Source organism: Oncorhynchus nerka, linkage group LG26 (genome assembly GCF_034236695.1).
Source record: "Oncorhynchus nerka isolate Pitt River linkage group LG26, Oner_Uvic_2.0, whole genome shotgun sequence".
Taxonomy (NCBI): Eukaryota; Metazoa; Chordata; class Actinopteri; order Salmoniformes; family Salmonidae; genus Oncorhynchus; species Oncorhynchus nerka.
The window spans coordinates 8,396,990-8,469,078 of NC_088421.1; the positions used below are offsets into that span (position 1 = coordinate 8,396,990).

Genomic DNA, 72,089 nt, shown 5'->3' on the forward strand with positions numbered 1-72,089 from the left:
TCAACAAAAACCAAAATATTGCTTCTGTACTGCGGCACTATAGGCTACAACGTCAATCTTCCGTCACTCCGGAGTGGGATAAGCCCAGATGCACGTAAAATGCCTTGAAGTGGCTATAGGCCATACGAAATGGGAAATTGATATATTTCCTATACACTGATAAAATATCGACCAATTACAATGTATTATTGTAAATAGAAGAGTAAAACCATTAATTATAGGGTCTGGTATTTCAACTGAGGGAAAATGCAGCTTTATTGTATTGCTGGTGGAAAGCTACTTCCGTGCTTGATGCTCATATTGTGTGTTTTCTAAAGGAGGAGAAGGAACTACCATTAAACCACAACGTAAACACAAAGCAGACGCGCCGTTTGTTAGAATGCTTTTGTCAAGTTCAATGTTAACCAGCGGTGGAAGGAAGGGTATTCTGCATTTATTGCCTAGCACAGTTAGGTGCAAGGCACGTCTAGCCTACGCTGTGTTGGTCTGAAAAGCAGCACTGCACATGCCGTGAAATCTGGACTGAGAAATGACTAGTCCATTCAAAATCTCCATGAATTGGCTATAGGCCATGTTGATTATAATTTATTCTAATGCACAAACTTAATCAATAAGATATACTGGGGGGAAATACATCATTCAATTGTATTTAAAACAATGAAACTGAAATAACGACTTTACAAATTTGGTTTCAAAGGGCATGCATTGCTATTTACTGAGGCTTACCTGAATATAAATGCTACGGGGCACAAAAAGCTGCACACTCAAAGTAATACAAGCGCCTTAGGTTGTGTTGAAATAGGCCTATGAGGTCTAATAGCTGTTTTTATCGTCTTATTTTGGTATCGTATGTCAAATAAATGATGTTTGGTCTGATAGTAGCACCAGGATAATATCATAACATTTATGGGTTTGGGTTGGAATACTAAAAAACTCCAACATTTCCAAAAGTCTCTCGCAATGCGTAAAGCGGCACAAAAAAAAGTGTACAGTGTTCAACGGGCTTTGATATCGTTCCTCTCAAATTCTGTCAGTATCCATACCAAGCACAAACTTCCCCAATCAAGGTTGGAGCATTAGATTAGTGCTTCAGCTCGTCTTTGTAGTTGTTGCATTTATCAATGGTAAAGTGAAACAACCTGTATTATTATTGCATGACTATGCTGGCTGTCTGAGCGTTGCCTAGGCTACATATGGCACATATTATGGTACGCCTACGTCTTAATCAATGCGTCGGTAGTGTATGTTTTAATCTGAAATGTCCCTCCGCAACATTTTTCCATTGGCAACATTCCCCAAAAGTGTCTATATTTCCCCAACGAGCGAAATACATGCCTATGTGGTGTGTCGATTTGCATTTAACAGAGCACAGGAAAAAAGAAAGCAACAGGACGATGCAAAGGTGACGATGCAAAGCCTTTGAATAACGACGCACCTTTTACACCCTGACTAATCTAGACCGGCGTTAAGTGCAGTATGCAGCCGGAGCGCGCCTTAGCTCTGCTCACTATCCAACAATTAAACTGTTCGGAACCGGACAGATGCGTAAATCACGTCTCAAAAGACTGTTAAACAGATTATAGTGCGTAAATCTGCTTATCCAAACGAGCGAACATTCGGATAATAATATTTCATACAGTTACGCAGGAGGATAGCCACTATGAGATCCTCTGAACACGAAGGGAAGCATGTGTGGGGCACCAAGGCTAGAAGCTATTTTGAGGGCCTTTTCCATAACAAGAGTGACACAAAATAATGTTTATGTTGTGAAATTTACTGTATATCCGAGATATGGACAACTGAAGATAATCAGATCTAGCATAACGGTGGCTATAGGCTATTCATGGGGACATAGAAACACCCCGTTCCCCGTGTAAATTTTCATGATTAGCGTTATTGCTGATCTGGTGAGCAGGTGACACTCAAGGTCAAGGTCAAGGTCAAGGACGGATTAAGGAATTCTGCAGTTGCCTCATACTCTTTTTTCTTCTTGAACATAAACATTCCTCGTATCCACCGAGAACATGATATATAGACTAACAACCAATATTGAATATGCAACTCATTTCTTGACGCTTGAAGTGAATTTAATTTGTTTTAGTTTGCAATTAAAGGCCTATATCTATAGTCAGTTTAAACTTTGTAGCCGTATTTGACTGATTTCGTGTTGAATAGGCTAGTAATGTTAATTTTAAAAAGAAAATAGGCCTACCAATTAACAAAATCCTGTCTAAACCATTCATATATATTTTGAAGTAGCCTATTGGCCTAGGCCTGCGTAAACCTCCAAGGGTTCCAAGAGTATTAATGAAGCAGTAATAAGAGCAGTAGGTGATACAAGTAAGGCTAAGTAATAACATACAACACATTATATAGCTAGCCATTTTAAATATGGCTGTGTTTGCAGGCCTTCAACTTTCAAAGTGTATTTAAGCAATAAGGCCAGAGGGGGTGTGGTATATGACCAATATACCACGGCTAAATGCTGTTCTTATTCACGACACAATGCGGAGTGTCTGGACACAGCCCTTAGACGTGGTATATTGACCATATACTTTAAACACCAGAGGTGCCTTATTGCTATTATAAACTGGTTACCAAAGTAATTAGAACAGTAAAAATACATGTTTTGTCATACCCGTGGTACACTGTAAGAGTACACCACGGCTGCCAGCCAATCAGCATGCAGGGCTCGAACCACCCAGTTTATAATAAATGATATATTTGGCACAATTGGCACAGTAGCTTTTACCCATCACCAAAATCATTAGACCCAGAAAAACTGTTATTTGGCACGAAAAGCATGATGTTATTTGTAAAGGGTATGGATACTTTAAAAGTAATATTTTTAAAATTTTTGATAAGTAATGTTTTTGATGCAGCTTTCATGATGGAGCATATTACGTCAAATTAATCACCAATTTAATGCGTAAAACTCATATTTCAAATATATTATAAACGGTTTGAAATAACTTTACATTGCACTGGAATTTCTGAACTCCATTTCTTGGTCTTAGACCATCCCTATTTCAATGTGTACATTTACCAATCATTATCCTATTTTATCTTTAACTATCCCTATATAAACAGGGTTTGCAAACATAATCACATATATAACACATATATTCCACGGAGTAACATTTAATGTATACAACATACTGGGATTAAAACAATTTATTAAGCATTACGCTATATTTTTTTAAAGTACTGTTTTACAAGCGTTATAAACAGTATAGATTGGGAATATGATTGCATAATACGTTTCCTATTCTACTGCAGTAACAACATTGACATACCTAACATATAGCCTATATATACCTCCATGTATAGCACGAGTTAAACAGTTAAGCAGACGTAAGTGTTACATTAAAGCAGGCAAGTGCTGTATTTACAGGCCTCTAAAACAATGTCTTTAGAGGGCTTGGTTCTTGTTTTAGTTCTTCTTTTCTAAAGACGAATTGGCGGTGCAATTGCGCAAGCAAAATAGCACACCAAATTCCAATCCAAAAAAATGTACCACGTCGACGTTTTCTTTCCTTCATTTTTTGTTCATACAGCAAAAACAATGTCCCTCGTCCAAATCGTCTAGGTCAAGCCTGACTGACTACGGCGCACTGGTCTTGACTTTGGCCACGAACTTCTTCTCTTTAACTCTCCTGTTTTGAAACCAGATCGTAATCTGCCTTTCCGACAAGTTGGTTCCTGCTGAAATCTTTCTCCTCTTATCTTTCGTGATGAATTTGTTGGCGGCATACTCTTTCTCCAGTTCCTTTAGCTGCACCTTGGTGTACGGAATCCTTTTCTTTCTACCGCGACGAAAGGAGTTGCCATCGTGTTGGTGGGCCACTACATCTGCAATGGACAACAAAGAGAAACTGAAGTCTGTAAAATGTGCATTTTATTCTATAATTCAGTCTTTCTCATTGCAAGGGATAACCCATGCTGCGTTTTTGAGAAACGGAAGTGTATAACTGCCTACATATTGACGAATTAACACTACAATGAGGGATTCAGAAACTCAGAAAACCAGGAAGACTACAACGACCAAAATGGTCGCTCATATGAACGTGCGTGCCTATACCGAGACACATATTACAATTCAATACTCAGCCCAAACATGCGATAGAATAAGGGATTGAAAATCATAATGCATTAGATGGTTTGCGATTTAATGCACAGAATGAAAGGTAATTGTATTGCGTGATCAGGCATTAGAAAAAGTTTGAATTAATTGGCCTCATATAGGCTATCCAACCCATGTCACAATGTGTCCCATTACAGTAATCTAATAATCTACTAAAACAGTGTGCAGAGCATATGTTTTTACCTGCCAACGCAGATTTCCAAAGGTGTCCGGCTTGACTCTGGTCCTTTGAGCAGTACATCTGGCCGCCCCAGCCATTCGTCAGTGCCCACGGCTGATAGCTGTCCATTGGAAGCAGCGTGTCGTGACGGGGCTCTCCTGCCCCGAGAGTCTGCACCACCGACACGTCCAGGTAGCTCGCCATGGACTGGTAGGGGCTTGGGTACCCGTGGTAGAACGCAAATTCTTTTGCCCGGCTCGGGTATTCTTCAGATGTGACCGGGGTGTCCATGTATTTTTCCGCAGAGTAACTGAGCGCGCTGGGCTGGGTGCAGGACTTGAGCGAACCCCGCCCCATTCTGCAGGGATAATAGCCGTTGCCAAAGTACCCATAGGGTAAGGGACCTGTGGAGGAGCCTTGAGGGACCGCGGGGCATGGTGTGCACTGTTTGCCTGGTTCCCCGGAGCTTGAGCCCGATACATCCACCGCGGAGTAGCCGGAGCCGTGCACCAGGCTAGAGGGGTGACCCCCCAGAGCGGAGTGGGCCATCAGATTCCTGCACTGGTTGGCCGCGAAATTGCCGCTACCAACCAGACCCTCCATGTTCTTGTTCAGCTCATCCAAGTTGTTTTCATACACAAACATAACCGTGTCCGCCCAGCGAGGATTCAGGACCAAGGAGGTGGTCATATCACGCTCACCATTCGGGCGGAGAATTCTGTTTCAAAGACCCAAGTCCAGAGTAGGACACCAGGTTACATCCACAGCTGGATTGACGCAACGGACCAAGACTTGGAATGGCGCGTCTCCATTGGATGAACAGCTTACCACGTGATAAGTACAACAAACCCTTGTTGGGGATGTCAGTCAAACACATTATTTCTATTGCTTTGGAGAAATGACACGAGATACTCTTCAGCGTATTGTTTTGTAATTTTTTATTCGCCAATTGTTGTGTTTTCTGCGGTTTCCATGAACACGCTGTCTGGAAGAAATAGTACAATTCAACCTCTGACTACAATTCTGAAGCACAGCATTTCAATAAAAACGGTGTACAAAAGCCTTTCTACATGCATTTCGTACTGGATTTGTAGGGTGAAAAAAGCTTCCCAAAGCTCAATGCGCCTAGCTCTCCAAAGGCCAGTGGAAGCAGACCAACTAGCATGTAGCCCCTAAGATAACCATGCAAAGGACTACCTATGTTAATTATGGCACGTCAAACAATGATGGCATGAGGACTATTTTACCTATGACATCTATTGAATGCGCAGAAAATCTGGGAATGAATCACTTTGGCAATCACTCCAACAAAAGTCTAGTAATAATGTAACCCTGCTTGTTTTGTTAAACGATTGCATAAAAATCATATTGGCCTCACATAGGGAAATGGTAATTCAAAATTAAAACTGTTAAGACATACTTAAACAAAAACTTTTACACAAAATGACTATTAATGTAGATTTTACCACAAAACCCAACAGATTATGTTACACTGTTTGCCTTTTTGGTTTGGCATTAATTAGATCATGTAAAATGCTGAAAATTTCCCAATGGTTATGGACATATTTAAAGTCGTATAATCGTCCTTGCCAAATGCATGAAGAAAGTTTATCGTTGTCATAAAAATATCCTTTAAGCATAACATGAGATTGCATACCTGGCACATTTTTTGGGGGGGGATTTTAGAAATCAACTACTTTGGACGTTTAATAGTAAATTATGTGCGCTTTTAGAATATAATGCTCAATGCTCATGGCTAAAAACACATTACTGAAGGAATCGTAAAGATAATTTATTAACGGGATTGAAGGTTTTAAGATTTCTAAAATACGGGTGAAGTTCAAATAGATTTAGTGGGGTTTTGAGGCACTTGAGAGTAATATTCTTTGTGTAATCATTATTTCTGTGGTTATGACTGTAGTTATGAATTTGAGTATTTTATGCTCAAATGCATAGGCCTATTGCCATTATTCCAGATATAGCTAAACGTGTCTAAAGTATGTTGGGGCTCCGGAGTGGCGCAGAGGTCTAAGTGCTAGAGACGTCACTACAGACCCTGGTTCGATTCCAGAATGTATCACAACTGGCGTGATTGAGAGTCCAATAGGGCGGTGCACAATTGGCCCAGCGTTTTCCGGGGGTTAGGGTTTGGCCGGGGTAGACCGTCATTGTAAATAAGAATTTGTTCTTAACTGACTTGCCTAGTTAAATAAAGGTACAATATAAATAAATACATGTTATATCTCAAACCTGGCATGAAGTGTTTCAAAAAAGCAAAGTACGCTTTCATTCTGCCATGAAGTGGGTATTGGTTTGGAAAATCTGTGTAGGCTATGCCCGTACGTAAAATGATATTCATAGTTGTAGAGGACGACATGAAAAACACAATGACTAAATACCTATATTACAGGTTGCTCGTATAGATTTTTAAAATCTATCTCATGTTCACAAATGTGTTGAGCGAGATAGGATTTGGGGCGGCAGGTAGCCTAGTGGTTGCTGGATCGAATCCCCGAGTTGACAAGGTAAAAATCCATCGTTCTGCCCCTATAATGTTCACTGGTAGGCCGTCATTGTAAATGAGAATTTTGTTCTTAACTGACTTTTCTAGTTAAATAAAAAATAAAATGAGTGTGCGTAAAAGTGGTGTTTAATCTGAAAAGTAGCCTATATGCTGCAATTAAAAATCCTTTACCTCTCCGACTCTGCTATTTTGAAGGTAGGCCTGATGTTATCTAGTATTATGAAAACATATGTCAATCTTCTTCTGGAATTGCTATCAGGTAACGATATGTACATTTTAGCTCTCAGGCGCAATTACGCATTTTATGGTTGATTTGCGTCAACGAGAGACGCACAAGGTCCAGCGATATGGACAATGTTTCAAATATAACTATAATGAAAACGTTTCAAGCAATACAAATAGGTTAAACTAGTGGCTGATTCTTCTCATTAGTCAGGATTTGTACATTGTGTTTAAATGGGATAGGCAGAAATACTCTCTCTCAATCTTTACCCTCTACCCAGATTATTTAAGTGCAACAACAGCCTCACTCATTCCAACCCTCACCACACACACGCGCGCGCACACACACGCGCGCACACAACCCCCAGACAGTAGTCTTTACATAGGGATCAGAATAGGCCCTCAAGGTCAAGGCCAAGTTTAAAGTGAGTCTGGCCCTCCCTGAAGGCTCTGTTTAGGCCGCTACCGACCAGGCCAGACCAGACCAGACCCGCCCCTGCCTGAGTAAATGCTCAAGTTCAAGGCTGCCTCTGTCTGTGTGTCATCATCACAAACACACAAGGCACACAAATACCATATAACGTTTGTAACCAGCACCTTCCTTTCATTTCAATTAAAGATAGACCTACAGAGCACAGGGCAAGTGACTAGGCTAGCCTATATACGCTCAATTAATACATGATTTATATAATAATGTATTAAGAATTCAATCTACAGTTTCCAAACGTATATTGAGATTACTCTTGAATAATTGTGCAATAGTGCAGGATGAGATTGCAGTATGTTATGCTGTATTTGGCGCGTTTGTCTGCTATGTCATGTCTCATGCGTACCGCGTCGATGCCACGCGCCTTGGCTCCTGGAGGTGCAAAGCATCCGCCTAATGGCACATGTTGTACTTGCGCACAGAGCTACTGTACGCAGGAAATGCCTTAATAACCCTTATTGTCAAACTTCCGGCCCAGTTGTCGAGGCTCATAATGACTTCACAAAGGGTCGGTGCATTTCACGGTTGTCTCGCTCTCCACGAAAATAAAAGGCATTTTCCTATACCCAAATCAAGGAATAAGGAATGGTAAGTGTCAAAATTGATTTGTAACCTAATATTAACTCTGCGTAATTGCGCAACTAAAACAAGGGGAGTGACTCGGAGGGAAGACAACAATAGAAAGAGTGGTGTACACGTGCAAATAAACTCAGGTTAAATATTTCCTAGGAGGGTAAATAAAATGTATTACCAATGCTTTGAAAACGGTAATATATTCCATTTCAAACTACTTGTCCATAAAACATATTCAAACCCCAAATCTATACAATAGCTAGCGTTATTTGGTATGAGTTACTTGCGAATACAGTAGGCTATACAGTTTGGAAATAATACATTAAACTATTAGGCTCCATCGTGGAATAAGTATGATATCATGCAGTTACTAAAGTTATTGAGGAGAACGTGTCGTGCGTAATTATAATGCATCACCAAACATGAATAGGTCTCACCAACATTTTTTTTACAAAAATAGATGCATGTAGCCAGGAAAAAAATCGGACTTGTGCGTGTGGATTCGAAATGTAGATACGAGACATGCCAATGACTATTAGGGTTAAAACCCTGGGCGTTTTGAAATTGACCAAAACCATATCTTGGAATTGAAGTTCTGTATTCAATATTCGAGAATGACAAGGTCTTAAAAGTGTAATGTAACGAGTAGCCAACAGCCCAACACAATATGGTTGTGTGCTATTTATTTGTTATGGCAATTCATTATTTACATCCAAGAACTGTCTGATCAGGTATGCTACGAATGTTTAAAAACAACAAATAATTCCTAATACACAAATAAATGCCAATTATTCAGCATACTAACCCTTTGCAAATGTCATGTAATTTCCCATTGCACCCTTGAGCACTTGGCAGAGATGGCGTGTTGCCATGGCCTCCCATTTAGCCCCTTGTGTGTTTCTGCGCCTGACCCATTTGGCTTGATTCTAAACTATTTCCAACCCTCTGTGTTGAGAAGATACGTAGCCTATAACTTTTCTTCCTGATGAAAATGCCGGATCCCGACATTTAGATTTAATTTATGTGAACAATGGACATAAATATGGCATCAACATTCTGAAAACAAGACCCTTAACAACGAACCATTGGGTGAATTATCGACGAATACTTTCCATATAGTAACTGTTTTCTTTAAATATGAACCAGATGTCAAAGCAGCCTTTTACAGTATTTGCAATCTCTAAAGAACCACCATTTGGTGCAGAGGACAGGTTGGGCGTTTCACCTCAAGTCACTACCGCAGGCCTGAGGCTCAACAGTTTTATTAGAGGGGCCACTCTTTCGCCATGAGGTCTAAGTCCCCAATGAGACTTTCGGGATACATTCAATGACCTAATAGTAGTCTATTTGTGTTTTCTAAAGTGGATTCGTGGAGCACAATACATACTAATCAAAGTAACCTAGTCCATTGCTGTAAAGTTGTTCTAGGCCTACATTTTGTCAACTGAATATTTGCAAAAATGCAAATACAGCAACATGCTTTAATTTACAGCAGACATGGTGGCAGTATTGTAATAGCCTACAGTTCTTGGACACTAGGCATGTTCACGTTATTTTCTATTTTCCGTGTCTTTACCATACTGATCTACCGCGCACTGAAGATTAAACGTTTTCCTAAATTGAACGTCATATAATATTATGCACCATTTTAAAGTATGCTAGAGCCTGTCTATTCAGTTGAAACCCTAAATAAAAAGATGTTGACGACTGAGGAAACATAGACATAGCTGTATAGACTAGCCTATAGTTTAATTATTTTGATAAGTTTTCTGCCCATGAAACATTGTCCATATATGGACCTTGCATGCTGAGTCGCCATTATAGAGGAGTGAGTATAACAGGGAGGCAAAAATACATTTTCCTGTATTGTAAATTAGTCGAAAATCTATATATTTTTGAAAGCAGATTTTGGTTGAGTTTTTAAATTAAATTTTCCAAGAGCTGGTTAGACAGCCTGACATGCGTGAAAAAAATAGATGTTTTTATTTGTTTGTACTAAAAAACGTGAGCTACAGCCGTGTAACTTCCATTTTCACGCTTCACAGCCATTAACATCAATACTTAAGGCTTAAATTCTAATCTTGAGTTTTACGCAAGGGAAAAAAAGCATGTTTAATCCTATTAGATCTGCAGCATAATCAACTTCACTGCTCTATCGAAACTATTATCACATTTGACGCTTGCTATTAATGAGAATCAACACCATTCAACCATTTTGCTATAATTTCCGACAGAATGTTAAGCAGCATGTGGTTACTAATACATAACAGTTGTCAAAAGGTCAAATTGACAGACCAGATCAAGGTCATTTCAATGAACATGAAGTCAGGCTATTTTTCAGGCTCAGAATAATGCAATATTATAACTGCAGTGTGGTAATTAATGTAGCTATATGCAGTTGTTAATTAAACCACTAAAGGTATCAACCAAGTATCATCAGCAGCAGCCCCAGCATCACCCCTATAGTCAAAGTGTAGCTAGAATAAATTGTGTGAAAAGTTTTAGGAAACAAAACCATGTTTCAGCACTGAAGTAAAAATGTTATTGGTGCTGCTTACTAATGGCCTTTATAACTAGTATCCCTACATAATCATCATCAACAACAACAAATCACCATCATCCTAATCATCATAGCCACAATGGTAACACAAAATACAAAATCTAAATGACTGAATTACTGTTATTGAGCTGGTTAAACTGGGTGAGTAAACAGTAGCAGTATTGAACATGAAACCAAGTTGTGAAATATACGAAATTGAAGTAGCCCGACGGCTATTTATTCCAAACGTCCTTTATGTCCGCTAGCACCAAAGAAAAGAGTGTGGAGTGTTACAACACTTTAGTAAGATAGAGTGGCTATTATGTGGTTACATAAATGCCTCTAACTGCTTCCAAATGCACCGCCATTAAATGGTTGGAATAATGATAAAGGAGTGCATGCTTTCTTGAGCTTTAGCCTAGATACAAAGTCTTCAGATTCTTCAGAATCTTCAGATTCATTAACAAACTGTTTTACCATTTGGAACTATTTGAAGAACTTTCAAATATATTCTAAATGATGTTCCCTGTCTCAGATACATCCTCAGCAATGATGAAAACAACAAGGGCAGTGTGACGCTTCACACACAGGCAGCCTGTCATTGTATTCGCATAAAGATCTTATGAAAATGACCCTACTCCTTTGAAGGGAATCATAACGGATCATTAGCACCAACCGTATAACTCTGACTATCATAAAGCCACAATAGAGATCATTTCAATGTCCAGTTGTCACTGTTATATGGCGTGTTATTGCAGTGTGGTGTCAGTTCATTTCATTTCAACCAGTTTCAACCAGTTCACATCAACATGGGTATTGTTGAATACCAATTTAAGTCCTTCTTTGCTATTTATAATGGAACTGTTATAACAAATGGCTATAGTTGAAATATGACTGGTAACATAAGATGTACGGTAGTAAGTGTGTAATTTGAATGGCATTCTGTAAGAACAAACTAGCAGATGAAAAACTGTCCACTAAAGAAGATTGACTCATTCTAACTGGAAATGGTTCCTACAAGACAATACGCAGTATGACTTCTTTCAGAAAAGCTTTGATGGTACAGGAAGGAGCATAACTACATAGAACAGGACACTACACTAAAAGCACATGTTTAGAATTAAGATAAGGCATAGACCCCTCATTATGAGTGGATGTCCTTTACTCTGTCAGGGAATCCTAACCCAACAAACATGCATGTGTAACTAGCAGTGATGTCTGCGGGAGAGTTGGGAGGAAATTTGAGTTACACATCTAAAGTTAGGACTCAGACCTTAGATATTGTGTGTGTGTGTGTTTATACGTGTGTGTGTGTGTGTGTGTACGTGTGTCCGTGCACAACCCACAAAAAAACAGACCTGGCAATCTGGCGACTTTCAGGAGACTGGGGTTCATTTCAACAATGTGCTGTACAGTATTATCAGGGTAAGTTACACCCAAGGCTTAAGTTCTCAGCACAAGATTTCATATAATAGTTGAATAATTACAAAAGTAAATTCTCATCACCACAAAACCAGGATTCATAACTTGGGTCCCGCAGATTGTTATGGAGACGCGCCATAATGTTCTCACGTGATCTTTAGTAGCAGTATCTGAATATACCCTACACTACTCTACTGTACACCATTCACTGTTTTTACCGGGATGCCTGCATATTGGCCTTGTTGGGCACCTTCCTTGCCATGGTTTAGGGCAGGGGTACTCAACTCTGACCCTACGAGGTCTGGAGCCTGCAGGTTTTCTGAGAAGTACCTGAAAAGTAATTGCACACACCTGGTGTCCCAGGTCTAAATCAATCCTTGATTAGAAGGGAACAATGGAAAAAATGCAGTGGAACTGGCTTCGAGGTCCAGAGTCGAGTTGGAGGGGTTTAGGGCCTTAATGACAAATATACACTCAGTGGCCAGGTTATTAGGTACACCCAGCTAGTACCAGGTCGGACCCCCCTTTGGATCCAGAACAACCTGAATTCTTGGGGAATGGATTCTACAAGGTGTGGCGTTCAAACATTGCTAAGTTGGTATCAAGGGACCTAACGTTGTGCCGGGAAAAGATTGCCCACATCCTTACACCACCGACATCAGCCTGTACCGTTGACAACAGGCAGGATGGGACCATGGACTCATACTGCTTATGCCAAATCCTGACTCTGCCATCAGCATGACGCAACAGCAACCGGGATTTGTCGGTTTGTGGTCCACCTGTTAGCTCGCATGATTCTTGCCATTCTTCTTCAACCTCTCTCATCAACGAGCTGTTTTCGCCCACAGGACTGCCACTGACTGGATGTTTTTTGCTTGTCGCACCATTCTCGGTAATCCTTAGACACCGTTGTGCCTGAAATGCCCAGGTGGCCAGCTGTTTCTGAGATAGTGGAACTGGAGCGCCTGGCACTGCCAATCATACCACGCTCAAAGTCACTTAGGTCACTCATGTTGCCCATTCTAACGTTCAATCGAACAGTAACTGAATGCCTCGATGACTGTCTGCCTGCTTTATATAGTAAGCCACAGCCACGTGACTCACTTTCTGTAGGAGTGAATAATGTTTTTGAATGGGGTCGGTGCACCTAATAAACTATGTTGAGGATATAAGACATGGTTCACAAGCATAGTGAGTGATCCGTCCATTAGCCCCTTAGTGGTCTTGTCACCAACATGCAGACTTTGCAAAGGATTTAGCACCTAAGCGAAGGGCATAGCATCAGGTACGTCCTTTGTATCATTAGTTATAGATACATAATTGTACCCTTGCAGTTTGTACTTTAAAAGAGCCAAAAGGTACACATTTGCCTTTTTAGGGTAGTACCACAGTGAAAAAGCTGTCTGATCCTTTTAAGTGGCAAAAATGTACCTATTGTGATGATGTCTCATCAAATTGGACACATAGGTAGGATGAAAACATGCCAACAGGATGTGTATGAGGTCAAAATGACCATCTGCTTCTGTAGTTATTGACAAAGTTGATGGAATTACTGTTAGCCCACATATACCGTCAACTATTGATCTAACATAATACAATCCCAAATTATGAGACACCATCATGGCAAGTAGTAACTAGGCAGGCAAGTTGAGTCATGACTGAAATAATACATATTTAAGTACATCGTTTAAGACAGAAGGCAACTTAGGCTACCTCCTCAGAAAAATACAAAAAGCAATAAAAACTATTCTGTATCATGCATATCCCTCATTTGAAAGATCTTTATCTAAAATGTTTGTCAAATATGGACCATTACAGATAGAAACCTACATAATTAGATAGTGAATATCATAAAGCAGATCAAGTGAGACTGAAAATATTACTTCGTCGAGTAAATCATTAAAAAAAGAAATCGATATTGCATACAGAAAAGTAGAGTTGAGCCGGTCTAGAGTATTAGAACAAATCCCCCCACAAAAAAACTGAAAGTCGACCAGGACACATTCTCAACAATAGACCTACTAGTATACTGCAATCTATCGAAGTTCTATATAATAGGCCTACAAGCACCTGACCTGCCTTTTGTAGACCTTCATTTAGGCCTACATGCACCTGACCTGCTTTTTGTAGACCTACATATAGGCCTACGCATGTACATTTTCAAGGACGATGAAGGAACCGGACACAAAAATGAATAGCGGCCCATGGAATGTTATTAATTGTCATCTATAACATAACGGACAAATAAATTAAAACAATCAATACTTCTCCCTGTGCTGTTATATTCCAGGACTCGAAGGACTCTCCAGGACTCTAAGGACTATATTTCTCTAAACATGAACTACAACTTGGGTGGCTGTTTTAAATGAGGATAGGCTGGATAAAATGATATTTAGGAAATCAATAATGACTGAGGTGCACGTTTCAATGGTTCAGTTTCCCATGACTAATAGACTCACCATCGACACAACCCAAGGTTCAGCTTGAACTGTAAAAGTTCAGAATAATCAACTCAATTTTGTTTTGATTAACGGACAGAAATATATCTGTATAATGACCACTACCATTACGACCGAGCTACAAGAGACACTGGCGGCCGTGTCGGATAATTATGACTGTGGTTTAGATTTCAGTCCTGATCATCAATTTAGAGGAATAAAAGCGTTTATGGCGGAGGAATTCCACACAGTTCCAGGCAGTGCTTTGAGTTCTGTTTCAGCTTGAGCACAGTAAATACCCGGGCTCGAATCATTACACACTTTCATCTTCGTTTTATAATGGCAGTCTGTGCAGTCGTTCAACCAACCTGAGTTTAATGGATGCGGAGACGAGAGCCAAGGCAAGTAACAAGAGCCTTACCTGAAAACGGTATTACGCACAGTTTATGCACCAGCCATTCTGTCGACTCTGAGCTCCAGACATTTATCGTAGACGTAGCCTACATGTTCTCCGTTATCAGTTGTATGACTCAAATTCACCTGCTAGAACATCTTGACAATGCGTTACGAAAAGTGCCTAAAACAAAAACTTTACTATAACCAAATATCTATGGTCATGACACAGAAAATACGTTTTGGGTTTGGCAGAATAATAACGGTGTTCTGACGCAACATCTTGGAGAGGGAAAAGCAATTGTTTTCCTATTAATGAAGAGAATTCATTTCCAAGTAGACCTACTTTTAATAGTTTTGTGAACTCCAAGAATGTCCATCAATGAAAACGAATTCTGCATATAAATGTTCCAGTCGTCATGTTTTCATAATAATTATGTATACTCTACTTTTAATAATACAATAGTATGCTTCTGCTTTGCCTAACAGCAGTGGGGCTATATTTATTTGATTGCGCTGGGTTGGTTTGACAATGACATGGTGGTAGGCAATAACAAATATAACCAAACATTCAAATCCGAAGCGGTAATATATATATATATATAAAACAGGAAACATTTCGGGAAGAATGTATTCGATAAATTAAAAACGAGGTGAACGTTTAAGATGACAAGTACACTATCCATAAGGAACCTCAAAAGGCAACACGCACGGTTATTTTGTCCCTCACAAGAAACAAATGTTTGGGTCAAATTATAGGCCTAAGCTTACTAATAATTTTGAAATGACTATCATTAGGCATGTAATTGTAATAACTTGCACACGTGATTGTGTTATAATGGAGGCTGTGTGCACTCCTTGTGATGTGTGTGCATCACCCACGTTTTCACCACGATTAGCCTATCCGCACAATATAGGACTCTATAGGACTCACCTGCACTGTAGGTAAGCGTCAAACCCATGGGGGGGCACACCTGTTATTGAATATTTTGACAAGTACACACTCATTACTTGATTTACCCACAATCAATTCAAGTTCACTATATTACATAAGGCAGAGGGAAGTAAACCTTTGCGCAAATGCATTAACCTCGATAAAAGATTGAAATATGTACAAATTGAGAATTGCAGTATAGGCTACCTTATCTATACGTTTAAATTGTTTTTCATAACTGAATAAATACGTACGACCCTTGCATACGCTAAAACGACCTGTCAGAGATTAAGCAAAAATAAAGAAATACAAATAACAGATGCCAAAGAGTCAGACAAACGGAACCACCGAAGTCTATATTTTAAAATGTTTAACCTTTATTTAACTAGGCAAGTCAGTTAAGAACAAATTCTTATTTCAAATTACGGCCTACCCCGGTCAAACCCGGACGACTCTGGGCCAATTGTGGGCCGCCCTATAGGACTCCCAATCACGGCCGGATGTGATGCAGCCTGGATTCAAACCAGGTACTGCAAGTGACGCAGTGTCTTAGACCACTGCGGCACGCGGAAACTCTATAACCTATATTGTGTGCGTGTCAAGCTTATATTTGTTTCCCCAACATAAACAGTGACAGTGTTTTTTAAATGTATTTCTTATTTAACCTTTATTTAACTAGGCAAGTCAGTTGAGAACAAATTCTTATTTACAATGACGGTCTACCAAAAGACAATAGGCGTCCTGCGGGGACGGGGGCTGGGATTAAAATGAAATATTTTGGACAAAACACACATCACGACAAGAGAGACAACACTACATTAAAGAGAGTCATAAGACAACAACATAGCATGGCAGCAACACATGACAACACAGCATGGTAGCAACACAACATGGTAGCAGCGCAAAACATGGTGCAAACATTATTGGGCACAGACAACAGCACAAATGGAAAGAAGGTAGAGAAAAGTGTAGGTCCCTCTTGTACTGTACACAGACAACATCTGCTTCGGGCTTGACAAAGAGGCCATGGGCCTTTGCCAAACGTCGTTAAATTAACAAACTCCTGTTTCAGTCAAGGGAGAAGGATTGGCATCGACTCCCACCGATCTCTACAGGGGTGGTTGGTTTATTTCGGTCTCAACAATGAATAAGCGTCACGTTGAGTCATAATGAAACGCACAGAACAGCTTCAAATGGCATAACGTATCGTTCTCTGGTCCAATATGGCAAACCGAATGTTAACGACACTGCAATATGTAAGAAACATGACATCATAAATACATACCATCATGGGGTTGCTCAACATACACGGACGTTTATTTAATGTTGTTATTCTTGGGTGGTGACGTGCTGGTTGATCCATCACCACTTTAAATTAGACTTGAAAAACACAGGCTGACTTAAATGTCCTAAAACGTTAAATGAACACAACAGGCCTAGCACTTGTGCTAATATACATTTTTTTTTCCAAGACAGAAAATGAGCAAATTCATAACTCTAGCATAACTCAATTGATTAGTGAACTGAAAGAATATATGTTGAATCATAACCGCTTGTTCCATAATATCACATTTCGTGAAATAGGCCTACGTACAATATTTAGGCCTACGTTGAGGACAGCAAGGGATGCGGCTACAAATAATTAAATGAAATTATTTTGTAAATTGGCCTAATTATGAAACTAATGCTATTGGAATAAGTTTAGTAGGGGAAATGTATAATCTAAATCTTACATTAAATGGTGCAAAAACAAATCAGCTATAGGTTACCTATGCCATATGACGAATTCCATGCAACTTGACAGTCATGCATCTTTGTCACTGATATATATTAATTTCTGCAACAAATGCCGATTATTTCCAAATGTAGGATATGTTTTGATTGTTAAAACTAACGAAAACTGTGGCATAAGCTATCGTGTTTGGAAAATATTCGGAGAAGGAGAATTAGAATGAAAAAAAATCGGAACAAATGAAAACTAGATATTTAATATAGCCTTATCCGTCATTGGCAGCAATTCATTTGTGCTGTTGATCCTCTGACCTGAAACTAACATTGACCACCAAGGTCTGCGTTTTATTAACTGAATGATAATTCCTTCAACGAATATCGGCCAGGACCTAATTTCCCAGTGAGTTTGTACCTTAAGCATTATGATGATCGTACCAGATGCATCTTTATTTTTGGTTCAACTTTTTAAGTTTCTCAAACAAGCACGTCGAGAGAACGTTCGATAAGTGCGTCGTTAGACCGTGTAGTTAAATGGGAAAGAAAAGCAGCACTGCTCTCGGATCAGCTTTCTCCATTCAAATTATTCCACAATACTGACGACAGGTCAGATCCCAGAGAGATATTACAACCTATTGCTGCATTAGGCTATTGAAGCTTACCAAATAATAATGCACTAAATCACAGATTGGGCACATCATTGCCCACACGTTGTCTGTCACACACCATGAAACACATCGGCTCCTAAAGATATACACGAGGGTCAACTATCACTGTTTTAACTGGGAACGGAACATTAATATTTCAAGCAAGCTTATCAGTCCTCCCTATTAATTAGCTTATTGCCCCATCCTCTATAGATTTCTATCTATATACTCCTCTATCTAAATGTTCCTCTTCAACTCGGTGACCAAACACAAGTGGTACTCTGCACCCTCGTTCAATGACAGCCTTCCGAAAGTGGGCAGTTAGTGGTCTGATCATAAGGGGGCGCTCAGTGCCTAAACCCACAAACCCTTTTCTGCCCCCAAAACATGGGAGGGTATACGCTATGGGAAGCTCAGAGGGTAGGCCTATATTTAGTCAATATACCTTAATAGCAGAATGCATTCATGTGACCTACTGAATTGGATTTAGAGATAGGTCATTGGAATCAGAGATAGGTCATTTCAGCGTAAACTGTTTAATTAATTAATTTGTTAGTCTTTGTATAATACTCGATAGACGTGTGTGGTTAACGTCTACATTGGGGTAGAGAAGAGGGTCCAGATGTCCAGAACATCGTTTCCCACATCGATGTTTCCCACATCGAATCACATCCAAGTTCTACATGCATTTGGAAAGTATTTTGTAGACCAATTTTGATTGAATAGCGGCCAAATATGACTCTGGTTATTTGATCAGTCTGAATGTCCAGGATGATTGTCAGTTAATTATATACAATACCAATCCAAAGTTTGGACACACCTACTCATTGAAGGACTTCTCTTTCTTTTTTTCTCTTAAAAAAACAACCATTTTCTACATTGTCGAATAATATTGAAGACATCAAAACTATGAAATAACACATATGGAATCATGTATTAACCAAAATACTGACAAACAAATAAAAATATATTTTATTTTTGAGATTCTTCAAAGGAGCCACCATTTGCCTTGATGACAGCTTTGCACACTCTTGGCATTTGCTCAACCAGTTTCACCTGGAATTCTTTTCCAACAGTCTTGAAGGAGTTCCCACATATGCTGAGGACTGGTTGGCGGTTTTTCCTTCACTCTGTGGTCCAACTCATCTCAAACCATCTCAGTTGGGTTGAGGTCAGGTGATTGTGGAGGCCAGGTCATCTGATGCAGCACTCCATCACTCCACTTCTTGGTCAAACAGCCCTTACACAGCCTGGAGGTGTGCTGGGTCACTGTCCTGTTGAAAAACAAATGATAATCCCACTAAGTGCAAACCAGATGGGATGGTGTATCGCTGCAGAATTCTGTGGTAGCCATGCTGTTTAAGTGTGCCTTGAATTCTAAATAAATCACAGACAGTGTCACAAGCAAGCACCCTCACACCATCACACCTCCTCCATGCTTCATGGTGGAAACCACACATGCGGACATCATCTGTTCACCTACTCTGCGTCTCACAAAGGCACGGTGGTTGGAAACAAAAATCTCCAATTTGAACTCATCAGACCAAAGGACACATTTTCACCGGTCTAATATCCATTGCTCGTGTTTCTTGGCACAAGCAAGTCTATTCTTATTATTGGTGTCCTTTAGTAGTGGTTTTATAAAATGCAAATGAATTACTTAAAAATCATACAATGTGATTTTCTGGATTTTTGTTTTAGATTCCGTCTCTCACAGTTGAAGTGTACCTATGAGAAAAATTACAGACCTCTACATGCTTGTAAGTAGGAAAACCTGCAAAATTGGCAGTGTATCAAATACTTGTTCTCCCCACTGTAGGTGTTCCTTTTGTCCAGGTGGGAAATGGCAGTGTGGAGTGCAATGGAGATTTCATCATCTGTGGATCTGTTGGGGCAGTTTGCAAATTGGAGTGGGTATAGGGTTTCTGGGATGATGGTGTTGATGTGAGCCATGACCAGTGTTTCAAAGCACTTCATGGCTACAGACGTAACTGCTACGGGTCGGTAGTCGTTTAGGCAGGTTACCTTAGTGTTCTTGGGCACAGGGACTATGGTGGCCTGCTTAAAACATGCTGGTGTTACAGACTCGGACAGGGAGAGGTTGAAAATATCAGTGAAGACACTTGCCAGTTGGTCAGCACATGTTTCAGTGTTATTTGCCTCGAAGCGAGCATAAAGGTAGTTTAGCTCGTCTGGTAGGCTCGTGTCACTGGGCAGGTCTCGGCTGTACTTCCGTTTGTCTCCTGTAATGGTTTGGGGCGGCAGGGTAGCCTAGTGGTTAGAGCGTTGCACTAGTAACCGGAAGGTTGCAAGTTCAAACCCCCGAGCTGACAAGGTACAAATCTGTCGTTCTACCCCTGAACAGGCAGTTAACCCACTGTTCCTAGGCTGTTGTAAATAAGAATTTGTTCTTAACTGACTTGCCTAGTTAAATAAAGGTAAAATACATTTTAAAAATGGTTTGCAAGCCCTGCCACATCCGACGAGCATCAGATCCGGTGTAGTACGACTCGATATTAGTCCTGTATTGATGCTTTGCCTGTTTGACGGTTCGTCAGAGGGCATAGCAGGATTTCTTATAAGCTTCCGGGTTAGAGTCCCGCTCCTTGAAAGTGGCAGCTCTAGTCTGTAATCCATGGCTTCTGGTTGGGGTATGTACGTACAGTCACTGTGGGGACGACGTCATCAATGCACTTATTGATGAAGCCAATGATTTATGTGGTGTACTCCTCAATGCCTTCAGTGGAATCCTGTAACGTATTCCAGTCTGTGCTAGCAAAACAGTCCTATATCTTAACATCTGCTTCCTCGGACCACTTTTTTATTGATCTAGTTACTGTTGCTTCCTGCTTTAATTTTTGCTTGTTAGCAGGAATCAGGAGGATAGAATTATGGTCAGATTTTAAAATGGAGGTCGAGGGAGAGCTCTGTATGCGTCTCTGTGTGTGTGGAGTATAGGTGGTCCAGAGTTCTTCTTCCTCTGGTTGCACATTTAACATGCTGATAGAAATTTGGTAAAAATGGATTTAAGTTGCCCTGCATTAAAGTCCCCGGCTACTAGGAGTGCTGCCTCCGGGTGAGTGTTTCTCGTTTGCATATGGCGGAATACAGCTCATTCAATGCTGTCTTAGTGGTGGTATGTAAACAGCTTCAAAGAATACAGATGAAAACTCTCTCGGTAGGTAGTGTGGTCTACAGCTTATCATGAGATACTCTACCTCAGGTGAGCAATAGCTTGAGACTTCCTTAGATATCGTAAACCAGCTGCTGTTTACAAAAATATATAGACCGCCGCCCCTTGTCTTACCAGATGCCGCTGTTCCATCCTGCCGGTACATCGTCTAACCAGCCAGATGTGTGTTGATGTTGTTGTCGTTCAGCCACAACTCCGTGAAGCATAAGATGATACAGTTTTTAATGTCCCGTTAGTAGTTTAATCTTCTGCTTACCTCTGCGATTTTATTGTCCAAAGATTGCATGTTTGCTAGCAGAATGGAGGGAAGTGGGGGTTTATTCGATCGCCTACAAATTCTCAGAAGCCCGACCTTCGCCAACTCTTTCTCCGCCTCCTCTTCACGCAGATCACAGGGATCGAGCCTGTTCTCGAGGAAGCAGTGTATCCTTTGTGTCGAGCTTGTCAGAGTCGTGAAAGGAAAAAGAGGATTCTGCTAGTCCATGGTGAGTAATCGCAGTCCTGATGTCTAGAAGTTATTTTCAGTCATAAGAGACGTTAGCGGCAACATTATGTACAAAATAAGTACAAAAATAAGTTACAAACAACGCAAATAAAAAAAACACAATCGGCTGGGGGCATGTAAAACGTCTGCCATCCGCTCCGGCACCATCTTATCCTCTGCAGCAGAGGTTAACTCTGGGTCTTCCTTTCCTGTGACGGTCCTCATGAGAGCCAGTTTCATCATTGATGGATTTTGCTACTGCACTTGAAGAAACTTGAAAAGTTCTTGACATTTTCCGTATTGACTGACCTTCAAGTCTTAACGTAATGATGGACTGTCATTTCTCTTTGCTTATATGGGCTCCCGAGTGGCACAGCGTTCTAAGGCACTGCATCTTAGTGCTAGAGGTGTCACTACAGACACCCTGGTTCAAATCCAGGCTGTATCACAACCGGCTGGGATTGGGAGTCCCATAGGGCAGAGCACAATTGGCCCAGCGTCGTCTGGGTTTGGCCAGTGTAGGCCTTCATTGTAAATAAGAATTTGTTCTTACCTGACTTCCCTAGTTAAATAAAGGTACAATTTTTATAATAATGGAGCTTTTCTTGCCATAATATGGACTTGTTCTTTTACCAAATAGGGCTATTTTCTGTATACCACCCCTACCTTGTCACAACACAACTGATTGATTGCCTCAAACGCATTAAGGAAAGAATTTCTTATAACCTCCCTGGTTAGAGTCCCAATCCTTGAAAGCAAATGAGCTTTTAACAAGGCACACCAGTTAATTGAAATGCATTCCAGGTGACTACCTCATGAAGCTGAGAGAATGCCAAGAGAATGCCAAGAGTGTGCAAAGCTGTCATCAAGGCACAGGGTGTCTACTTTTAAGACATTTGCGTAACACTTTTTTGGTTACTACATGATTCCATTTGTGTTGTTTCATAGTTTTGATGTCTTCAATATTATTCTACAATGTAGAAAATAGTACAAATAAAGAAAAATACTTGAATGAGTAGGTGTGCCCAAAATTTTGACTGGTACTGTATATTTTTTTAAGTAAAGAGAGAATGTGCAAACTTCACACTTCACAGATGTTTAATGGCTGATATCAATCATTTATAATAATCTGTCAAGTAACAGACAGGTCCATATAGCAATATATAGGCGTACCAACATGCTAACCTGTATTCCAAGCTCCATTTGACCGGGTTTGACCCGGTTTCCCCCAGACAGAATACAAGCAGTCAGTCAACGTGGAGCCACTCAGCCATGTGATCAAAGTGTCTATGTATAACAATACAAACATCAACTTGGGTGATATCAGTAGCCTAAACCATCCTTCAGCCCCATGTCCGCCGATTAAACCACGTGCATACTCTGTCTCTACGTCTGGAATAGGAGGATAGACAGGTGGACCACTGCGCACCCAGGTTGCCACCCTCTCCCGATGGTCCCCATTTCCATGACCACTCCGGTGGGGCTATGCAACGTTTATCGGGGCAAGGAAAGGTTTATACGTTGGGGAGCGGGACAAAGAGATGCAGAGTCTCTTCCACCAGTCTTATAGCCTACCCGGAGGCCACACGTTGGTATTTTATTTAATTTTAATTTTAAATAAGCCTACCCTACTTGCCGAGCGAACCCGTGACAACTAAACACTTCCTATTCCCAAATCAGACAAAAATGACGTTTCAATTCAGCCATCTCTGCAATTCACTTTTCACAATGACAAATCGATGAGAATTAGGCGGCTATGCATCAGATTTAGTTTAGGTCTATGATGAACAAATCTACTCGATAGAATGTATTATCGATCCCCTCAGTGGAGTTAACACTCTTTCATCATCGATGGGATCAGGACTGGATTAAGCATTGCAACAGGGTTCTGATGGAACATAATCCAATGATCACGTTGACCAGTCAAATCAGCACCCCATTTACAAGTGCGCACTAGGCGCGACTGTATTGACACATTAGTAAGCACATAAAGTAGAATATTTCCTCTGATTTTAAAGGTACCAACTCGTATTTCAACGGGGGACTCTGATACATTTTGGAACCATATTTCATTTCAAATGTGTTAAATGCGTGTAGCTACGTTAATATTTATGTTTGACTCTGTAGCCGATCAATAATATGTTTTTACAATGTTTTAAAGCATGTCTCTGTTTCAATAATCATGAACGTCATCATCGCCAAATGTGTTTACATAGGCCTAATTATATCAGTGAATGAGTTGGTGTTTTAAATACTATTTATGCCAAACTATACGTCTAAACTGTATTAAATCGGTCTACACTATCTGAGAAAATTTTAAATGGCCAGTTATGCACACATTTACGAACATTAAGGTTCTAATGATTGACTTCCAAAAATACAAACATCAAACGCCACGGAACAATGAGGGTTGGTCTATTTCGACATGGAAGCTTCTGTGACAGTAAGGAAAGGGAGGTCGATCTTAATTCTCCATAACAAAAGTACAAAGACTGGTCGGAGACCAAAGACAATTGAACACCTCCTTCCCTCCTTGCGCCCAGGCGGCGCCTTTGCGGTTAGACCGTGTCTCTCATTAGCAAAAGATGTCTCGACCAGGGAGATATAAACGCTAAAAAGAAGGAGGGGGATTCAAACCGGGCGACAAAACAACTAATCCCATCTATGTAAACGAATTTGGCTCAAGTCTGCAGACAGAGCGTCAACAAGGCATGGAAAGAGACACCAATTTTGGATGATACAGTGGCGCACGCATTGGGAATCATTTGAATTTTAGGAGAACATTTTTAAAGGAGTAAACTTTGTTAATTAAACTTGAAGCCAGGACACAAATAAACTACAAGAAACGACATTATGCGTAAGTAGCCCTAAAGTATTCTCAAATATTTTAGTAGTCTGTACGTAGCCTTGGCTTTCACGTGCTGTGGAAGCCAACCGATAATGTGATCTAAGGCTGTTATTTTTTAGGCCCGTGCTACTTTAGTAATTACGCATTGCCAAATAGTATGCTACGGGTGTTATATCTCGACTAGACTGCAACGACCGTGACAGACTTCTGTTTGGTATACCCTTTCGAATAGTAGGCCTATCCTATTGAGAAGTTTGGATCCAACCAGTTTGCAACAGACATCCACTTTAATTTCTAGAATGAAATCAAAACTGTTCTTTTTCATTTAACTTTACGTTCAATGTTTGTAATTTTCAGTTGCAGAGGGCAGAGAAACGCCGGTCGCCACAGTGGTTGATACAAACAGTGGACATGGAGATGAGCCATGCCCGCGCAGCTCAGTCAATTTTATTGACCAAGGTCGGCGACACCGTACTGCCTTTACCCGGGAACAACTGTCCCGCCTGGAGCAAGAGTACCTCAAGGAGAGCTACGTTTCTCGACCGAGGAGATGTGAACTGGCGACAGCACTGAACCTCCCCGAGACCACAATCAAGGTAGCTTACCCTAATGCACACATGGAAATTCTATTTAATTACCTCTCATTCTTGATCATTTTGAGAGTTAAGACTACACTTGGCCCTGACCAACTTAGTCACTTTAATATGCATATAAACGGCTTTACCTTTATCTAAACTATTTGAGGATATTTTATGAATGACAAGGAATGCAAGGCATGACTTCATAAATGAGGGAGTTTAGCAACAGCTTCTGGCATTCACTTTTTTATAGGTAGGGAGTGTCAGTTCAGGCTCCCGAACTACCAGTTTAACAGTGATGGTTTAACAGTGATGGTCCAACCTTACCTGAATGTAAACAAAGCACATTTGTGATGTATTATAGTGTGGGTCTACAGTAATTTATCATTGAGAAATGTGAAGCAGCCCAGGTGTAGTGGGCATCTCAGTTGGTCACTCCTTCCTTCCTCTCCCCCCAACCCCAGGTATGGTTCCAAAACAGGCGAATGAAGGACAAGAGGCAGCGTCATTCTCTCAGCTGGCCACACCCCCTGGACCCCAACCTGTGTGCCCTGATGGTGAGCCAGGCTGCAGCAGGCTTACCTTACTCCTTTCTCTCTCCCCTCCCCCTGCACCTCTACTCTCACCACGGAGTGGGGGCAGGTGCCCCCTCTGTTCCCAGCCCCTTCGCTGCTCCCCTCAGGCCACTGGATCCCCTGCGCCTCTCTCACTCCCCCTACCCCAGGCCGGGTGGTATACCCCCAACGGCCCTCTACCCCCATTCCAATGTGATGCACCATCCCGCCACTTGCCCCTGCCCCCTCTGCCTCCACTGGGGATCAGACCAACTGTTCAAAGCCAGAGGGCTGAGCGCTATCGGCCTGAATGGACCATGCAGTCCCAAAACTATGGCTGCCAGTCTGGACAGGAGGGAAGAGGTGCCTTTGTCCAGATGAAGTTTGCTGCAGTAGCTACCAGGAAATGATGATATGAAGTCAATGGTGGTGATAGTACATTGAGCACAATCACACCTCACGATCAGATAAACTGCCCTCCCTGGAGGAGTGCAATTTGATCTAGCTTTCCATGTTGTTAGAGCTCTAGATTTACATGTGTCTGTCTGTAATAACACAGCTGGGGATGTTAATATTGTTTTATTTATTTGTGTGAAATGCAACGTTCTTTCCAGATCAATGATCTTGAAACATTCCGGCCTTCACACATACGGTAGCTAATACTGGGGATGACCTTGAGGCAATAAGAAACGTTCATTTTGTTGTAATTGCGTGTTATTATGTGCAAGAACGAGAAGTTTCATTCTAACTGGTGATTCACTAAAAGGCAGAGGAGTTCCATTAGTAGAATGTCCAATTAGACATTGAAGGTAAAACAATATATTTAAAAAACCTAGACATTTTCCAGTCCATAGAAATTCACATATTTCACTGTTTGCTCTGATAATCAAGTATGAATCTCAACACATGAGAAATGGCTTTGCAGAAACTACTGTTGCTCATGTGTTTGTCTGATGTTTGCACTATTCTATTATCTTGTCTAGAATTGAAGAGAATTGCATACAGTGCCAGAATATGTGAAGGCGCAAAGTGTAGATAAGATTTTCCTTTCCATCTTTCGGAATATGCAATGAAATATTTTAGTTAATACATATTGATGAGAAATCTCTGGTTCAATATTTTAAAGAACAAATTGTGATTGAGTACACTCGTTTGCATCAACAATGACATATATTACTCTGTCAAGCATATACTTTTACAAAGTAAATTAAATAAATAAACGCAACACTTCACAAATCAATCTACATTTTCAATGTACTTTTGAATGGTTCAATTGCACACATAGAACCTATATTATAATCATATGACTGTGTCTTATCTGATAACAGTTCCTTGGTCTAGGGCAGCAATACCTTTTAGTGTAAGGACAGAAGCTGGGAGACAAGAAGCAAGTACAGGGAGTGAACATTTAATAAACAACGGACATGAAACAACATGGGCAGCATCTGGACAGGGGAAACAAAAGGACATTAATGCTGACACAGGGATCAAACTGAGGAAAAGACAGATATAGAGGGGGCAATCAACAAAGTGAAGGAGTCTGGGTGAGTCCACTGAAACGCTGATGCTCGTAATGATGGTGATTGGTGTGCGTAATGATGGGCAGCATGGTGCCCTCGATCGCCAGGGAGGGGGAGCGGGCGTGACAGTACCCCCCCCTCTAGGGGCGTCACCCGGCGACCCACCTGGACCTGCCTGACGGGCCGGCCGAGGCATGGAAGCTGGCTGAGGCGTGGGAGCCCGACGAGCTGGCTGAGGCGTGTGAGCCCGAAGAGCCGGCTGAGGCATGACTTGGGGTGGGAGCCTGCAGAGCCAACCGAGGCAAGGAAACCTCTTGAGCCAGCTAAGGCGTGGAAACCTGACGAGCCAGCTGAGGCATCCCCGGGTCCTTCGACAGCAGCACACGGACCTGACGTCACCAACCAAAACAAAAAACAATATGGGTGTCAGCATTCTGTAAAGACAGACGCTGGGAGACGAGAAGCAAGTACAGGCAGTGAACAATTAATAAACAAGGGACGTGAAAGAGAACACGGACAGCATCTGGACAGGAGAAACAAAATGACATTAATGCTGACACGGAGATCAAACGGAGGAACAGACAGATATAGAGGGGGCAATCAACAAATTGAAGGAGTACGGGTGAGTCCAATGAAACATTGATGCGAGTAACGATGGTGACAGGTGTGCGTATTGATGGGCAGCCTGGCGTCCTCGGGCGCCAGAGAGGGGGAGCGGGAGCAGGCGTGACAGTTAGACTTGTTTAGATTACTGTAAGTAGTTCTTTGTCTGATTCAGCAGTAATCCCAGACGGACTGTAGACACAGAGGCTATCAATTACATTATTGCTATTTATTGATGTTCAGGTGCCCTGTTATTATAGATTGTATTACACATACAGAGACTGCATGTTCTTACCAGGCTAAAAATAGAGAAATTATAGTACAGGCCAAAACATCAACAGATAGGAGATGGGAGGTCAAATATGGACAGATTTTTTTAAAAGGACAGAGCGATGTACATAATCGTTAAAATGACGAATAGAAGCCCTCACTGATGTATGCCATAATCAAAGTAATATTATACTGTAGGTCTGGGAATAAAACAATATCAAAATATCCACCTCTCATTGAAGCTGAAAACAAATGAATAGCCTTCTGCTGGACATGGTTGCAGCTGTGTGCCATTATGTGAAACTGCAAAGCACAACAACCCTCCACATCTTGTAAATTGTTCGTAGAGTGGTCATAAAATGTTCTGGACAGAAATCCGCAAAACAATGTTTGTAATGTAGCTCTGTTAACGTCGTAAAACAGAAACATGGATGGAAGAGTTCGCCCTCCCAATTAGAACACAGCTCTGATAATCAGACTGGAAGTCTGGTTTAACAAGTTGACCATCGGGACAAACACACTCTGCTCCAACTCAAACCTGTGCTGTTATCAAGAAGAACAACAGAACATCACACTGCCTTTCTATACTGTAGTCCCAAACACTGAGTGTCCATACAACCGTTTCTTTGCAAGTCTGTCATCTCTTGAAAAGGTGATAAACCGGGCTACTGGAAAACAGGATAATTCTACTTCGCAAGTCTTAAAACTTGTCGAGGTCACCCTTCTCAAATGTAGATCAAACACTACTTTAATGATTTACCTACAGGAGCGGTCTAGAATATATTACAGTATGTGTAACAATGTTTTACTGCACGTCTTTTTGAAAACAAGAACTTTTACAGTGATATGGATACAGTTCACTGAAAAATCAATAGGGCACTTAAAGAAAAACAAACCAATAACTGCAGCACTATAAGTGCTTGCTACTGTATGGTACATTTTGGGGTGTATTAAGGTGACCGAATGAAGTTCAATGGAAGTTTTCAACCCTATGTTCGTTTCAAATGAAATCAGTCTAGATTGATTGCTTTTATCTAAGCACTCATAATGATTGGGCAGATGATTTCTAAGTGCCAGCAGTGGCTTAGATTACCCTGTGGTCTCCACACCTGCACAGGTGCTTAACAAAGTATAGGGAGAGATTAGTCTGTCTGAACACAGCTTATGTTGGCGGGACACCAAGGGGAAGAGCAGCCATTTGTGAAGGCTCTTCTGTCTAGGGTTCATCTACACAGCTCTATTGTGATCATGCGTTTGCCTGACTAAATATGACTGGCTACCGAGACTGTCGAGGACAGGTTATATAAAACAATTAGTATCAGCATTGGGAAAGGAACTCCAAAAAAAAAAGTTGTTGCAACCACAACATTGTATTAGAATGGTAAATCATATGTCGTCATGAGTGGTCATCGTGCCCTTGGATGAAATGACAGAATACATTTGTAAGCAGTTTATTGTTGCATAAATTAGTTAGCAATTTACCTCCAATAAAATCGCTTGTGAGAGGCGCAACCTGCTGGAATGGTGTCAGCTTTTATAGGGACCAAAGGGGATGGAGAATTGCGGTCGTATCCAGGTCGGTCACAGTAGCAATGATGGACAAGGTCTCTCAATCACCAGTCTGTCCTCTGCAACGTAGCTGGCGTAAGATACAAGTAAAAACCTGTTGTCTGAATCACAATCCCCTACCACCGTCTTGACCAATGCTACTCCAGACCAGCACAATCCCTCAGGATTCAAAGCACAATCTCCAATTCAAAGAACAATCTCAGAGTTCTGAGCTCAAAGAGCTTTTGTCTTTCATATGAACAGTGATTGCTGAATGAAGGAATGAAGCGATAGGGAACGGCCTCTGTAAATGCCATGGAAACACCAGCTGGGAACAGACAGAGGAGAATCTCTTTCCCTCTGGAAGTCTGCATAGGTAATAAGATCAGACAGACACTGGAAAGGAAGGCTTTCTAACTAGAGAACTATGGGCAATCCAAGCAGCGAAAGCAGAGCAGACAGTAAAATCTCTGTTTCCCATCCAGCGTTTCTGCCTGTGTCTGGGGAACGCCACTGTGTGATGTTTACTTTATCCTGCTGCTGGACATGCTAACGACATGCTAACGTAGACTCTTTCTCTTAATGGCATCAACAGCCACAATGCTCTGCAACTAGACTTCAACACTTTTATTTCCACATGCAGCTCATAGTAAGAAATTGTTTACGTTTTGGATTGGTTCACGGACCTTAAACAAGTTCTTGAAATGGCATCAAGTAAATAAGGTATACTTTGTAACCCCCCCCCACCCCAATGATGAATTAATAAGTACTTTCAAATATACTTAATATTGTAAATATGACATTAATGACTACTATGTGACTTGACAGAGATATATTCACAAGAAGCTGCTGAGGTGCTGGATTGTGTTTAACAACTAACCATAACTACGCTCAATGTAATGTTTCCAAATGGAGGCCTACCTTTTTAACCTTCAGCTACCAGACATCTTGTTTTTTTAAATGCTTCCCCTTGTGTTTCCCACTAACCCTCACAGCCAGCCAGCCAGCCAGCCAGCCAGCCAGTCAGTTCCACAAATGGGATATAAATACTGCGGTGGATAACCATCAGCGCTTCAGACAACAGGACAAGTTACAGCCTGAGCATAAGCACCTGCTAGTTCGAGTTGAAATGATGTACCCACCTGAACATTTCAAAACAGCGCTCTGTAAAACATGAACGAGTAGTAACAGATATCGATTTAGATGTTTAGACATTTTTGTTAATTTGATGAAAAAGTCACAGAGACTAAATTGCTGTGTCTCTCGGTGGAAGTGGTCAGATTGAGGAGTAATGTCTCTTGATGATGCTTGATAGATGAACCAATGTTCCAACCACATTCCCATCTAGGAAAAATCATCTTGGCAGAGGTAAAACAAGTGTGAGCATACAATCCACAAGCATGCCTGTAGTTATGTTGACATGTACAACATACAGTCTCAACGAGTCTCAGATCGGCTGGTTTGGCTTGTTCATGGAAGGGACAGCAGTCTTGCCGGTATCTACGTCCATAGCTTCTTCTTTCACCAGGTCCCGGGAGTGATGGTGGTCGATGGCCTAATCACAGCAGTTGACCACGGTCTGGTCTGTAGCCTGGTATATCTACCATCACTCCGTACGATGCCACAAAGTGTCCGCCGGAGAGCTGCGGCAGCCAGATGTGGGCTGCCGGAGTGAGAGCCTTGTGCTGCATCCACTTTAGGTCACGGGCCGAAGACAAAGACAGCTGCTGTGCTTTCCCCAACAGGTGTAGGAAAATCTTATTTCACCCACCTTGTATTACCTATTTGCGCAAAACCTCATGAGAGGTGATATTTGTTACCACAAACAATCTTATATGTCATTAGCTGATTTCCTACCTGCTGTTCTGTGACAGGGCCATGATGTGTATTGGCCGCTTGGTCATAGGGGCTAGCTTAGAGATGGTGTAGAGGCCTGGGGAGCGCTGGGTCCTTCACATACCTGAGGGAGGGGCAGCCTGGGGTGGGGCAGCCTCAGGGTGGTAGGGGGAGAGTCCTGCATGTGCATTTCAGCAAAGCTGCTGTTGTTGTTACCCAGCTTACCCAGAGAGGCACTGAGGATGAGTCGTGGGGGAGGGAGGGAGGGGAAAGGTTAGGTGAGGAGTATGTATGACAAACGATAGGGATCTCTATCAATGTGGGGCAAGCAGGCATCACAGAAAAAGGAAGAAGTGGAATAGTTAGTAGTTCACTTACTGGGTAAGAGGAAACATTGTTCACTCCGAATCGGTGCACTTCACACCCAATTTGGGCACATGCCCTGGAGAGGCATGATGGAGACACTGTGGCCCAGCCCCTGGGGGTGCAAGTCTTGGTCCCGCCAGGGCCAATAGGGCTAAGACAGAACAGTCCCGGGAGGGTGACACTCAGACAGTACAGAGGGCTCCTTATCTTTGGTCGCACTGCAGCGGTCACCCTACGACTCCAGCTACACAGACATCATAGTTTAACATCAGCATGTGGTAGAGCAGGGGGGTCAAACTCAATTCCTGGAGGGCCATGTGTTTGCAGGTTTTGGTTGTGTCCTTTCAATGTGTCAAATGAAGACACGAGGGGAGTTCCTAACTAGTCAATGGCCTTAATTGATTAATCAAGTACAAGGTAGCGAAAACTTGCAGACACTCGGCCCTCTATAAATTGAGTTTGACACCCCTGTGGTACAGCTCTCAAGCATCCATTCACTTCTCCAATGGGGGTTGAATAAGAATTGATGGCATTGTTTGTCTAGTGGCTAGACATGTCTGTCCCTATGTGTTGCCCATGTGTGTTGCTGTCTATGTTCCTCTCTACACTTCTAGATTAGTATATCTGGACTAACGATTTAACATTTCTGGGGGCACTCTAAAAGTTATGATTTCTGAGATTGTAAATATGCACCTCTGGGAATATTAATGTGCGTTGAATTACTTTTAAGTGACCAAACGTATGTGTTAGCATTTATGGGCTATTAAAATAGCATGTGTGTTTGGATTTATGGATAAGCCTATATAAGGCGTGGGTCAACCTTTAATAGAAAACATGGTATTTGCACGTTTACAGTAATGGGATGTTTGAAGGAAATGTTGTTGGGCTTTTTATTAAAGAAACATGTTGTTTTACTGTTGTTAAATTGCAGTCTAAAGAATAATAAGTACTAACCTTTGAACCTGTATAATCTGACATCTTTCAAATAGCTGCTCAGGTATTTATATATGCCTGTCTGTGTACAGCATATACAGTGGGGCAAAAAAGTATTTAGTCAGCCACCAATTGTGCAAGTTCTCCCAATTAAAAAGATGAGAGAGGGCTGTAATTTTCATCATAGGTACACTTTAACTATGACAGACAAAATGAGAAAAAAAATCCAGAAAATCATATTGTAGGATTTTTAATGAATTTATTTGCAAATTATGGTGGAAAATAAGTATTTGGTCAATAACAAAAGTTTATCTCAATACTTTGTTAAATACCCTTTGTTGGCAATGACAGAGGTCAAATGTTTTCTGTAAGTCTTCACAAGGTTTTCACACACTGTTGCTGGTATTTTGGCCCATTCCTCCATGCAGATCTCCTCTAGAGCAGTGATGTTTTGGGGCTGTTGCTGGGCAACACGGACTTTCAACTCCCTCCAAAGATTTTCTATGGGGTTGAGATCTGGAGACTCGCTAGGCCACTCCAGGACCTTGAAATGCTTCTTACGAAGCCACTCCTTCGTTGCCCGGGTGGTGTGTTTGGGATCATTGTCATGCTGAAAGACCCAGCCACGTTTCATCTTCAATGCCCTTGCTGATGGAAGGAGGTTTTCACTCAAAATCTCATGATACATGGCCCCATTCATTCTTTCCTTTACACGGATCAGTCGTCCTGGTCCCTTTGCAGAAAACAGCCCCAAAGCATGATGTTTCCACCCCTATGCTTCACAGTAGGTATGGTTGGATGCAACTCAGCATTCTTTGTCCTCCAAACACGACAAGTTGAGTTTTTACCAAAAAGTTATATTTTGGTTTAATCTGACCATATGACATTCTCCCAATCTTCTTCTGGATCATCCAAATGCTCTCTAGCAAACTTCAGACGGGCCTAGACATGTACTGGCTTAAGCAGGGGGACACGTCTGGCAGTGCAGGATTTGAGTCCCTGGTGGCGTAGTGTGTTACTGATGGTAGGCTTTGTTACTTTGGTCCCAGCTCTCTGCAGGTCATTCACTAGGTCCCCCAGTGTGGTTCTGGGATTTTTGCTCACCGTTCTTGTGATCATTTTGACCCCACGGGGTGAGATCTTGCGTGGAGCCCCAGATCAAAGGAGATTATCAGTGGTCTTGTATGTCTTCCATTTCCTAATAATTGCTCCCACAGTTGATTTCTTCAAACCAAGATGCTTACCTATTGCAGATTCAGTCTTCCCAGCCTGGTGCAGGTCTACAATTTTGTTTATGGTGTCCTTTGACAGCTCTTTGGCCTTGGCCATAGTGGAGTTTGGAGTGTGACTGTTTGAGGTTGTGGACAGGTGTCTTTTATACTGATAACAAGTTCAAACAGGTGCCATTAATACAGGTAACGAGTGGAGGACAGAGGAGCCTCTTAAAGAAGCCCACCCAGCAAAAACACAGAGAGAAGCTCCTCCAACCCTTAAGTTACAGGGGGGTCAAATACAGACTTATTTTAGTTTTAATTGGAATGCCATCAGAGGATGGACTGTTTAAAGTAAGACCGGAATGGAGCCCAAGCCTCATTAAACAGTTTGGGGTTACCCACGTGAATTGAATTAGATTTTTTTCTAGTTTCAGAGAGCACAACACATCTCTCACCCAATATTTATAAGATGGGGGAGCTGCCATCTTCCAGTTCTGTAGTATTAGCCGTCTAGCTAAAAGAGTTGTATAAGCAACAGTGTCCGACTGGATTCTTGACAGGGGGGTACCCATGGGCAGCACTCCAAAAAGGGCTGTAAGGGGAGACGGATCTATAACAGTGTCATATATATTAGAGAAACATTTAAATATTAATTCCCAGAAACCTGACAGTTTATGACAGCCCCAAAACATATGCAACAGTGTGGCTGGTTCCACTTTACATCTGACACAGGTAGGATCAAAATCAGAGAATATTCTTCCAAGTTTGGCCCACGACCAGTGGATACGGTGAACCACCTTGAATTGAATGAGGCTGTGTCTAGTGCTAAAAGAGGACGAGTGCACCCTGTGCAGCACAGATTCCCAGGCGTCTTCCCCAAGTTCCTCCCCCAAATCCTTTTCCCATCGAGTCTTTAAAGGCACCAAAGAAGGGTTCTGTAAGTCATGAATGATTGCTTATACATCTGAAATTGCGCCCCTAGGAAGCTTGTTCAACTCCAAGGTGTTCTCTACAGCTGTATTCGCAGGCCTATGGGGAAATCCAGGTGTGTTAGCTCTGACAAAGTTTCTAGTCTGGAGATAGCGGAAAAAGTGGGATTGGGGAGATTGAACTTTTCCTGCAGCTGAGAGAAAGAGGCAAATGTATCATCAAAGAATAATTGGGCTAGCGAGGAGAGGCCTAGTGAGTGCCAAATGCCAAATCATTCAAAGATGGAGGAAATAAAATGTTCTGATTGATTGGGCCTGATAGAGAAAAGCCTCGTAGGCTAAAGGCTAAACGGAACTGATTCCAAATTTTAAGAGACTGCTTTACAATTGGGTTGACACACCTTCTGCCTAGGAACACTGGGAGAGACGAGCACCACACAGAGGAAAGTGCTGCAGGTTTACACGATTCCGACTCCATCTGGACCCAGAGTGGTCTAGGGCCAGTAGGATCAGTCTGCAGCCAGTACAGAAGGGCTCTGAATTTTGCAGCCCAGTAGTATGTCTGAAAATTTGGTAGAGCTAAACCCCCCAATGACCTAGGCTTCTGTAAATGTTTTCTACCAATCCGTGGTACCTTGCCATCCCAAATGAAATGCATGAATGTTTGATCCAGTGAAATAAAAAAATATTTTGAAATAAAAATGGGTAAACATTGAAATAAATATAAAAATTTGGGCAACACATTCATTTTAATGACATTAATCCTTCTGATAAGAGAAAGGGGTAGTGAATTCTAAAAAGTAAAAGATTGTTTCAAACTGTCTGCTAGAGCAACAAAGTTTTCCTGAAACAAATTTGAATATTTCCTTGTCACTTTAACTCCCAAGTAGGTGAATTGATCCCGGACAATCCTAAACTGAGAACTTGTAGAAGAGCACTTTAAAGCAGCCTTGTTTACCGGAAAAAGCTCACTCTTGCCTAGATTCAGCTTGTACCCTGAGATTGATCCAAACGTTTTAAGAACAGATAGGGCACGTGGCAATGAGGTATCAGGGTTGGAGATAAACAAAAGGAGGTCGTCAGCATATAGCGAGACTTTCTGCTCCAAGCCCGCCCTGATTATACCTTGAATGGCATCAATAGAGCGTAGTGCAATGCCAAAGCAAACAGCAAGGGGGAGATCTCTCATCTTTTTAAGTGGGAGAACTTGCACATTTGGTGGCTGACTAAATACTTTTTTTGCCCTACTGTATGCATAGTACCGTACACAGTTGACTACTGATAAGTGCACTTCAGATAAGTGTACATTTGGAAAAGTGCTCACCTTGGCAGCCATGTTGCTTATGTATTGCCGTGAGTCAGTCTTGACAACAAGTGGCACTGTGACGTCTTTATAGAAGGGCATTCCCTTGAGAAGCTGGTACACCTGGTCTACGATGCCCAGGTCTCTGAGCAGGCTGGCTCTCAGCTGCAGCCCCCTGAGACGAGGAGGCAATGCAATGTTATTCATCAGGTAACAGAAACATTGTTTTTGGGGGGGAGGGGATTGAGGTGACCATAGGACACAGCAGCAGGCAGAAGATAGTACTCACATCGAGATGGACGGGACAGAAGGGCACTTTGTGGATTTTACCCTTCAGGCCCAGTCTCTGACACCTCCTCTGGCTCTGTTTCTCATGCTGCTCCTGCAACTGCTCTCTGCACAGAGAAACGTTCCTGAGTATACTTTGTGTAAACCTGTATACAAGCACTGCTGTGTGCGCCACACATGGACACAAACATCCCTGCTATGTGTATAGTCTATCCAGGAAACCTGCATGCACACATTATGTATGGCACTGAGGTTGGAACTGACGTGTGGGTGATGTGTGTGTGTCTACCTGGTGCACCTCTCTCTGGCCTTGGTGGCAGCAGTCTGTTGGAAGAGCTGCTGTGTTTGAGGTACTTGTCGTACTCCTCCCCTCCCGGGCAGGGGAAGATCCTGCGGAAGCCGCCCAGGTAGCTCAGGGCTACGAGGACCAGCTGCTACTGGCTCTGCTCCTTGTTCCTGGAGCACAGAGGACATTGGAATGGGCTTGTTAAAATGACATTTTCTTTGTGCTACTTTTTCATTTTATGATTGGATAATTGCGTATGACTCAGCGCAGACTCTATTATGAGTCCGTGCAGATTGGACCATAAAACTCATAACAGCAGACTCTATTATGACTAAATCAAGGCAGACTATTATGACTCAAGAGCAGCAGACTCTGTTATGACTAAGTCAAGGCAGACTATTATGACTCAGAGCAGCAGACTATTTTGATTCGAGCAGCAGACTATTATAACTCAAGAGTAGCAGACTATTGACTCAGAGCAGCAGACTATTATGACTCAGAGCAGCAGACTATTATGACTCAGAGCAGCAGACTTTCATGACTCGAGCAGCAGCCTATTATGACTCAAGAGCAGCTGACTCAATAGCAGCAGACTATTATGACTCTGAGCAGCAGACTTTTTTGACTCAAGAGCTGCAGACTTATGATTCAAGAGCAGCAGACTCTATTATGACTCGAGCAGCAGACTATTATGACTCAGAGCAGCAGACTTATGATTCAAGAGCAGCAGACTCTATTATGACTAAGTCAAGGCAGACTATTATGACTCAGAGCAGCAGACTATTATGACTCAGAGCAGCAGACTTTCATGACTCGAGCAGCAGCCTATTATGACTCAAGAGCAGCAGACTATTATGACTCAAGAGCAGCTGACTCAATAGCAGCAGACTATTATGACTCAGAGCAGCAGACTTTCATGACTTGAGCAGCAGACTATTATGACTCAAGAGCTACAGACAATTATGACTAAGTCAAGGAAGACTATTATGACTCAGAGCAGCAGACTATTATGACTCAAGAGCAGCAGACTATTATGACTCAGAGCAGCAGACTATTATGACTCGAGCAGCAGACTATTATGACTCAGAGCAGCAGACTATTATGACTCAAGAGCAGCAGACTATCATGAGTCAGAGCAGCAGACTATTATGACTCAAGAGCAGCAGACTATTATGACTCAAGAGCAGCTGACTCAATAGCAGCAGACTATTATGATTCAGAGCAGCAGACTTTCATGACTCGAGCAGCAGACTATTATGACTCAAGAGCAGCTGACTCAAGAGCTACAGACAATTATGACTCAAGAGTAGCAGACTATTATGACTCAGAGCTACATCTTTTTTTGACTCAAGAGCAGCAGACTTATGACTCAAGAGCAGCAGACTCTATTATGACTAAGTCAAGGCAGACTATTATGACTCAAGAGCAGCAGACTATTATGACTCAGAGCAGCAGACTATTATGACTCGAGCAGCAGACTATTATGACTCAAGAGCAGCTGACTCAATAGTAGCAGACTTTTATGACTCAAGAGCAGCAGACTATTATGACTCGAGAGCAGCAGATTATGACTCAGAGCAGCAGACTATTATAACTCAGAGCAGACTATTGACTCAAGAGCAGCAGACTATTATAACTCTGAGCAGCAGACTATTATGACCCAAGAGCAACAGACTATTATGACTCAAAAATGACTAAAACAGGCTTACATTGGCCAGTTTCATCATGATTTTCAAAACAATTGTTTGTGATACGAATGTAAAATGCATATCAAACATCCTTCCTCCCAATTAAGTTTCTATGTGAGAATTGCCCGAACAATCTGAGATATTTCCGTGCCTTCCTAGCGTGGAATCACCCTATTATGACTCAGTGCTATGACTCCATAACATCCATGTGCTATGACTCTGTCATGACTCAGTGAAGTGACTACAATGACTGTGCTGTGACTCTATTGTGACTGAAGTTTTGCAGGGTCGTCACCACACCTTGTCTCCTTGGAGCGGACGTGCTGCAGCCAGTCTCTGATCCTGCTCCTCTCTTCCTCTGTGGCTTTGCGTCGGTCACAGGCCCCCAGGTTAATCAGCACCATCATGTCATACAGCTGCCTGTCCTTCACCTCTCTGTCCAGCCTGGGGTCTGTGGTGAAGCTAATGGAGTGGTTGATCTCCACACACAAATACACAAGTACATCACACTGTACAAATACATGAGCAAGTGAGCGTGTGTGGTCTCACCTCTATCAGCCAGGGCTTGAGGCGGTGGTTGATGAGCACGTCGAAGCCCAGGATCTCGAAGTAGGCCCCCGGTGGCATTGTTGGAGGTGGCGTGGTGCAGGAAGCAGATGCGGTAGCTGTGGCGGAGCACTGAGTGGGCTGAGACCAGAGCCTTGATCGCCACATCCTCGATGTCGGCCCACAGCTTCAACGTGTCATCGTCTCCAGGAGACAGGTCAGAGTCGACAACTTCCTGTAGGGAGGGGGAGAGAGACAGACAGAGGGGAGAGACAGAGAAAGACAGACAGCGAGCGAGACAGCAAGAGAAAGACCATTCAAACAGTCAGACAGGAATGTCGCCACATACAGTATTGGTTGTGCATCGTGTCATAGACCTGTTCCAATGCCCTTGCCTCGTCTTGCGAACACTTTTAACCGTCACAATGTTGTCTGTGTGTACACTGTAGACACACGTTCATTTTCACTTGATCCCCACTGTTAAGGTTCTAGAAGTTAGTTTTGTTTGGGAGGCTATAATAAGCTCAACATACCAAGGCAGTGATGAAATATGAGTGGCAGTATATCAGCCTCCTGAGTTGTGACACATGCTGCAAATAAGATTGGCTGCTTGGCCTGCTGACAAGCCTGGCTGTGGCTCTCGCATACTGATACAAGTATGGCGCAGGGGACCTGGGCCGGAGATGGCCATAAGTCTCAGAGTGAGACATGACTGACAGCTCTGAGTCGTTGCTTTTAGACTGACATAAATTGATCCAGCAGCTTCATTCTGACACAGGTCGCGTAAGCATGCTCTCAGTTTTGTGACAGACAGGGTTTTTTTCTCAAGTGGATTGAGCTGTTATCCTAATGAGAGGGAAACATATATCATTTATACCTAAAAGAATAGAAGTTGTGCTTGCCTTTCCCTTCCTGGAACCAAGCACTAGTACATGTCCACGCTAGAGGAAAGTGTCAAATACAGCATCAGAGAGGAAGCCCAGGAAGACCCGTGTCAATAGATCACCTTTCCATGCCAGCGTTCTCATCCCAAAGTTCTCACTTTGTTTGTTAATGGCGTAGGTGGTCAGGTGCATGAAAGAGGCCAGTGTGTGAGATAGAGACTGCGTCGAAGAGGAACTTAGAAACCAGGAGTACTTTCACAGTGCTTGCATGTTGGGCATTGTTGCTAAGTCTTTTATGACAGAGCTAGTAAAACGTTAGCTTGAGTCATCAATGGAGCCATATCACTGGTAAAAAAAAAAATACTGTTTGAGAGGCGCAAGATTGATCACACCCATTGTAGGTCTGAGTTCAAGGACAGGTGTCTATCTTATCTAAGTCCGTCTGCCTGCGTGTCTGTGTTTGATTGTGTTCCTGTCTGTCTCTGTCCCCTTGAACACGCTTACAACAGACGGACGATATGCAACATGTCAATACCGACAGAAAACAAATGTTACCATGTCTATGGTCCCTAACAGAACTACACAGTATGAACACGAAGGACCAATGACATTCTGTACATCTCATGTTTATTTCAATGTTAAACATGTTGCCCTCTCATTCCCCCTTCTGTGGTTGTGCCCATTGTGCCGTGCCACACCACGTTGTTGCGGGTGGGGTTGTAGCGGCTGGTGCAGAAGCGGGCCAGCCGCTCCTTATACAGGAAGATACGGAGGGGGTCGAAGATGTCACCAGCAAATAGATGCGTAGGTCAAACTTGAAGCCGTCAATAACCAATGGCTGTTTGTGGTGGCAGAGGGACAAGAACAACAAATAAGAATGGTTAAAACAAAGTAGAATATCTGGAAATTATGACAAGACAGGTTGAGAAAATTGCTGTTCTGCTTTACCCTGACAACTCAGTTAATGGATATGATAGATTATACTCAGTAATATTGAATACAATGGGAACAGGAGCAACATACATCTCAGCGGTTCCCAAAGTTTTCCGTTCTGGGGACCACCAAATCAGTCAAAAGCTTTTGTGGACCACCATTCGCAGAGTTGCAATATTTTAAATAAATACCATTTAGAGTCAATTTTATCAATGAATGTAACAGTATAAAGGCCAATTATTATTATTATTATAATGATAAACAATCTGCATTGTGAAACGTTATGTAAAATTGCTTATTATACCATTAATAATCCCAGCTGCATCTTTTTCTTCACATCTTCTTGTAGTGCAGTACAATAAAAACACTTTTTTTAAAGGTCAACAGCCAAAGTTCATCCTGCTCCTAATCTACTTTCATAGATGATTTAGATCAGGGGTTCCCAACCATTTTTCCCCAGGGGCCCCTTTTTCACATGTAAAAAAAAATGGAATTAAAAAACGTTGTTTATTTAGATAGAGTATATTAAATAAAACACCAGCTTGAATTTGTTTAATTTGAAGGAACTAGGAAAACGTTTGTTTGATGCTCATTTCCTGAAAGACTCATTACATATTTTGGTAGGCTATTTAATGACAATAATAATAATGGTAATAATAATAAAAATCATCATCATCATCATTAAAAAAATATATAATAAGAAAGGTAAAGTCAAGACCCGATTTCCCCAAATGTTATTCTGCTACCAAATATGTTTTAATAGGATAATTTATATGAACCCTCAATTTAATTATACTGATTCTCTTTTACAGAAAGTGATTTGATCAACTGATAGCGACACTGGGATACGAGAAGCAAGCACAGGGAGTGAACATTTAATAAAAAACGAACAAGAAACAAAACAAAGTCAGCGTCTGGATAAGGGAAACAAAACTATAGCCCCATCGATAAGAATGGGGGCGTGCTCGGACCTTCTTTTCCTGTAGTCCACAATCATCTCCTTTGTGTTGATCATGTGGAAGGAGATGTTGCTGTCCTGGCACCACACTGGCAGGTCTCTGACCTCCTCCCTATAGGCTGTCCCATCGTTGACAGTGATCAGGCCTACCACTGTTGTGTCGTCGGCAAACTTAATGATGGTGTTGGAGTCGTTTCTGGCCATGCAGTCATGAGTGAACAGGGAGTACAGGAGTCTGATGGCCTTGAGATAGAAGTTGTTTCTCAGTCTCTCGGTACCAGCTTTGATGCACCTGTACTGTCTTCGCCTTCTGAATGATAGCGGAGTGAACAGGAAGTGGCTCGGGTGGTTGTTGTCCATGATGATCTTTTTGGCCTTCCTGTGACATCGGGTGCTGTAGGTGCCCGACAGGATGCTCTCGATTGTGCATCTGTAAAAGTAGTGTTTAAGATGACAAGCCAAATTCCTTTAGCCTTCTTCACCACGCTGTCTGTGTGGGTGGACCATTTCAGTTTGTCCGTGATGTGTATGCCGAGGAACTTAAAACTTTCCACTACTGTCCCGTCTATGTGGACGGGGGAGAGGGGGTGCTCCCTCTGCTGTATCCTGTAGTCCACAATCATCTCCTTTGTTTTGTTGACGTTGAGTGAGAAGTTATTTTCCTGACACCACACTCCGAGGGCCCTCACCTCTTCCCTGTAGGCCGTCTCGTCATTGTTGGTAATCAGGCCTACCACTGTAGTGTCGTCTGCAAACTTGATGATTGAGTTGGAAGCATGCATGATTGAAGCAATCTTGAAGCGTGGAGTCCGATTGGTCAGACCAGAGTTGTATTGACCTGAGCACGGGCGTTTCCTGTTTTAGTTTCTGTCTATAGGCTGGGAGCAACAAAATTGATTCATGGTCAGATTTGCTGAAGGCAGGGCGCGGGAGGGCTTTGTATGCATCGCAGAAGTTCAAGTAGCAATGATCCAGAATTCTGCCAGCTCGTAGTTCGTCCACTTATTATCCAGCGATTGTATGTTGGCCCATAGTACCGATGGCAAAGGAAGATTAGCCATTTGTCACTTAATCTTTACAAGGCACCCCGATCTCCTTCAGCGATATCTGTCTCTTTCTCCTGCGAATGACGGGGATGAGGGCCTTGTCGGGTGTCTGGAGTAAATCCCTCTCGTCCGACTCATTAAAGAAACATTCTTCGTCTAGTTCAAGGTATGTAATCTCTGTTCTGATGTCCAGAAGCTCTTTTTGGTCATAAGAGATGGTAGCAGCAACATTATGTACAAAATAAGTTACAAAGCCATTTTACAGCTTGTTTCTGCAGATATTTTTGTTACTTTAGATCTGTGTTACGGATACAGTTATCCCGTGTGTGTGTGTATCCTGTGTGTGTTTCTTTTCTCTCCTTCTCCCCTCACAGGTGAAAACCATCACTCCCCAATCAGTCAACAATCAATCATCAATCAGAAGACACACCTCCTCCTATTTCCTACCCTATCACAGTCCCTTCCCCATGGTTTAAAAACCCCATCATTTGTTTGCTCTCTAGCAATCTCTAGCTCAATCTCTCTGTAAATGCCATGTCTGTAGGTCTCTGTGTTTCACTCTCGCTTTGTGTCTTAACTTCTCTTTTGTTTAAAGCACCTCCATAGCACTTTGTCATCACCTGTGAGTATTGTTTTTGGGTTATGGTGTTTGTTTGTTTGCTGGTGGGAAAAGGGGGAAACCAAGACAAGTCGCCCATGGGCATACACTACCCGTAGGCGAACTTTGTTAAATACACTAGTTAGAACTGGGCGGACCACCCACTGTATTTTTGGTTAGTTAGTTAGCTGTTGTTAAAGTAGGCTAGTCTAGCTTAGGGGTGTTTTTGAATACTTATTGTTTCTTTCCTTGGGTCCAGCTCAGCCCCTTTTCCTGCTCCCCCCATTACCGTGTGTTTATAAATAAACCTAGAGTTTGACGGTAGATTTCTGTTGTCGTGGTTATTTCGTGCACATTTTTACTTTGTCACAATAATAATTTGCATGAGTTATGTTACGGGTCTCATTACCATCCCCCCTAGACTGTCGGGCCAAAAGGGATTCGTAACATAAGTGGGGGCTCGTCCGGGATCTGTCATAACTGACACCCATGCCGCTCATGTAGATTGTTGTAGTGGTATAGTTCAGTGTTGAGCGTCATAGCTGAAGTAGCATTAGTGTTTGCTATTTTCTTTGGCACTTGTGAAGTAGTGTAAAATGACTACTTTTGATTTGAGATCCTTTTTGGATAACCCTTCGTGGGAGGTTTTTGACAAATGTCGTAGAGTTGATTTAATGACCTTGGCTGACCATTATTCAGTATCGATTCCGCAGAGTTTAGTTAAGGCGGAGGTTAAACGGCTAGTATTAAATGTATTGTTGGAAGAGCAGGTGCTTGTGTTACCGCTGCCTGAGTCTACTACCCCTGTAGGGGATGTTGCTGCTCCTGTTAGCCCATTGGTGTCTGATAATGAGGGAGAGGCTAAAACACCAGCCACATTGTCCCGTTTTGATCCACTCTCCCCACTGTCAAATGGTGATGCCAGGAGGGATGTCCGTTTAGCACAGTTCCAACTGGAGGTGGAAGAGAGAGCCCAAATTAGGCGAGAGACTCTCCAGTTGGAGATATGTAAAATAGAGGCAGAAAAAGAACGAGAACAACGGCATTTGGAGATGTGTAAAATTGAGGCAGACAGAGAACAAAGGCAGTTGGAGTTCAAAATGCGCCAGATGGAACTGGAGGCAGAGACAGCGAGGCTAGCTTCCGGTCCTACTGTGCCTGTTTGTGAGCCGTCCTCACCTGCTGTGTCCTCAAACACGTTTGACATTAGTAGGCAGATTGCCTTAGTACCTTTGTTCAGAGAGTCAGAGGTTGACTCCTATTTTTGTGTATTTGAGCGTATAGCCGTAGCATTGAAATGGCCTGAAGAGGTATGGTGCCTATTACTTCAGTGTAAATTAACTGGTAAAGCCCAAGAGGTTTTGTCAGCGCTACCTCTGGAGGACAGTTTGAATTATGAAGTGGTCAAAGCTACTGTTCTTCGTGCCTATGAGCTTGTGCCTGAGGCATACCGACAGAGATTTAGGTCTCATAGAAAGTCTTCTAGTAAGACTTATGTGGAATTTGCTAGAGACAAGGGAAATCTGTTTGATAAATGGCATGCTGCTAGTAAGGTAACTGATTTCAACTCTCTCCGGGAGTTAATCTTGTTGGAAGAGTTTAAAAATTGCTTACGCGAACGCATTGTAGTTTACCTAAACGAACAGAAAGTATCCTCCCTGGCAGAAGCGTCTGTTGGCAGACGAGTTTGTGTTGACGCACAAGAGTGTGTTTTCGGCTCAAACTGAGAGTAGAGCCACTGAGTTTCCTACCTTTAGCCCTAGTCGGCCAGCAGTACTATATCATGCACGCCAGAAGAATGAGCGTCCCTGTTTCTATTGTCATAAAGTAGGACATATGATTAATGATTGCTTCCTGCTTAAACGCAAACAAGGGATGCCTCGTCGTGCCAAGCCACCAACAGGTGTTGCTCTAATTCGTACGGTTGTGAGGTCTGCAACAAAACAGGTGCCTCAGGGTAACTGTAGTTTGAAAGTCTCAGTCTCCGACCGCAGTTATGAACCATTCATTTTCGAGGGGTTTGTGTCCCTAACGAATGACGAAGCGTCTCAGCGACCGGTTAAAATCTTTAGAGATACTGGTGCGGCGCAGTCGTTTATATTGTCTGATGTGTTGCCCTTATCTGACGATACATATTGTGGTTCCAGTGTGTTAGTGCAGGGTATTGAAATGGGTTTTGTCCCAGTGCCATTGCACTTTGTGAAAGTACACTCTGAGTTAATCAGTGGAATATTCAGAGTGGGGGTACGCCCTATGTTGCCAGTGAAAGGTGTGACCTTTATAATGGGTAACGATATTGGCGGAGGAAAGGTAGTACCCGTATTGGAAGTATTGGATAAAAGTGACCACTCTCTCTCGAATGAGCTGGCACAGAGTTATCCACATGTGTTCCCCGCTTGTGCTGTCACTCGTGCTCAGGCACTACAAGAGGGTGACGTGATTGTAAGTCGCTCTGGATAAGAGCGTCTGCTAAATGACTTAAATGTAAATGTGATAGATTTGTCGAACACTGTTCTGTTCAAAGAGGTTGATCAAGAAGATGGATTGTGTGATACCTCTGAGAAGCTGATCACCTCTGACAAACAGCCCAGGAAAGAATCAAAGAACGTTGAACTTATTGCTGATGCAATACAGTTACCAGTCACTCGTGAGCAGCTGATTGCTAACCAAAAGGTTGACAACAAGCTTGCTAAATGTTTTTCTAGTGTTGTCTCATTGGAAGATGTGAAGAAGAAGAACGTGGCTTACTTCATTAATGGTAATCTCCTCATGCGTAAATGGAAATCCCATGTTGACGCGGATGGAGATTGGAATGCTGTTTACCAAATAGTGATTCCTACAGCCTTTCGACAAAATGTGTTATCCCTTGCTCATGATCACCAGTGGTCTGGTCATTTAGGAATCACAAAAACTTATGATCGGATCCTTCGACATTTCTTTTGGCCGGGTTTAAAACAAGATGTGGCTCAGTTCTGTCGGACATGCCACACATGTCAGATAACAGGAAAACCAAATCAGGTTATTCCTCCCGCTCCTCTTTGTCCCATACCTGTCATAGGTGAACCATTCGAGCATGTGGTGGTTGATTGTTTCGGACCGTTACCGAAGACAAAATCGGGTAACCAGTTTTTGTTAACGATAATGTGTATGGCTACAAGATACCCCGAGGCCATTCCTCTGAGAAGGATTACAGCCCCGGTAGTGAGTAAAGCCTTAATAAAATTCTTCACGACATTCGGGTTACCTAGGGTGGTACAAAGCGATCAAGGTACCAATTTCCTATCCAAGATCTTCAGGCAGGTGTTAAAATCCTTGTCAATTACGCACCGTGTGTCAAGCGCCTATCACCCAGAGTCTCAGGGTGCACTTGAAAGATGGCATCAGACACTGAAGTCTATGCTACGTAAATATTGTTTGGAATCTGAGAAAGATTGGGATGAGGGAGTTCCTCTAGTTTTGTTTGCTGCTCGTGAAACTGTGCAGGAGTCCCTAGGTTTCAGCCCGGCTGAACTGGTGTTTGGTCACACAGTGAGAGGACCAATGAAAGTCCTTAAAGAACAGTTCTTGTCCCAAGAGTTGTGTACCAGAGATGAGAATGTGTTGGACTACGTTAGTCGCTTTCGTGAGCGCCTACACCAAGCTTGTGCTCTCGCAAAGGAAGCTCTGTCTTCCTCACAGAGGAGCATGAAAAGACACTATGATCAAGAGGCTGTTTCTCGTCCACTACAGCCAGGTGACCAAGTACTGGTGTTATTACCTGTTCCAGGATCTTCACTGTCAGCTCGTTTCTCGGGTCCTTATTTAATTGAAAAGAAAATAAGTGAAACTGACTATGTGCTTCAAACTCCTGATAGACAACGCCAATCTCGTGTGTGTCACATTAACATGTTGAAAGCTTACCACACCCGACCCATCACACAGTTAGAGAGTTCAGAAACAGAGGAAGGTACTGCTGTCTCCTCTGCTACTACTGCTATGATAGTGGACTGTCATATTGATGATGTTGATGGCTTGGAGTTGCGCAATACTCAGCAGCAGTGTGTTAGATTGCCCAACTCAGAAATGCTGCTGTCTATCCAATCCGGTCTGGTTCATTTAACGGATGGACAGGCCAATGATATTGTGCGGCTACTACACAGTTTTCCATGTCTCTTTAATGACGTTCCTACTCGCACAAATGTGTTGGAACATGACATTATTGTTGGAAATGCTACACCTATCAAGCAACACCCATATCGTATCAACGCTTCCAAGAGGAAGATAGTGAGGGATGAGGTGAGATATTTGTTGGAGAATGACCTGGCTAAGCCAAGTTCAAGCCCTTGGAGTTCTCCTTGCATTCTGGTTCCTAAACCTGATGGTACGTCCAGGTTATGTATGGATTATCGAAAGGTAAATTCTGTCACAATGCCAGATTCGTTCCCGTTACCCCGACTGGACGACTGTATCGACACTATTGGTGCTGCTAAGTATGTAACTAAGTTAGACCTCTTAAAAGGTTACTGGCAGGTTCCGTTAACTTCACGTGCTTCTGAGATTTCTGCCTTTGTGACCCCAGACAACTTCCTACAGTACTCAGTCATGGCTTTTGGGATGTGAAATGCACCAGCCACTTTCCAACGACTGGTTAACTCCGTATTAGCTGGCGTTCCTAATTGTAGTGCATACCTTGATGACCTAGTGATTTATTCGTCTGAGTGGTCAGATCATGTTGACTCTCTAAGGGTAGTATGTGAACGGTTGGCAGCTGCTTCTCTAACCCTGAACTTGGCAAAGTGCGAGTTTGGGAAGGCTACTGTTACCTATCTCGGTAAAGAGGTTGGCCATGGACAGGTGCGCCCTGTTGGTGCCAAGGTCTTGGCTATAACTGCATTCCCTGCACCTACCACCAGACGAGAGCTACGCCGCTTTTTAGGGATGGTTGGCTACTACCGTAGCTTCTGTAAGAATTTCTCTGCGGTAGTTGCTCCATTGACCGATTTGCTTAGTCCAGCTAGACCATTTGTGTGGTCCCCTGATTGTAAGAGAGCTTTTGAATCAGCGAAAGCACTCTTATGTAGTACACCTGTACTTGCTGCTCCAGATTTTGAACAACCATTCAAACTTGAGGTAGATACTAGTGCCAGAGGTAATGGTGCTGTTCTACTGCAGCAGGACAAGAGTGGAGTGGATCATCCCGTTAGTTATTTTTCACGTAAATTTAATAAATGTCAAACAAACTATGCGACAATAGAACAAGAAGCTCTTGCTTTGTTGTTGGCTCTGCAATACTTTGAAGTATATATTGGTTCCAGTGCCCTACCCGTGATAGTATATACTGACCATAACCCCTTAGTTTTTCTCCACCGAATGTACAACCAGAACCAGCGCCTTATGCGTTGGGCGCTGATTGTACAAAATTATAATTTGGAGATCCGCCACAAAAAGGGTTCTGATAATGTGTTGGCAGATGCTTTGTCTCGTGTGTGAAAATTATTTCTGTATGTTTTGCAAGGTTGTTGCTTTGTGATGAGTATTCATTGACATACTGTAGTCGCAGCCCCTAGGGTTGCTCTTTTAAGGGTGGGAGTGTTACGGATACAGTTATCCTGTGTGTGTGTATCCTGTGTGTGTTTCTTTTCTCTCCTTCTCCCCTCACAGGTGAAAACCATCACTACCCAATCAGTCAACAATCAAAAGACACACCTCCTCCTATTTCCTACCCTATCACAGTTCCTTCCCCATGGTTTAAAAACCCCATTTGTTTGCTCTAGCTCAATCTCTCTGTAAATGCCATGTCTGTAGGTCTCTGTGTTTCACTCTCGCTTTGTGTCTTAACCTCTCTTTTGTTTAAAGCACCTCCATAGCACTTTGTCATCACCTGTGAGTATTGTTTTTGGGTTATGGTGTTTGTTTGTTTGCTGGTGGGAAAAGGGGGAAACCAAGACAAGTCGCCCATGGGCATACACTACCCGTAGGCGAACTTTGTTAAATACACTAGTTAGAACTGGGCGGACCACCCACTGTATTTTTGGTTAGTTAGTTAGCTGTTGTTAAAGTAGGCTAGTCTAGCTTAGGGGTGTTTTTGAATACTTATTGTTTCTTTCCTTGGGTCCAGCTCAGCCCCTTTTCCTGCTCCCCCCATTACCGTGTGTTTATAAATAAACCTAGAGTTTGACGGTAGATTTCTGTTGTCGTGGTTATTTCGTGCACATTTTTACTTTGTCACAATAATAATTTGCATGAGTTATGTTAGGGGTCTCATTACCATCCCCCCTAGACTGTCGGGCCAAAAGGGATTCGTAACAATCTGTATAAACAATCGAGAACTGTAAATTGTTTTATAGTTTTTTTTAATCAAAGGTCCCACATCCCCCCACGAAACGGTAGCATCCCATACGGGGGGCGAGCCCCCTAGGTTGGGAACCCTTGACTTAGATAACAAATAGACAGCCGTATTAAATTTCAAAGTCCACTGCAGGGTACAGGGCCAATTGTGTCCGTCTCCCCTCTAAGAATGAGTTTGGGATTTCCATTCACAGACATCATGCAATTAAAGGATAAGGGTATATTATCTCATGTAAAAGGTGTATCAATTTAAACCAGATTGAATGGTGAGCAGGGCATAAAATGAACACCGGCCACCTGCCAAATGCAGGTAGATTTTGGCATTGTTGGGTTAGTTGTCGATTTCACCAGCCACGTGTGCAGTTGGTCAGGACTCCACAGTGCAAGAATTTCATTTGTGAATAAAAATAGTCAAGTATGATCACATTTACAGTAAAATAAATGCTGCAGCAGCGGTTTTGAAAGTTTTTGCGCCATTTTGTTTCATAGCTGATAAATTAATCGCAGAGAGTCAAAGAAATACAAATCCTATATAGCCCACTCCACTTCGTACTGCAACACTGCCTGGTTGGGAGCTATGCACATGTGAAAAGCTGAGTGAAAGATACCTTTTTTTTAGAAGCGCTGCGCATAGGCATAAAAATGGGTCTAATTTACTTGAAAGGAAAGTCTACTGAATTGAGACTTTGTCCTTGTGCTATTTGCTAATTTACATTGTTTTGTTCACAAGCTAAGTTGTTTTTCTATGTTTGAAATGATAGGGAAGCTAAAGACCACTTCCACTAATCAGACTTAATCTCACAGGCACAAACATGACTTGAGTCTCGCTACCACAGTCACAGTAACACAGTAACTCTCTTTGCATCTATGATATTTTTGGTTAAGACTCAGGTCACAAAAAATATTATATAAGCAATAAGGCCCGAGGGGGTGTGGTATATGGGTGGCAGGTAGCCTAGTGGTTAGAGTGTTGGACTAGTAACCGAAAGGTTGCAAGATCGAATCCCCATGCTAAAAGGTATAAATCAGTTGTTCTGCCCCTGAAAAAGGCAGTTAACCCACTGTTCCTAGGCTGTCATTGAAAATAACTGACTTGCCTAGTTCAATAAAGGTATAAATAAAATATGGCGAATATACCACAGCACACTGAAGCATACATGAGAGGATAAGCTGTTCAGGACAAGTGTGTGATCACGAACTCCGTAGCCGATGTGAGCAAGACCTTTATCAGGTCAACATTCACAAGGCCGCAGTGCAAGACAGATTACCAGGACGTGTACTCGTGTACTGCGCTGACCAACGGGAAAGTGTCTTCACTGACATTTTTAACCTGTCCCTGACCGAGTCTGTAATACCAACTGTTACGTTCCCCAGTTTCTGTGTTATGGGTTTGTATGTGTTTGAATGTGTGTATTTCAGGAAATGGCTTCCTGAAGTCCAAAGCAGCTGATTGGTCGGCCCCATTGCAGATTGGAGCTCTGACCCCGCCCTCTCTTCAGGAGATACAGCTACTGCAATTACCAACTTCTTCTACAGCTTGAAAAGCCAGTGTTCCTTTGAGTAGAGAGAGTTTCTTTGATGTCCTGTGTTGGTTGTTGCCCAGACAGTTTTTGTAAAGTATTTTGTAGCCGGTCCTGCTGAGGTATGTTTATGTCAAAAGGACTGTGTTTTTGATTGAAATTGTTCACTTTACGTTAGTAATGATTGTTTTTGTTCCCAGGGGGGGAAGGGGAACGCACCTTGGGAGTGCTTAGGCAAGAGGCCTGCGGGCATATACATACCAGTAGTATGTACTCTGTCTATGCAGACTAGGTAAGACCTGGGCGGACCACCCCCTTTATTTTGGTTAGCGCGCCAGGTGGCGTTAAGAATAGGTAACCAGTGGGTAGGTAGGTAAGGCAGGAGAGGCTACTCTTTAACGTTTACATTCTTTGCTTTGTTTCCGTCCAGCTCCTTTTCCCCACATTACCGTGTTAAGGATAAATTAATTCCCAGTAAATGGTAATATTCTCTGCCTCTGTCATCCTTAAAGGCACCTACAATCACATACAACTTTCACTACACGGGGAGTTGAGTGTCGCAGGGTGTTGCACCATTGTCCCTGTGCCAAAGAACACCAAGGTAACCTGCCTAAATGACTAACACACCTTAGCACTCACGTCTGTAGCCATGAAGTGCTTTGAAAGGCTGGTGATGGCTCACATCAACACCATCATCCCTGTAGAAAAGGCCCATGGAGTTGGTGGAATAATCCTTTAATTCATTGCCATTTACTCAGCTGGGCCAGGGGCGCTTTAATTAGGTCAGGTGGAAATGTCCGACAGATCTCAACTCCATAAAAGGAGGAAATTGCCATCGCCTGATCTCACTGCTTTCTCTTCCTCAACTCCATCTCATCCAGAAGTTCTGTGCATCCATGAATCCACGTAAGTCCACCGACTCTGTTACCTTTCATGTTACCTTTCTGAATTATCTGTGGCGATCGGGAGTGGGCCATTCAGTTACTGTTAATAGTTATTACCACAGAGCGCGGCTTGGAGCGCAGCTTCAAACATATTGTGTAATGTGAATTGTCAATGATCACGGCCCTACAGATCCTCATAGGCCAATTATGCAATCGATATGGTTCATGTGTATTGAAATAAATTATATGTACACATGAAGACAATTGAAAGCGTGAAATGAGAAACGTCATTGTTTGCTAACTGATTGACTTTGATCATGGGGATTATAGATTGTATAACCATTCACTGTTTGTATTCTTTCATGATTTATGATAAATAGTTATGAGCCTAAATGACTCGCGGATGATTACTATTGACTTCTTAATGAACTGGACTGTTGAATTCCCTAACTTATGTTAATAATGACTGATAATGATTTGATCTTTGATTATGAATTTGATTGGATACATGTTATTTGTTTCCTTTGTGATGCAGCACAGACTACTCAGTAAATATACCACTTTATGGTTAAAGGAATTCCTGCCTCAGTCTCATCCATTCCTCTGTCACCTGACACGTGACCACCTGTTCACCTTCACCGTCAGTCATCCTACCTGTCCAGCTACCCACACAGATTCCACTAATCTTTCAATGGTCCTTCGAGCAGGATGATGACTGAACCAAAGACCGGTGAAAAGGAAATGGAGGAGGAGAGGGAAGAATTGTCTCCACTGGAAGGAAGAAGACAGGAGGAGAGAGCAGCTGAGGGAAAGGTCTTGGAACAAAGGAAATATCCAAGAGCTAAGCCTAAAGCAACAAAGGCTTCATCCTCAACTACCAGCAGCACCAGAAGAACCAGGCAAGCACCTGGTTGTCTTAAGGACTATGTGGTCGAGGTTCCGACATCAAAGGGCAAGCCCACCAGAGCTCAAAGAGTTGATGGATCAACTATACGTTTCAGCCATCAACCATCCCCTCTGAGCCAAGGACCGGAAACTGCTTTGGAGCAGGAAAGTGGTCTACATGAAGAACCTATGGAGGAGGTAACTCCCACCGCACAGGTCGACCAGCTTCCAGAGGCAGGCTCCGCTCACTCCTTAACTAATGGGAAATCGTCGAAGCACTCTAGACGGAGTGGGAGTTCGACCAGTGGATACCCCTTTGGAAGTGGCCATGGCAGCCGCCATTCACTAGCCCTCAGCGATTCACAGACCGCTGTCCTACAAGAGAGGATGAAACTATTAGCTTTGGAGGAAATTGAGCATCAGATTGAGGAGGAACGACAGGCTGACGAACGATGTCACCAATTGGATGTGCAGGCCCGTAGAGCTCTACAGGAAAGGGAATTCATTGTCAAGGACCTGGCACAGCAGCGACGGCACCGTCAAGCCAGAAGGGAATTAGAGGAGGCACAGATGGTCTCATCCTTCCTGGAGAGGAACGAACAGGGAGTTGACCTGACCACCCCTCCACATGGACCTGAACTGTCTGCCTTTCTTTCCCAATCTGCCCCTCTGGTACAGCATGGCCCACAGTCCCCGGAGGCTCCGGGGTCAACAGCCAACACGGAGCACGGGAGACAGGCCGCTCCGCCAGTGACACAAGTTAGCATTCCTCCATCTGGACAAAGCATCACTCCTTCGCCTTTCCGCCAATTACCAACCAAGGCAAATCGTTCCTTTCGTCCAGGGCCAGGCCAGTCCTCAAACAACAGGTCGGAGGGCTCTCGCCCAATTCCGGCTGCCACAAATGGTGGGTCTGGGACAGTAGGGGACCGGCCCAATGAGGCCACAGTGGGCTCATCAGAAGTCCCGGGTTTATCCTTCACGCAACCAGAAGAGGGAGCCAACATTATGAAACTTCTAGTAGCCTCAGCCTATGGAATTCCCAGACCCAAACTGCCATACTTTGAAAACGGAAAGGAGAGGGAATTTGTCCTTTTGGAAATGGCATTGGAGAGTCTACTGGGTATTCACAGTCATCTGTCAGAACGCTACAAATACAAAGTACTAATGGATCATTTGCGGTTTCCCAGTGCATACAGGCTGGCCCAATCCTTTATGCACTCCGCAACACCATACACTGCAGCTCTCCAGGCCCTGAAGGCGAGATATGGTGAGCCACGTCAGCTAGTCCAGAATGAACTAAACAACATCCTGAACACGTCTCCAATTAAAATGGGAGACCATGCTGCCTTCCAGGAATTCTCCCTGGCTGTCCAGTCCCTGACCTCGATGCTCCAATCCGTTGAAGGAGAAGACGGGAACGAGCTTAAATGTGGCTCCCACGTGGACAGGCTTCTTAGCAAACTTCCAGTGTACCTCAGAGACAGTTTCATTGAACATTGTTTGAATAAGGGCATCCTGAAAGAGGGCTCGAGAAGCACCTATGCTCTCAGAGACCTGGCCGCATGGTTGGAGGTGAAGGCAAAGGGCGAAGAGCATCGCTCACCAGGCCACAATCTCCGCCATAGCCACCGGGGGAAGGAAGGAGTTTGAACGCCAGCAGGGACAGAAAAGGCCAAATCCCACTACCATGTACTTAAATAGTGAGGCCGGAGAGGAACCCGGGAAGAAGACCCCTCTCAAGAGCAAGAACATCAAATTCCAGCCTTACTGCCCATATTGCAATAGTAAGGGGCACTTCCTTGGCTCATGCCCCAGAGTAAAAAAGCTCACTCAAACTCAATTGAAGGCCTGGATCACTTCAGGCGAGCGATGCTACAAGTGTGCCCGTAACCATAAGGTGGAGACCTGCACATTGAGGAAACCCTGCAACCGCTGTAAAGAAATCCATCTCACCGTGTTGCATGATCTAATTCCCCAAGCACAGAAGGAGCAGAGTATGCTCATGGTAGGAGCTGCAAAGGAGCTGTACCTCGACCAGCAGAACCGGTCTCCAAGGGTCATGTTGAAGGTGGTCAAGGTCACTCTGCAAAGTGAAGGGAGAAGCATTGATACATTCGCCGTTCTAGAACAATCATTCTCACAGCGGCCACCCGTCAGCTTAACCTGGAAGGGACCCCCGAGACCCTTAATCTCAGAACGGTGCGACATGATGTTATCCAAATGAAAGGCTCTGCTGTAACCTTTAGCATTTCACCTTCAGGAAACAGGGACGTGGCCTATAACATCACCAATGCCTTCACTGCAGATGGCTTGAATCTCGCAGAGCACTCCTGCCCGGTAAGTGTTCTACAGAAACAATATCCTCATCTACGAGGATTGCCTCTTCCTAACCTGGCCAGAGTAGCGCCACTTATCCTGATTGGGTCAGACCACCCACATCTCGTCACCCCGACTGAGCCTATACGAGCTGGACCAGAAGGAGGACCCATTGCTGTCCATACATCCTTGGGTTGGGCTGTGCAAGGTCCATCCCATCTACTTCTCTCCACCCAAGCTGTCCAGTCACAGCAAGTCCTCTTCACCAGAAGCAATCCAGATGCAGCCACTGACCTCCTTCGGAATGTTGAGATGCTCTGGAAGATGGACACCTTCTCCAACCGGAAGCTACAGGAGGTCACTCGCTCGAAAAATGACTCCTATGCATTAGACCTCCTGGAGAAGAGCACCACCACCACTGAAATGGATGGCGTTCGCAGGTATGCCACCCCACCCCAACCATCCTCGTCTGGCAACCACGACACGGGCTGTACTCCCACTACTGCGTGGAACGGAGCGACGCCTGGTGAAAATCCTGAGCTTGCAGAAGTTCATAACCGAGAGATTCATAACCTTGTGAAGGCAGGCTATGTCACTGAAGTGACAGCTCATGAAGAGGGAAACGCACTCCGTGAATCCTGGTATCTCCCTCACCATGTTATCCAGCAACATGGTGGGAAGTATAGACTTGTCTTCAACTGTTCATTTCCAAGCAGCTGGTCAAAGCCTGAATGACTGTCTACTCCCCGGACCAACCTTAGGTCCTTCCTTGCTCGGTGTCCTTCTCCGGTTCCGGCAGCACTCTACAGCCATCAGTGGAGACATCAAAGCCATGTATCATAAGATTCGTTTACTGCCTTCCAACACCACACTGCTCCGGTTCATATGGCGAGATATGGAACGAGATGCAGAGCCCACAATCTATGAATGGCAGGTACTCCCATTTGGCACCACCTGCAGTCCTTGCTGTGCCATATACGCTCTGCAGAGACACGCACGGGAGCATCCAGACAGTGACCCAGAAGTATTGGATTCAGTGGAAAATGCCTTCTATGTGGATAACTGCTTACAGAGCATCCCATCCACGGCTGAAGCTAAATCACTCCTGTCTCATACATTCCTCTGTCACCTGACACGTGACCACCTGTTCACCTTCACCGTCAGTCATCCTACCTGTCCAGCTACCCACACAGATTCCACTAATCTTTCAATCCCAGAAACCCTAGACTCATGCCAATTTGCATACCGCCCCAACAGATCCACATATGATGCCATCTCTATTGCACTCCACACTGCCCTTTCCTACCTGGACAAAAAGGAACACCTACGTGAGAATGCTATTCATTGACTACAGCTCAGCATTCAACACCATAGTGCCCTCAAAGTTCACCACTAAGATAAGGGCCATGGGACTAAACACCTCCCTCTGCAACTGGATCCTGGACTTCCTGATGGGCCAACCACAGGTGGTAAAGTTAGGTAACAACACATCTGCCACGATAATCCTCAACACTGGAGCCCCTCAGGAGTGCATGCTCAGTCCCCTCATGTACTCCATGTTCACCCATGACTGCATGGCCAAGCACGACTCCAACACCATCATTAAGTTTGCTGACGACACAACATTGGTAGGCATGATCACCGACAACGATGAGACAGCCCATAAGGAGGGGGCCAGTGTGGTGCCAGGATAACAACCTCTCCCTCAATGTGATCAAGACAAGGGAGATGATTGTGGACTACGGGAAAAGGAGGACCCGAGCCCGGTGCGAACACCGGGGTCTCACTGCGGTGATGGTCCGCGCTGACTTTCTGGCGACGCATGGCTCGCTGGAGATGGACACAGGCGGCTTCCCATGTCTCCTCCGCGCGCCTACCGCAGTCGTCCACCGCAGGAGTCTCGTTCTGACCCTGATGCCACGGTGCCAGAACCGACTGATACCCCAATACACACTGAAAGGGGGAGAGGTTAGTGGAGGAATGGCGAAGCAAGTTCTGTGCCATCTCGGCTTAGGGCACGAACGCTGCCCACTCCCCTGGCCGGTCCTGGCAATAGGACTGCAGAAGCCTGCCCACATCCTGGTTAACTCTCTCTACCTGCCTGTTACTCTAAGGGTGAAAACCTGAGGTAAGGCTGATCGAGACCCCCAAACATTCCATGAACGCCTTCCAAACTCTCGACATGAACTGGGGACCCCGATCCGACACTATATCCTCAGGCACCCCGTAGTGCCGGAAGGCGTGTGTAATCAGGGCCTCCGCAGTCTGTAGGGCCGTAGGGAGACCAGGCAGAGGGAAGAGACGACAGGACTTAAAAAAAACAATCCACAACGACCAGGATCATGGTGTTTCCCTGTGAGGGAGGAAGATCTGTTAGGATATCCACTGACAGATGTGACCAAGGTTGTTGTGGAACGGGTAAGGGATGTAACTTACCTCTGGGCAGGTGTCTCGGAGCCTTACACTAGGCACACACCGAGCAGGAGGAGACATAAACCCTCATATCCTTAGCCAAAGTGGGCCACCAGTACTTCCCAGTCAGACAGAGCACCTTCCGACCGATCCCCAGATGACCAGAGGAGGGAGACATGTGGGCCCAATAGATCAACTGATCATGGACAGCAGACGGAATGTACATCTGTACGCAACGCCTGCTCAATGTCTGCATCCGGATCCCACACGACCGGAGCTACCAGGCAGGAGGCCGGGAGTATGGGAGTCTGATCCATGGGCCTCTCATACAGCCGGGACAGTGAGTCTGCCTTCTTATTCTGGGAACCTGGTCTGTAGGATAGGGTAAACACAAAACGAGAACACCTCTATAGTCAATGCAAGGGCGCAGACCTCCATCCTTCTTCTTCACAAAAAAGAAACTCGAGGAGGCAGGTGAAGTAGAGGGCCGAATGTACCCCTGACGCAGGGAATCAGAGACATATGTATCCATAGCCACCGTCTCCGCTTGCGACAGGGGATACACGTGACTCTTGGGAAGCGCAGCGTCTGCCAGGACATTTATCGCACAATCCCCCCGTCGATGAGGTGGTAATTGAGTCCCCTCTTTTTACAGAATTGAGTCGCCTTCTTTTAATTAATTGAGTCCCCTTCTTTTTACCTGGTCTGGACTTTCCACCATGGTAGCACCAACGGAAACCCCTACACACGTCCCTGAGCACTCTCGCAACCAGAGAGCCCTCTGTTGCCAGGAAATAGTGGGGTTATGCAGAACCAACCAGGGAAGGCTTAGTACCACAGGAAATGCAGGAGAGTCAATGAGGATGAGACTGATTCTCTCCTCATGATCCCCCTGCATAACCATGGCCAAGGAGATGGTGGCCTCCTGATTAGCCTGGACCCAAATGGTCGACTATCTAGAGCGTGTACCGGGAAGGGTCTAACTAAAGGAAAAATGGGGATCCCTAACCTAATGGCTAATGCTCTGTCGATAAAATTCCCAGCTGCACCTGAATCGACGAGTGCCTTATGCTGGGAATGTGGGGAAAACTCAGGGAAACAAACAGGCACAAACAGTTGCTCAACAGAGGACTCTGGATGAGTGTGGTGCAAACTCACCTGGGGTGACGCCAGAGTGCCCTGCCTGTTGCTTCGACTCCCAGAGGAACCAACACGGCACCGACTGGCAGTGTGTCCTCTGCAGCCACAGATGGAGCACGTGATGGCTCCTCCTCCAATCTCCCTACGAGCAGCCCCTCCTAACACCATGGGCACCGGAGCGGGGGTGCTGGACGATGGAAACAAAAGAGCCCACTCTGGACGTCCGGGGGTGACCAGCAGGTTATCCAGCCGGATGGACAAATCCACCAGTTGGTCAAAGGAAATGGTGGCATCCCTACAGGCCAGCTCACGTCCTCTCGTAGGCTGCAACGTTAGTGGTCGATGAGGGCCCTGTCATTCCAGCCTGCTCCGGTGGCCAAGGTCCGGAATTCCAGTGCGAAATTCTTGGCGCTCCTCTTCCCCTGCCTCAAATGGAAGAGCCTTTCCCCCGCCACTCTGCCCTCAGCTGGATGGTCGAAGACGGCCTGGAAGCGACGGGTGAACTCCTCGAAGTGGTCTGGCGCCGTCTCCTTCTCTCCACATGGCATTTTCCCACTCCAGCGCTCTTCCTGTGAGGCAGGAGACGAGGGCGGCCACTCTCTCCCCTCCCGAGGGAGTTGGGTGCACAGTGGCCAGGTAGAGGTCCAGTTGTAACAAGAATCCCTGGCACTGTGCTGCCGTTCCATCATACTCCCTGGGAATGGAGAGACGCATCCCACTGGAATTCTCTCAAGATGGAACGGGTGGAGACAATCCCGGTTGTGCTGGTCGAGGCACTGGAGAGACTTCCTGTCTCTCTCAGGGGTCCATGGTCTGGACAACACGATCCATCATGGCACCAAGATGATGTAACATGGCCGAATGTTCCTGGACACGCTCCTCGACTCCTCTAACCGGGGTACCTGCCCCTGCTGACTCCATTAGAGGTGTGTAATTCTGTCAGTGGGTATATTAGAGGTGAAGTCATGTGCAGGAGAGTAGAGTGATTTATTTTAGTTCCAAAAAACAAGACCACTACATAAATCAAACGCGCTCAAAACATGGAACATAAAAGTAAAGCGCGTAATAAAACACCACAATAACATGAAACAATTACACACAAAACATGATGGGAAACAGAGGGATAAATACAAGTATATTGATTGGGGAAATGAAAACCAGGTGTGTATGGAACAAGACAAGACAAATGGATATATGAAAAATGGAGCGGCGATGGCTAGAAACTGTAGTGTTTTTGCGGATGGTAGTACATTATACTGTAGTATTTAGTATAGTGTTCTACAGTACACTACAAAATGCTATAGTAAGTACTAGACATGATAGAATACTACAGTACTTACTATAGAATTATGTAGTAAACTGTAGAATCTCTCCATCATAAACTGTAGCATTTTTTTATGGAGGGGAGAGGGTAAATCCTATAAAGTCATATGCAAGGAAAACATATGCATTTAAAATGAAACTTGAAGAATGTCATTGTGAGCTAGTCGTAATGAGTAGGGCCCAAAGGTTTTTCCTGGTCAGGATGTTAGGAAAAACTTCGGACCCAAAACCTATGAACAAGGGTTTTAGGGGACATCTTCAAACATGGTAGGCTATGTAGCGTAAATCTTTAGAAATTGATTATTGTGATACCTGGAAGCATTTCAATGCCATGCCGAGGTCCAGAAAGACTGATGTCAGTCCAGAAGACTGACCAGTCCTCCCCCTCTAGTGCCTCCTTCAGGCCAAACCTGTGCATTGCACTGGCACCACAAAAGAGAAACAGAGTGCCTTCAGAAAGTATTTACACCCCTTGACTTTTTCCACATTTTGTTCTATTACAGCATGAATTTTAAATGTATACGATTTAGATTTTGTGTCACTGATGTACATACAAAATCCCATGATGTCAAAGAGGAATTATGTTTTTAGAAATGTTTACAAATTAATAAAAAATAAAAAGCTGACATTTCTTGAGTCAATAAGTATTGAACCCTTTTGTTATGGCCTAAATAAGTTTAGTAGTACAAATGTGCTTAACAAGTCACATAAGTTGCATGGACTGACTGTGTGCAATAATAGTGTTTATCATGATTTTTAAATGACTAACCCATCTCTGTACCTCAAACATACAATTATCTGTAAGGTCCCTCAGTCAAGCAGTGAATTTCAAACAGATTCAAGCACAAAGACCAGGGAGATTTTCCAATGCCTCACAAAGAAGGGCTCCTATTGGTAAACAGGTAAAAACAAAAGCAGACAGTGAATATCCCTTTGAGCATGGTGAAGTTATGAATTACACTTTGGATGGTGTATAAATACACTCAGTCACTTCAAAGATACAGGCGCACTTCCTAACTCAATTGCCGGAGAGGAAGGAAACTGCTCAGGGATTTCATCATGAGGCCAAAGGTGATTTTAAAACAGTTACAGAGTTTAATGGCTGTGATAGGAGATGATTGAGAATGGAACAACATTGTAGATACTCCACAATACTATCATAAATGACAATGTGAAAAGAAGAAAGCCTTTACAGAATAAAACATATTCAAAACATGCATCCTGTTTGCAATAAGGCACTAAAGTAATACTGCCAAAAATGTGCCAAAGAAAGGAACCTTTTGTCCTGAATACAAAGCGTTATGTTTGGGGCAAATCCTACACAACACATCACTGACTACCACTCTTCATAAATTCAAGCACGATAGTGGCTACATTATGTTATCGTCAAGGACTAGGTGTCACGCCTTGGCCTTAGTTATCTTTGTTTCTTTATTATTTTGGTTAGGTTAGGGTGTGACATGGGGGATTTATGTGTTTTGTCTGGTCTAGGGGTTTTTGCATGTTTAAGGGGCTGTTTCCTTTCTATGTAGTTTGTATGTCTATGGTTGCCTAGATTGGTTCTCAATTAGAGGCAGCTGTCTATCGTTGTCTCTGATTGGGAACCATATTTAGGCAGCCATATTCTGTGGGTACTTTGTGGGTGGTTGTCTTCTGTCTTTGTGTCGTGGCATCAGATAGGACTGTTTCGGTTTTCACATTTGTTGTTTTGTAGTGTTCTCGTGTATGGTCTTGATTAAACATGTTGAACTCTAACCACGCTGCATTTTGGTCCTCCTCTCCTTCAACGGAAGAAAACCGTTACACTAGGACAGTGTTTCCCAAACTCGGTCCTGGGGATCCCAAGGGGTGCACATTTTGGGTTTTGCCCTAGCACTACACAGCTGATTCAAATAATCAACTAATCATCAAGCTTTTATTATTTGAATCAGCTGTGTAGTTCTAGGGCAAAAAACATAAACGTCCACCACTTGGGGTCCCCAGGACTGAGTTTGGGAAACGCTGGACTAGGGAAGTTTTAGGATGAAAATTAATTAAATAGAGCAACGCACAAGCAAAATCCGAGAGGAAAACCTGGATTCAGTCTGCTTTCCAACAAACACTGGGAGACAAATTCACCTTTCAGCAGGACAATTACCTATAGCACAAGGGCAAAAATGCACAGGAGATGCTTACCAAGACGACATTGAATGTTCCTGAGCGGTCTAGCTACAGTTTTGACTTAAATCGGCTTGAAAATCTATGGTAAGACTTTAAAATGGCTGTCTAGCAATGATCATCAACCAACTTGACAGAGCTCGAAGAATTTAAATAAAGAATAATGGACAAATATTGTACAATCCAGGTTTGCAAAGCTCTTAGAGAATTACTCAGAAAGACTCACAGCTGGTATCACTGCTAAAGGTGATTCTAACATGTATTGACTCAGTTGGTTCAATACTTATCTAAATAATATGCACTATTCAGTGGATTTGAAAAATATTCAGACCTCTTCATTTTTCCCACATTTTGTTATGTTACAGCCTTATTCTAAAATGGATTAAATACTTTTTTCCACTCATTAATCACAATACCCCATAATGACAAAGTAAAACCAGATTTGTAGAAATTTTTGCAAATTTATTTAAAAAAAAACAAACAAATAGAAATATTTACATAACTATATGAGACTCGAAATTGAGCTCAGGTGCATCCTGTTTCCATGGATCATCCTTGAGATGTTTCTACAACTTGATTGGAGTGAAGCTGTGGAAATTAGATGGATTGGACATGATTTGGAAAGGCACAAACCTGTCTATATAAGGTCCCACAGTAAACAGCGCATGTCAGTGCAAAAATCAAGCCACGAGGTCAAAGGAATTGTCCGTAGAGCTCCAAGACAGGATTGTATCGAGGCACAGATCTGGGGAAGGGTACTAAAGAATATCTGCGGCATTGAAGGTCCCCAAGAATACAGTGGCCTCCATCATTCTTAAATGAAAGAAATTTGGAACCACCAAGACCACCGCTGGGACAAACTGAGCAATCGGGGGAGAAGGGCCTTGGTCAGCGAGGTGACCAAGAACCCAATGGTCACTAACAGAGCTCCAGAGTTCCTCTGTGGAGATGGGAGAACCTTCCAGAAGGACAACCATCTCTGCAGCACTCCACCAACCAGGCCTTTATGGTAGAGTAGCCAGACGGAAGCCAGTAAAAAGGCACACAACAGCCCACTTGGGACTCTCAGACCTTGGGAATAGATTATCTTGTCTGTTGAAACTTAGATTACACTCTTTGGCCTGAATGCCAAGCATCTTGTCTGGAGGAAACGTAGCACCATCCCTAAGGTGAAGCATGGTGGTGGCACCATCATGCTGTGGGGATATTTTTCACCGGCAGGGACTGAGAGACTAGTCAGGATCGAGGGAAAGATGAACGGAGCAAAGTACACAGAGATCCTTGATGAAAACCTGCTCCAGAGAGCTCAGGGCCTCAGACTGGGGGCGAAGGTTCACGTTCCAACAGGACAATGACCAAGACAATGGCCGGAGGAGAAGAGGGATTTGGAGCGGTCTTCTGGTCAGACTTGGGAGGCGCGCACACCACCCACCGCTTCCGAGTATATTACTCGCTAATGTTCAGTCCCTGGATAACGAAGTTGACAGGATCAGGGCAATGGTTTCTTTCCAGAGAGACATCAGGGATTGTAACATACTCTGTTTCACAGAAACATGGCTCACTCAGGATATACTGTCAGAGTTGGTCCAGCCATCTGGATTCTCAGTTCATTGCGCCGACAGGAATAAACATATTTCCGGGAAGAAAGGCGGGGGTATATGTTTTATGATTAATGACTCATGGTGTAATTGTAATAACACACAGGAACTCAAGTCCTTTTGCTTACCCGACCTAGAATTCCTCAATCAAATGCTGACCGTATTATCTTCCAAGAGAATTCTCTTTGATTATTGTCACAGCCGTGTCTATCCCCCCCTCAAGCCGATACCACGACTGCCCTCAAGTAACTTCACTGGACTTTATGCAAACTGGAAACCATATATCCTGAGGCTGCATTTATTGTAGCTGTGGACATTAACACAGCAAATCTGGGGAAAATGCTACCTAAAATCTATCAGCACATAGACTCTAGTATTCTTGCTGCAAAAACACTCAACCATTGTTATTCCAACTTCTGGTATGCATACAAGGCCCTCCCCCGCCCTACTTTTGGCAAATCTGACCACGACTCCATTGCTCCTCCCTTCCTATAGGCAGAAACTCAAACAGGAAGTACCCGTGCTAAGGACTATTCAACACTGGTCTGACCAATCTGAATCCACGCTTCAAGATTGTTTTGATCATGCGGACTGGGATATGCTTCGGGTAGCTTCAGAGAATAATATCGATGTAAATACCGAGACGGTTACTGAGTTTATCAATAAGTGTATATGAGATGTTGTACCCATTGTGACTATTAAAACCTACCCTAACCAGAAACCGTGGATAGATGGCAGCATTCGTGCAAAACTGAAAGAGTGAACCACCGCATTTAACCATGGCAAGGTGACTGGGAATATGGCAGAATACAAACGGAGTAGTCATTCGTCCGCAAGGCAATCAAACAGACACAACGTCAGTATTGAGACAAAGTGGAGTCGCAATTCAACGGCTCAGACACGAGACGTATGTGGCAGGGTCTACAGACAATCACAGACTACTTAAGGAAAACCAGCCACGGCGCGGACATTGACGTCTTGCTTCCGGACATGCTAAACACATTCTTTGCCCACTTTGAAGATAACGCAGTGCCACCGACGCGGCCAGATACCAAGGCCTGTGGGCTCTCCTTCTCCGTGGCCGACGTGAGTAAGACATTTAAACATGTTAACCCTCGCAAGGCTGCCAGCCCAGACGGCATCCCTAGCCGCGTCCTCAGAGCATGCGCAGACCAGCTGGCTGGTGTGTTTACGGACATATTCAATCTCTCCTTATCCCATTCAGCTGTCCCCACATGCTTCAAGATGGCCACCATTGTCGCTCTGGATAAGAGCGTCTGCTAAATGACTTAAATGTAAATGTAAATGTATTGTTCCTGTACCCAAGAATGCAAAGGTAACTGAACTAAATGACAATCGCCCCGTAGCACTCACTTCTGTCATCGTGAAGTGCTTTGAGAGACGAGTAAAGGGTAATTTCCCCTCCACCTGTCACCCTAGATCCACTTCAATTTGCCTACCGCCCCCATAGGTCCACAGATGACGCAATCACCATCACACTGCCCTATCCCATCTGGACAAGAGGAATACCTATGTAAGAATTCTGTTCAGCATTCAACACCATAGTACCCTCCAAGCTCATCATTAAGCTTGAGGCCCTGGGTCTGAACCCCGCCCTGTGCAATTGGGTCCTGGACTTCCTGACAGGCCGCCCCCAGGTGGTGAAGGTAGGAAACAACACCTCCACTTTGCTGATCCTCAACACTGGGGCCCCAGACGGGTATGTGCTCAGCCCCCTCCTGTACACCCATGACTGCGTGGCCATGCACGCCTCCAACTCAATCATCAAGTCTGTAGAGGACACAACAGTAGTAGGCTTGATTACCAACAACGACGAGACAGCCTACAGGGAGGAGGTGAGGGCCCTGGTAGTGTGGTGTCAGAAAAATAAACTCTCACTCAACATCAACATCATCACTTCATGAAACAGCAGAGGGAGCACCCTCCTATCCACATCGACGGGACAGCAGTGGAGAAGGTGGAAAGTTTTAGGTTCCTCGGCGTACATATCACTGACAAACTAAAGTGGTCCACCAGTGTGGTGAAGAAGGTGCAACTTCAACTTCAAGGCTGAAGAAATTTGCCTTGTCACCTAAAACCCTCACAAACCTTTTCAGATGCACTATTGAGAGCATCCTGTCGGGCTGCATCACCGCCTGGTACGGCAACTGCACCATCCACAACCGCAGGGCTCTCCAGATGGTGGTGCGATCTGCACCAGTCACTTTAATAATGTCACTTTAATAATGTTTGCATATCTTGCATTACTCATCTCATACGTATATATGTATATATTGTATTCTATACTATATCTTAGTCTATGCTGCGCTGACATTGCTCGTCCATATATATAAATATATATATATATATAATATTCTTAAACTCCATTCCTTTACTTAGATTTGTGTGTATTATGTATTTGTTATGAAATTGTTAGATATTACTTGTTAGATATTGCTGCACTGTCGGAACTGGAAGCACAAGCATTTCGCTACACCCGCAATAACATCTGCTAGACACACGTGACCAATAAAATTTGATTTGATCTGTTACCATGACAAACTGTCCATATGCTGTCCATAACGATTTCAGAAACAAACAGATTTCAAACAACACAGATTACCCTCAGCTCCAGCTAAATTAGAAACATCATATTTTCTTGCCCTTCAGAATATTTTAGCATGAAGATACTGAACATTTCATAATTTATGGAAATAATCATCTAAATCTGATACTCAACTAGAGAAAGGATCTAAGGATCTGTATTTGCCATTGGCAGGAATTGAAGGAAATGTGTAGTTTGTTTTATGATGTGTATGAATGGACACTGTTCTTGGTTGCGTATAGCAAGTGTTACTTTGGTGTTGAATTGTGTGCCGTAGTGTAGTTCTGGGTTTGTGGATAACATAATCAAAGGTTGCGGTAATGGATAGGACTTGTGTAGTTGTGTGGGTTTTGTGATTATGTAGATCTGTGGCTGTGTACTTGTCTATATGATTGTATTTCGTTCTGTGGTTGCGGATCGGATATGGTCGCAACGCTTACTGCTTAGTTCTGTGGTTGTGTACATGGTTGCTCATGTTCTCCCTCTCTTTGTGTGTGTGTGTGTAGGTGTGTTTGCATGTGCGTGAATGTTGTGCATTTTACACACATATAGCATGTTGTTTGAACCCAGAGACACAGTGTGGGAAATCCCTATGCGAAGGGAAAGCAGGCAGAGCACAGCTGCCCTCTCATCACATGCCCTGAATGTAGAGCAGTCTGAATGCCGTCTGGCTCTGCCAACAAAGCATGCCACAATTTTATGGGCTTGTATATACTTGTGGTTCACCCATGATCCTAAAGCCGGTCTCTTAACATCTCTTCCACAGCCCAGACAGTCCTTTCCCTTTTCTCTATCTTTGTCTCTCTCTCCCACAGAAAGTCCTACAGCGCTTACTAAACACACCATGTCATAATGTAGGAGGCTGAGCTTCTCTTCAACTCAAAGATATTGCTTTTGACATTTAAATTAGGCCAATATGAATAGTTGGCTAGGCCGAGACCGTTTTGGAAGAGTCTGTAAATACTTGGTGTGTCAGGATAATTCCTTTACTTTCAATCTGACCAGACAGAACCATTCGGTCTTTCCAATTTCTAACGGTTGTGTATTATTGAAACTGTACGATGGGTCAAATAGTCTATCATTACACTGGTGTACCAACATTTGACTTTGAAAGTACTAAACCAATTCGACACTTAATTCTACTGCCGATCAGGATAACAATATTACACTAGATCAGCATTTAATAAATATTGCGATACAGAATATGAGAAAAAAAATCACGTTTTGCTTCTTACTAAAAACCTGATGCTCAAGGCCACGCAAGTGCTGAGCCAAATAGGTCTAGGTTAATGAGCTCAATTGATGATATTTTAATGACGCTCAATCAATGGCAATACATCAAGGAGACAATGGTGTTGATTGATCAGCTCTTTAGGGATTAAGCACGATCCATTATCATTAGTCATTACTGCATTCAGTCATTCAGTGTGTACATCTCTTTGCTAATCATCAGGTTTGATCGTTAGGAGGACGGGGATAGAGGTACTCACCGCTCTCAAACTTGCAATTGTTCAGGTTGATCCACAGTCATCTGAAAGAGAAGAAACAGACAGACCGAGGGACAGATTAGTGCATTCTGACCGTCCCCGATGAAACACTGACAGTCCCCGACTAAACACTGATCGTCCCCCACTAAACACTGACCGTCTCCGACTAAACACTGACCGTCTTCGACTAAACACTGACCGTCTCCGACTAAACACTGACCGTCTCCGACTAAACACTGACCGCCCCCGACGAAACACTGACCGTCTCCGACTAAACACTGACCGTCTCCGACGAAACACTGACCGTCTCCGACTAAACACTGACAGTCCCCGACGAAACACTGACAGTCCCCGACTAAACACTGACCGTCCCCGACTAAACACTGACCGTCCCCGACTAAACACTGACAGTCCCCGACTAAACACTGACCGTCTCCGACTAAACACTGACGGTCTCCGACTAAACACTGACGGTCTCCGACTAAACACTGACCGTCCCCGACTAAACACTGACCGTCTCCGACTAAACACTGACGGTCTCCGACTAAACACCGACCGTCCCCGACTAAACACCGACAGTCCCCGACTAAACACCGACCGTCCCCGACTAAACACCGACCGTCCCCGACTAAACACAGACCGTCCCCGACTAAACACCGACCGTCCCCGACTAAACACCGACCGTCCCCGACTAAACACCGACCGTCCCCGACTAAACACTGACCGTCCCCGACTAAACACTGACAGTCCCCGACTAAACACTGACCATCTCCGACTAAACACTGACCGTCTCCGACTAAACACTGACCGTCTCTGACTAAACACTGACCGTCTCCGACTAAACACTGACCATCTCTGACTAAACAGTGCCCTGCTAATGCCAAGTTTAACTGAATTTCCATTCACAATATTGAAATGTTTTCTCCAAACATCCAGATTTGAGTGGGATATACTTCATTGACTATAAATCCTTGTAATAATAATGTATGTTTCTATCAAACATATGGTTTCATTGGGACGGCTTTCTACATTGATTGTAAATTGTGCTTCAAGTCAAACACATTGCTAGCCAAGCTTTTACAATAAGATCCAGCTATACTGAGCTGCTCAGTGTCAGCAGCATGTCATTTCTGTAAAGGCCTGAGTTCCCCAGTGCCTACTAACAGGAAGCACAGTGCACCAAAGGCCCCTCCTTCCATTTCTCCCCCCTCTCCCTTCCCCTGGTTACTGAGCCAAGATCCTAGACATACACATCATTGGCCAATACAGGAGTCTGATTCATACAAGTGTTACTACCACCACCTACTGGCTACTGGTCTACGGAGCACCATGCTCACCCACACTGCCAAAGCTCACACCTCATAGCAAGCAGTGCTAGCTAGAGGCTGCTAAACCGCAAAGCCACATTCATGTTTTCAACGTGCCCAAAAGTCAACCTCATATGCATATACATAAACAAAAACATAAATAAACAAACAAACAAATACATAAATGACAACGTAAATAAATAAAGAAATGTACTGAACCAACCGCTCTCTTTTAATAAGAGTCAAAATAAAATGGGTGGGTGTATCGCATTGTGACTGGTCCTCATAAAAAAATCATGCACCCTGACAATAATTAAGAGCAGGGCAATTTGACTTCCCGCCGTTGGAAAAGACAGACTCTTAAAAGGTACTGGTCTTGTAAACAGCATCTGAGAGCTCATTTTAAGGACCTGTATAGTTCACATGGCGCTTATTACTAGTTTCTGAACTGTTAAGCCTTCTCCTATCCCAGTAAAAAAAAAAAAAAGGGGTGTGCCAAACTGTGCAGTAAAGAAATCCGCCATAAACTGTCCTTCGCTCTGCTCTCTCAGAGTCCTTCATCGGCTCCTGAATGTCATACGGTATGCAAGATATTTTAACGAGGAGATCAACTGGGTGGTGTGCCGTGGTGGGTACAAGGTTGACAACCAGGGTCTGGGTAAAAGAACACATTGCCTGCTTATACATGATATAATTTTAACTACCAATACTATCATTATATTTATCATCAATGTACATAGAAATACTAAACGATTATAACAGTATTTGGTATGCAGTAATAACATAAACCAATAAATGGGATGGTCCTTGCATTCTGGTCGTTGCTTTTAGGAGCCCAGCTCACTCTGGGGTGTCTCCATTTGCCACCACCACCTGACACCCCTACTCAACCACCTGTACTACCCAGCAGCACCCAATCCTATTTGGATCTCTGACCCTCAATGTCGGGCAGCAGACATCAAAAAGATCCCCTTGTTTACCCCTTGTTTGTGGGGTTGTGGCCCCATAGCCGCAGCTTTCGTCGCCTGTGCGGTTTGTGGGCGTGCCGAGGACCTTGGGGGGCCTCTGGAGGGGAAAGAGTAGGACGAGAGGCCTGGTTTTATGGACAGGTACTGTAACCGGAGAGCTGTGCTCCTGGCTGCTGCAGCGTCGCCCACTGTCTTTACAGACAGGCAGCTGCTCATAACCAGCCCGACGCTGCCTCCAGGCCCCACCCCCCTGTGCCACCTCCCTCCCTTCCAACCCCCTAATACATTTCTCCCAGCATCCCCCTCAGACAAGGCTCAGGCTGCCCCTTGGGATCCAAATGGGCTGCCAGTACTGCCACATTTATGACATAAGTAATGTGTGTGTGTGTGTGACCACGTTCGTCCAATCACAAAAGGATTAGGAAGAAAATGGAGCCTTGAGGTACCTCTTCTTCCTCTTTTTCTTCTACCTGATGAGTGTCACTCATGGAGGGACATTTGGAGTGTTGGGCTCTTGTCCCTGCTGACCACCATGTGCCTTGTTGGTCCCAGGGGATTCACACGATGATGATGGAGACGTCTCCTCATCTAGGACATCCTCAGGAGGCCTCATCCTATTGAATGCAAGAGGAACCAAAACATTATTTAATTATCAGTACCATATATACAGTACCAGTCAAAAGTTTGGACACACCTACTCATTCCAGGGTTTTTCTTTATTTTTACTATTTTCTGTATTGTATAATAATAGTGAAGACATCAAAACTATGAAATAACACATATGGAGTCATGTAGTAACCAAAAAAGTGTTAAACAAATTTGTATTTTACCAAATAGGGCTATCTTCTGTATCCCACCCCTACCTTGTCACCACACAACTGATTGGCTCAAACGCATTAAGGAAAGAAATTCCACAAATTAACTTTTAACAAGGCACACCTGTTAATTGAAATGCATTCCAGGTGACTACTTCGCGAAGCTGGTTGAGAGAATGCCAAGAGTGTGCAAACCTGTCATCAAGGGAATACTTTGAAGAATCTAAAATATTAAATATGTTTTGATTTGTTTAACACTTCTTTGGTTACTACATGATTCCATGTGTTATTTCATAGTTTTGATGTCTTCACTATTATTCTACAATGTAGAAAATAGCAAAAATAAAGAAAAACCCTGGATTGAGTAGGTGTGTCCAAACTTTTGTCTGGTATGTATGTATGTATGTATGTATATATATATATATATATATATATATATGGGTATATATATATATATATTCGGCATTTGTTCAAAAATATTTACATTCAAGACCAATATAAAATCTTAGTTGGTCCCCATTTGAGAAAGTAGGAAATTGTATGTGCTTTGAATTAAAAGCATTGCGGGTGTTCTGGGAATTAATCATTAACAAACTACCAGAATAAACACTGAACAACCACATCTCTGCTACCAGTGTTAACTGCTGTGTCAGAGTCCGCTTCTGGGCAACATGTCAGCATAGCAGTAGTAAACACGTTCACCTCCAGGAAGAGAATAGTAGAGA

The 72,089-nt window shown here is 43.5% G+C and overlaps 2 protein-coding genes and 1 long non-coding RNA gene across 3 annotated transcripts; 1 reads left to right on the forward strand and 2 right to left on the reverse strand.

The window, feature by feature from the left end:
- Positions 1-2,975: 2,975 nt before the first annotated feature.
- LOC115109862 (homeobox protein Hox-B13a) lies at positions 2,976-5,058 on the reverse strand. Its single transcript, XM_029635109.1, has 2 exons — positions 4,328-5,058; positions 2,976-3,852 (listed from the first exon to the last, which is right to left on the reverse strand). The coding sequence occupies exons 1-2, from the start codon at positions 4,992-4,994 to the stop codon at positions 3,605-3,607; spliced, it is 915 nt and encodes a 304-aa protein (XP_029490969.1). The 5' UTR covers positions 4,995-5,058; the 3' UTR covers positions 2,976-3,604.
- A 19,683-nt stretch (positions 5,059-24,741) lies between these two features.
- Positions 24,742-27,658, forward strand: LOC115110860 (homeobox protein XHOX-3-like). Its single transcript, XM_029636786.1, has 4 exons — positions 24,742-24,745; positions 25,094-25,332; positions 25,779-26,231; positions 27,533-27,658. The coding sequence occupies exons 1-4, from the start codon at positions 24,742-24,744 to the stop codon at positions 27,656-27,658; spliced, it is 822 nt and encodes a 273-aa protein (XP_029492646.1).
- Positions 27,659-32,029: 4,371 nt separating this feature from the next.
- Positions 32,030-37,128, reverse strand: LOC135564937 (uncharacterized). Its single transcript, XR_010461291.1, has 4 exons — positions 36,968-37,128; positions 36,680-36,785; positions 36,412-36,565; positions 32,030-32,255 (listed from the first exon to the last, which is right to left on the reverse strand). It is a non-coding gene; the product is annotated as an uncharacterized LOC135564937 (long non-coding RNA).
- Positions 37,129-72,089: the final 34,961 nt, after the last annotated feature.

What these genes read in the sequence shown, in the direction of transcription:
- LOC115110860 (XM_029636786.1), top strand. An exon ending in TCCCCGAGACCACAATCAAG is followed by an intron (nt 25,333 to 25,778) that starts GTAGCTTACCCT and finishes CCCCAACCCCAG; the next exon opens with GTATGGTTCCAAAACAGGCG. An exon ending in GTCTGGACAGGAGGGAAGAG is followed by an intron (nt 26,232 to 27,532) that starts GTGCCTTTGTCC and finishes CCCCCCCTCTAG; the next exon opens with GGGCGTCACCCGGCGACCCA.
- LOC115109862 (XM_029635109.1), bottom strand. Translation starts at nt 4,994, where the DNA reads ATGACCACCTCCTTGGTCCTGAATCCTCGCTGGGCGGACACGGTTATG. An exon ending in TTGGAAATCTGCGTTGGCAG is followed by an intron (nt 3,853 to 4,327) that starts GTAAAAACATAT and finishes TGTCCATTGCAG; the next exon opens with ATGTAGTGGCCCACCAACAC.